General features: G+C 44.9%; 2 protein-coding genes across 3 annotated transcripts in view; both read left to right on the top strand.

Annotated features, from left to right (window-relative positions):
- Positions 1-1446, top strand: part of trappc1 (trafficking protein particle complex subunit 1) — a 1800-nt gene extending 354 nt beyond the window's left edge. The window contains exons 2-5 of the mRNA XM_041986489.1: positions 114-212; positions 295-365; positions 453-591; positions 1227-1446. Coding sequence (XP_041842423.1) covers positions 114-212; positions 295-365; positions 453-591; positions 1227-1355 — 438 coding nt within the window. The 3' untranslated portion in view covers positions 1356-1446. The remainder of the gene's footprint in view (positions 1-113; positions 213-294; positions 366-452; positions 592-1226) is intronic.
- A 6890-nt stretch (positions 1447-8336) lies between these two features.
- LOC121639397 (voltage-gated potassium channel subunit beta-3-like) lies at positions 8337-45103 on the top strand. 2 transcript variants are annotated; one of them, XM_041984596.1, is made up of 14 exons: positions 8337-8638; positions 21383-21426; positions 21509-21546; positions 22198-22277; positions 23181-23225; positions 23559-23603; positions 25373-25416; positions 35969-36055; positions 36690-36775; positions 36871-36991; positions 37117-37211; positions 38701-38821; positions 44808-44896; positions 44996-45103. In XM_041984596.1, exons 1-14 carry the CDS (start codon positions 8337-8339, stop codon positions 45086-45088), a joined length of 1290 nt encoding a protein of 429 aa, XP_041840530.1. In that variant the 3' UTR covers positions 45089-45103. The 2 variants fall into 2 exon arrangements, with proteins under 2 accessions (XP_041840530.1, XP_041840529.1); XM_041984595.1 differs by lacking the exon at positions 8337-8638 and adding an exon at positions 18508-19044.
- The last annotated feature ends 17496 nt before the right edge of the window (positions 45104-62599 follow it).

The following is a 62599-nucleotide window of genomic DNA, read 5'->3' as shown; positions in this document are numbered from 1 at the left end:
AAGTAAACACGAGCTGATGCTTGATTCGGCTCTGTGGATTTTATTCAGTGATATTTAGATTTATTGATTTGACAGACGTTTGTTTATGGTGATTATTTGTGTTTCTTCCTCAGATGACTGTTCACAACTTGTACATATTTGACCGCAATGGAAACTGTTTGTATTACAACGAGTGGAACCGCAAGAAGCAGGCGGGGATCTCCAAGGACGAGGTGACGATGACACGTAAACAAACAAACAAACAAACAAACATTGTGTGTGTGGAGGGTTAACTGTGTGTTTGTGTGTCTGCAGGAGTTTAAGCTGATGTACGGCATGCTCTTCTCCATCCGCTCCTTCGTCAGCAAGATGTCTCCTCTGGACATGTATCCTTCCCTGCACCTGTTTACCTGTTTGTTTACCTGTCTGATTGTTGACCCCCGCCTGTGTGTGGTCCTTAGCGGTCCCTTCAGGAAGGACGGCTTCCTGTCCTTTCAGACCAGTAAGTACCGTCTTCATTACTACGAGACTCCCAGCGGGCTGAAGTTCGTCATGAACACCGACCTGTCAGTGAGCAACGCCAGAGACACACTGCAGCACATCTACAGCAACGTAAGACACACACACACATTTTAATCAGGTGGTTCTGATCGAGTGGTTGGGATCAGGTGTGAAGCTGAATGCGGTGGTCCTGCAGGTTTGGGACAAGCGGACCTTCATCAGGACCTTCTCTCAGGTGTTCCCGGATCACGGTGGTGGACCTCAGGGTTCAGTTCCTGGCCTCCTCCTGTTCTCTGTTTCAGAATGTAAATGATTAATGACCCTCAGCGTTCCTCTTGATGAAGCCCACAGATCTCAGCAGCTTTACGAGTCTTTCAGTGACCAACAATCCGAGCTTGATTGGTTATTGATTGATTCTGATCGTGGAGCTCTGGCAGCTTTTACTCCGTCTTAGATCGTTCTTTTTCAAAGGGACTGTGGTGTTGATGATGGACATGTTACAGATAGTTCTTCTCTGGATCGGGGAGCTGGAACTCCGTAGGAACTTCGTAGGGACTTTGTAGGGACTTCGTAGGAACTTCGTAGGGACTTCGTAGGGACTTCGTAGGAACTTCGTAGGGACTTCGTAGGGACTTCGTAGGAACTTCGTAGGGACTTCGTAGGAACTTCGTAGGGAGGATGATAGTAGATAATAACTTGTTTTAAATCTGTAAACAGCAACATTTTCCCGTGTTTGTGTGTTTCAGCTGTACGTGGAGCTGATCGTGAAGAACCCGGTGTGTGCGTCGACCAACACGTTGGAGAGCGAGCTGTTCAGCAGCCGATTGGACGCCTTCGTCCGAGCTCTGCCGTACTATAGCCCTCGAGCAGCCTGACCCCTCGCACACAGAGATTTCTTCTTTTTATTGTGTTTGTTTTCTTTTGTATCATAAGTTGAAAAATGTGGAATTAAACTGATGAAGTCTCTGATTGTGTTTCGTTTTTCAGGTCAAGAGCTAATCGATCAGCTGACTGCTTCGTTTTGTTAATAAATTGTTAATAAACCTACTCAGTCATGTCCTCCAACCTCTGACAGGAGGTCGGAGCTTCCAGATGGTGGTCCGATTTATCCTCCAGCTGATGTAACAGGCTGAGCTGCTGCTCTGATTAATGCTGATTAACAGCTGGATTAGTGGGAATAATCTGAGAGGAGGACTGTACGTCGATCTCCGGCTCCATCCTTCCCTCACTCCTGAACAAGACCCCGAGATACGTGAACTCCTCCACTTGGGGCAGGACCTCATTCCCGACCTGGAGAAAACACTCCTCCCTTTTCCGGCTGAGGACCATGGTCTCAGACTTGGAGGTGCTGATTCTCATCCCAGCCACTTCACGCTCGGCTGTGAATCGCTCCAGTGAGAGCTGAAGATCACGTCCCGATGAAGCCAACAGAACCACATCATCAGCAAAGAGCAGAGACCCAATCCTGAGGCCACCAGACCGGATCCCCTCCACACCTCGGCTGCACCTAGAAATTCTGTCCATAAAAGTTATGAACAGAATCGGTGACAGAGGACAGCCTTAGTGGAGTCCAACCCGCACTGGAAACGATTCTGATTTACTGCCGGCAATGTGGACCAAACTCTGACACCGGTCGTACAGGGACCGGACTGCTCGTATAAGCAAGTCCGGCACTCCATACTCCCGGAGTACCCCCCACAGGAGTCCCCAGGGGACACGGTCAAATGCCTTCTCCAAATCCACAAAACACATGTAGATTGGTTGGGCAAACTCCCATGCCCCCTCAAAGACCCTGAAGAGGGTGTAGAGCTGGTCCACTGTTCCACGACCGAGACGAAAACCACACTGCTCCTCCTCAAGCCGAGGTTCGACTATCTGACGGACCCTCCTCTGCAGCACCTCCACCCCCTGTAGTTGGAGCACACCCTCCGGTCCCCCTTTTTAAAGAGGGGGACCACCACCCCAGTCTGCCAGTCCAGGGGAACTGTCCCAGATGTCCACGTGATGCTGCAGAGGTGTGTCAACCAAGACAGCCCTACAGCATCCAGAGCTTTAGGGAACTCTGGGCGGACCTCATCCACCCCCGGGGCCTTGCCACCGAGGAGATTTTTAACCTCCTCAGCAACCTCAGCCCCAGAGATAGGCGAGCCAGCACCAGCTACCCCAGACTCTGCTTCCTCATCAGAAGACGTGTTGGTGGGATTGAGGAGGTCTTCGAAGTATTCCCTCCACCGCCTCACAACGTCCCGAGTCGAGATCAGCAGCCCCCCATCCCCACTGTACACAGTGTTGACGGAGCACTGCTTTCCCCTCCTGAACCACCGGATGGTGGACCAGAATCTCCTCTAAGCCGTCCGGAAGTCATTCTCCATGGCCTCTCCAAACTCCTCCCATGCCCAAGTTTTTGCCTTAGTGACCGCCGAAGCCGCGCTCCGCTTAGCCCGCCGATACCCATCAGCTGCCTCTGGAGTCCCACAGGCCAAAAAGGCCTGATAGGACTCCTTCTTCAGCTTGACGGCATCCCTTACTGTCGGCGTCCACCAACGAGTTCGGGGGTTACCGCCACGACAGGCACCGACGACCTTACGGCCACAGCTGCGGCTGGCCGCCTCGACAATAGAGGCACGGAACACAGCCCATTCAGACTCAATGTCCCCCGCCTCACCCGGGACTTGGTTGAAGCTCTGCCGGAGATGGGAGTTAAAACTTTTTCTGACAGGGGACTCTGCCAGACGTTCCCAGCAGACCCTCACAACACGTTTAGGTCTGCCAGGCCTGACCGGCATCCTCCCCCACCATCTGAGCCAACTCACCACCAGGTGGTGATCGGTTGACAGCTCCGCCCCTCTCTTCACCCGAGTGTCCAGGACATGCGGCCGCAAGTCCGACGACACTACTACAAAGTCGATCATCGAACTGCGGCCTAGAGTGTCCTGGTGCCAAGTGCACATGTGGACACTCTTATGTCTGAACAAGGTGTTTATTATTCAAGATTCAAAGTGTTTTTTGTCGTTTTCCCAGTAAGGAAACAAGTTTCCCTGAACAATGAAATTCTTACTTTGCCGTCCATTGAATGCCACGAAAGATCATAAATAAAAAACAACTTTTAAAAAACTAGATAGAAGATAAAGATAAAAGCTCTGAGTAAATAATCTATGTACAGACGTGTGCCGTGTGCTACATATTGTTCCGTATTCAGCAATGAATGATCATTTGTGTAAAAACATGAGGTAGACAGTAAGATGCATGTACAGTATCTGTTATAAGTACTAAGACACATGAACAGTAAACAATATTTACTAAGTCAGGGTACAGGTGCAGCTACAGGTCGTTGTTACAGGTGCAGGTACAGGTCGTTACAGGTACAGGTCTTTGTTACAGGTACAGTTACAGGTCGTTGTTACAGGTACAGGTCGTTGTTACAGGTGCAGGTACAGGTCGTTGTTACAGGTACAGGTCGTTGTTACAGGTACAGGTACAGGTCGTTGTTACAGGTACAGGTCGTTGTTACAGGTGCAGGTACAGGTCGTTGTTACAGGTACAGGTCGTTACAGGTACAGGTACAGGTCGTTGTTACAGGTATAGGTCGTTGTTACAGGTACAGGCCGTTGTTACAGGTACAGCTACAGGTCGTTGTTACAGGTACAGGTCGTTGTTACAGGTACAGCTACAGGTCGTTGTTACAGGTACAGGTCGTTGTTACAGGTACAGGTACCGGTCGTTGTTACAGGTACAGGTACAGGTCGTTGTTACAGGTACAGGTCGTTGTTACAGGTGCAGGTACAGGTCGTTGCAGGTACAGGTCTTTGTTACAGGTACAGCTACAGGTCTTTGTTACAGGTACAGGTACAGGTCGTTGTTACAGGTGCAGGTACAGGTCGTTGTTACAGGTACAGCTACAGGTCATTGTTACAGGTGCAGGTACAGGTCGTTGTTACAGGTACAGGTACAGGTCGTTGTTACAGGTGCAGGTACAGGTCATTGTTACAGGTGCAGGTACAGGTCGTTGTTACAGGTACAGGTACAGGTCGTTGTTACAGGTACAGGTCGTTGTTACAGGTACAGGTCGTTGTTACAGGTACAGGTCGTTACAGGTACAGGTCCTTGTTACAGGTACAGGTCGTTGTTACAGGTACAGGTCATTGTTACAGGTACAGCTACAGGTCGTTGTTACAGGTACAGGTCGTTGTTACAGGTACAGGTACAGGTCGTTGTTACAGGTACAGGTCGTTGTTACAGGTACAGGTCGGTGTTACAGGTACAGGCCGTTGTTTCAGATACAGGTCGTTGTTACAGGTACAGGTACAGGTCGTTGTTACAGGTACAGGTCGTTGTTACAGGTACAGGTCGTTGTTACAGGTACAGGTACAGGTCGTTGTTACAGGTACAGGTCGTTGTTACAGGTACAGGTACAGGTCTTTGTTACAGGTACAGGCCGTTGTTACAGGTACAGGTACAGGTCGTTGTTACAGGTACAGGTACAGGTCTTTGTTACAGATACAGGTCATTGTTACAGGTACAGGTCGTTGTTACAGGTACAGGTCGTTGTTACAGGTACAGGTTGTTGTTACAGGTACAGGTACAGGTCGTTGTTACAGGTACAGGTCGTTGTTACAGGTGCAGGTACAGGTCGTTGTTACAGGTACAGGTACAGGTTGTTGTTACAGGTACAGGTCGTTGTTACAGGTACAGGTACAGGTACAGGTCGTTGTTACAGGTACAGATACAGGTCGTTGTTACAGGTACAGGTACAGGCCGTGGTTACAGGTACAGGTCGTTGTTACAGGTACAGGTACAGGTCGTTGTTACAGGTACAGGTACAGGTCGTTGTTACAGGTACAGGTTGTTGTTACAGGTACAGGTCGTTGTTACAGGTACAGGTACAGGTCGTTGTTACAGGTACAGCTACAGGTCGTTGTTACAGGTACAGCTACAGGTCATTGTTACAGGTACAGGTCGTTGTTACAGGTGCAGGTACAGGTCGTTGTTACAGGTACAGCTACAGGTCGTTGTTACAGGTACAGGTCGTTGTTACAGGTACAGCTACAGGTCGTTGTTACAGGTACAGCTACAGGTCGTTCTTACAGGTACAGGTCGTTGTTACAGGTGCAGGTACAGGTCGTTACAGGTACAGCTACAGGTCGTTGTTACAGGTACAGGTCGTTGTTACAGGTACAGGTACAGGTCGTTGTTACAGGTACAGGTACAGGTCGTTGTTACAGGTACAGGTACAGGTTGTTGTTACAGGTACAGGTACAGGTCGTTGTTACAGGTACAGGTACAGGTCGTTGTTACAGGTACAGGTCGTTGTTACAGGTACAGGTCGTTGTTACAGGTACAGGTACAGGTCGTTGTTACAGGTACAGCTACAGGTCGTTGTTACAGGTACAGCTACAGGTCGTTGTTACAGGTACAGGTCGTTGTTACAGGTACAGGTACAGGTCGTTGTTACAGGTACAGCTACAGGTCGTTGTTACAGGTACAGGTACAGGTCGTTGTTACAGGTACAGGTCGTTGTTACAGGTACAGGTACAGGTCGTTGTTACAGGTACAGGTCGTTGTTACAGGTACAGGTACAGGTCGTTGTTACAGGTACAGCTACAGGTCGTTGTTACAGGTACAGCTACAGGTCGTTGTTACAGGTACAGGTACAGGCCGTGGTTACAGGTACAGGTCGTTGTTACTGACTATCAGCTGTTCAGGAAAAGAAAGACTTTCTGAGTCTGGTTGTCCTGCACTTCAGACTCCTGGATCTCCTGCCTGAGGGGAGGAGGGTGGACGGTCCGTGTTGGGGGTGGGTGGGGTCTCTGATGATGGATCTGTGCTGGTAGATGGTCTGCAGAGAGGCCAGCGGATCCTGGTGATCCTGGACCCGTCTTCACCGCTCTGCAGGCGTTTGCTGCCGTACCACACGGTGATGCAGCGGGTCAGGATGGACTCAACCACGCAGCTGGAGACGTTTCTGAGGATCTTTGGTGACATGCCGAACTTCCTCAGCATCCTCAGGACGTCCAGCTGCTGCTGGGCTCTTTATCATTGCCTACGTGAGCATTGAAGTCCCCCAGAAGAACAAGGGAGTCCCCGGAAGGAGTGCTCTCCAACACCCCTCCAAGGACCCCAAAAAGGGTGGGTACTCTGAACTGCTGTTTGGTGCATAAGTACAAACAACAGTCAAGACCCGTCCCCCCACCTGAAGGCAGAGGGAGGCTACCCTTTCGTCCACCGGGGTAAACCCCAACATACAGGCGCCAAGTCGGGGGGCAATGAGCATGCCCACACCGGGAGCAACTCCAGAATGGAAGAGGGTCCCTCTCAAGGACAGTGGTTCCAGAGCCCAAGCCGTGCGTCGAGGTGGGTCCAACTATATCTAGTTGGAACGGCTCAACCTCGCACACCAGCTCAGGTTCCTTCCCCGCCAGAGAGGTGACTTTCCACGTCCCTAGAGCTAGCTTCTGCAGCCGAGGATCAGACCGCCAGGGTTCCCGCCTCTGGCAGCCGCCCAGATCACACTACACCTGACCCCTATGAGCTGGTGAATGAGGCTGGGGATTCCCTGCTTAGTTGTTCCCGAGACCCGACTCCTGATGGGTGGTAGAAGACGGATGGATGGATGGACAGATGGATGGATGGACGGATGGATGGATGGACAGATGGATGGATGAGTGTTTTGTGGAGACGAAGAGGGAGACGAAGAGGGAGACGAAGAGGTGACTGATCATGGATCAGGAACCAGAACCAAACTGTTGAATCTGACCAATCAGAAGCCAGAGAGCGGTTGCCGTGCTGCGTGCTGCGTTCAGGGTCGGTGTGCGTGCGTGTTAAAGTGGTTTGTGGGCAGGAGGCCATGTTCAACATCTGCACTCAGAGTTTGGGTTTTAAATCCAGGATGTCTGCTGTGATTGGTGGGATTAGACCAACAGGATTAATATGAGCTGCAGCGGAGACGCAGACGGCCAGATGGAGGTGGACAGACGTGTGGACGGCAGGACTCAGACAAACAGGTACGACTGAACTTCTTCATGACTGAGATGATGGAGCATGTTGCAGGACTGGTGGAGGGTCCTGGTGCTCTCTGGGAGGGTAGAACAGATCTATCATGGGTAGAGAGAGAATCAGCTAATGGATGCAGGAAATGTGTGTTTAACTTACATCTACTGTTACTGTTATTTCTACTAATAGATGCGCCCGGTTCTATTTATTATTTTAAAGAGGAAATCCTCCCAGTAACTAGGAATCTGGGATCTTTCATGTTTTTACTGACTGACCCTCTGAAAGGAATAAAGTCCTGTTTGTTAAAAAGTTGGACGTGTTCTACAACGTGCAGGGTGATGAGCTGCAGCTGGTCCATCAGATGCTTCAGCTGTTTGGTCCAGATGTTCTCGGCTAACGTTGGTTCACATTACTTTACTTTCATGTGGGAAAACCTGCAAAGATCAGACAGAAAACAGGATTTTACCATCATCAAGATGACCTGAACCAGGACCTGAGAGATGCACCTGGACCTTCAGCTGGTCCGTCTACCGTAGGCTGAAGCCAAAGTAATCATAACGTCCTGCACAGAACATCCAGTCTAGCTCTTAGAAATATGAAGATAAATCACCTGTTTGGTCACATGACACAACAGGCACCAGAATCCCTTTATGATGATATTTACACCTTAAAATCTGCTTGATCCAACCTGGTGGGAGGCGGCTACACCTGGACAGGTTGCCTGCTGCTGATTGTTCAGATTTCTGGTGGAAACCTGTTATTTAGTTTCTGAGGTCCAGTCAGAGCCAGACGGTGTAATACTTTAGTCCTGGAACATCAGAAACCTGGATACAGCTAACACTCACCTGTCTGCCTTAGCGTCAGCCATGTTTGCAGGTCGGGCATCAGCATCAGGAGCTGCTGGACCATCAGCAGGTGTGGGCGGAGGAAAAGGCGGGAAGTTCAGCATGGAGGAGCTGTACGGGTTCACCAAGAAGCCCAAGGTGACCAGAGGGAACTCTGGCAAACAGGAGAAGAGTGATGGGAAGAAAGAAGGGAAGGAGAAAGAGGACTCCATGCTGGCTTCTCAGATACTGGAAGCTGCCAGGAGGCTGATGGAGAGACGGCGGCTGGAGATCTACCTGAAGGAGTGTGATGTCACCATGGAGGAGGGCACCATGCCATACAGGTGAGGCACAGGCGGGTTACAGCTGAGACCAGAAACAAGTCATGTAAGCAAGGAAATATACCACTGAGACAGGTGAGACAGGTAACCAGAAACCAACACTAGACCCTACAGGTGAGACAGGTAACCAGAGACCAACACCAGACCCTACAGGTGAGACAGGTAACCAGAGACCAACACTAGACCCTACAGGTGAGAGAGGTAACCAGAGAGACCAACACCAGACCCTACAGGTGAGACAGGTAACCAGAGACCAACACCAGACCCTACAGGTGAGACAGGTAACCAGAGACACCAACACCAGACCCTACAGGTGAGACAGGTAACCAGAGAGACCAACACCAGACCCTACAGGTGAGACAGGTAACCAGAGACCAACATCAGACCCTACAGGTGAGACAGGTAACCAGAGAGACCAACACCAGACCCTACAGGTGAGACAGGTAACCAGAGAGACCAACACCAGACCCTACAGGTGAGACAGGTAACCAGAGACCACCACCAGACCCTACAGGTGAGACAGGTAACCAGAGAGACCAACACCAGACCCTACAGGTGAGACAGGTAACCAGAGACCAACACTAGACCCTACAGGTGAGAGAGGTAACCAGAGACACCAACACCAGACCCTACAGGTGAGACAGGTAACCAGAGACCAACACTAGACCCTACAGGTGAGAGAGGTAACCAGAGAGACCAACACAAGAACCTACAGAGACCAACACCAGACCCTACAGGTAAGACAGGTAACCAGAGAGACCAACACAAGAACCTACAGAGACCAACACCAGACCCTACAGGTGAGACAGGTAACCAGAGACCAACACTAGACCCTACAGGTGAGAGAGGTAACCAGAGAGACCAACACCAGACCCTACAGGTGAGACAGGTAACCAGAGACCAACACCAGACCCTACAGGTGAGAGAGGTAACCAGAGACACCAACACCAGACCCTACAGGTGAGACAGGTAACCAGAGACCAACACCAGACCCTACAGGTGAGACAGGTAACCAGAGACACCAACACCAGACCCTACAGGTGAGACAGGTAACCAGAGACCAACACCAGACCCTACAGGTGAGACAGGTAACCAAAGGCCAACACCAGACCCTACAGGTGAGACAGGTAACCAGAGACAAACACCAGACCCTACAGGTGAGACAGGTAACCAGAGACCAACACCAGACCCTACAGGTGAGACAGGTAACCAGAGACCAACACCAGACCCTACAGGTAAGACAGGTAACCAGAGAGACCAACACAAGACCCTACAGAGACCAACACCAGACCCTACAGGTGAGACAGGTAACCAGAGACACCAACACCAGACCCTACAGGTGAGACAGGTAACCAGAGACCAACACCAGACCCTACAGGTGAGACAGGTAACCAGAGACACCAACACCAGACCCTACAGGTGAGACAGGTAACCAGAAACCAACACCAGACCCTACAGGTGAGACAGGTAACCAGAGACACCAACACCAGACCCTACAGGTGAGACAGGTAACCAGAGACCAACACCAGACCCTACAGGTGAGATAGGTCACCAGAGACACCAACACCAGACCCTACAGGTGAGACAGGTCACCAGAGACACCAACACCAGACCCTACAGGTGAGACAGGTAACCAGAGAGACCAACACCAGACCCTACAGGTGAGACAGGTAACCAGAGACACCAACACCAGACCCTACAGGTGAGACAGGTAACCAGAGACACCAACACCAGACCCTACAGGTGAGACAGGTCACCAGAGACACCAACACCAGACCCTACAGGTGAGACAGGTAACCAGAGAGACCAACACCAGACCCTACAGGTGAGACAGGTAACCAGAGAGACCAACACCAGATCGATCGATCTATCTATCTATCTATCTATCTATCTATCTATCTATCTATCTATCTATCTATCTATCTATCTATCTATCTATCTATCCATCCATCCATCCATCCATCCATCCATCCATCCATCTACAGTATCTATCCATTATTTGCTGCAGTAACTCCATACGACCACCAGAGGGAGCTGAAAAACCAGACTGCTACATGTTCAGTTATTCAAACAGTGATACTGGAGAGTGTTTATAATGGTTGGTAGATGATTCTGATTGGGTCCTGGAGGCTGCTGAGTCATGATTCTGATGTTATTAAAGACGTTCTGCTCCAGTTGTTCATCAGCCGAGTGTAACGCTTGTAGTGTGTCTACTGGGTGTGTGGCGTGTGTGTGGGTGTATGTGGGTGTGTGGCGTGTGTGTGGGTGTGTGTAGCGTGTGTGTGGGTGTGTGTAGCGTGTATGTGGGTGTGTAGCGTGTGTGTGGGTGTATGTGGGTGTGTAGCGTGTGTGTGGGTGTATGTGGGTGTGTGGCGTGTGTGTGGGTGTATGTGGGTGTGTGGCGTGTGTGTGGGTGTGTGTAGCGTGTGTGTGGACAGCGTGTGTATCCTGCGGTGCTCTGTGCACTTCATCTGTTTCCACAGCAGAAAGTCCGTCACTGCGTCGTCTCGTTTCCAGAAAAACTGAACCTCACACTGAAATAAATAACTTGTTTTGTTGTACCAGCACCATTAATTCATGTAGTCGTACTATTATCTAAAGTAGATGTTTCTAAAATATTAAGTGAATTAGCTCATTACAGTTTAACACCTGGTTAATAACGTTTCCTTTACACATCTAGTTGTACAGAACAGGTGATAACTCACAGTGACGCAAATAAATCCAGTTAACCCACAATAATCATACTCTACGGTACTGGTTCCGGGTTCGGTTCCCTCGGACACCAGGTTAGCTTACTTTGGAGCGGTACTGGTTCTGGGTTCGGTTCCCCCGGACACCAGGTTAGCTTACGTTGGAGCGGTACTGGTTCTGGGTTCGGTTCCCTCAGACACCAGGTTAGCTTACGTTGGCGCGGTACTGGTTCCGGGTTCGGTTCCCTCAGACACCAGGTTAGCTTACGTTGGAGCGATACTGGTTCCGGGTTCGGTTCCCTCAGACACCAGGTTAGCTTACGTTGGCGCGGTACTGGTTCTGGGTTCGGTTCCCTCAGACACCAGGTTAGCTTACGTTGGAGCGATACTGGTTCCGGGTTTGGTTCCCTCGGACACCAGGTTAGCTTACGTTGGAGCGGTACTGGTTCTGGGTTCGTTTGCTTCGGACACCAGGTTAGCTTACGTTGCCGCGGTACTGGTTCTGGGTTCGTTTGCTTCGGACACCAGGTTAGCTTACGTTGCCGCGGTACTGGTTCTGGGTTCGTTTGCTTCAGACACCCTCTTGCTCCTCTTCATTACTTTTCTCCTCTTCTTCATCGGTCTGCTCCTCCTCTTCATCGGTATGCTGCTCCTCTTCATCGGTTTTCTCCTCGTCTTCATCACTTTGCTCCTCCTCTTCATCGGTGTGCTCCTCCTCTTCATCGGCCTGCTGCTCCTCATCATCGGTTTGCTCCTCCTCTTCACCAGTCTGCTGCACCTGTTCATCACTTTGCTCCTCCTCTTCATCGGTGTGCTCCTCCTCTTCATCGGCCTGCTGCTCCTCTTCATCGGTTTGCTCCTCCTCTTCACCAGTCTGCTGCTCCTCTTCATCACTTTGCTCCTCCTCTTCATCTGTCTGCTCCTCCTCTTCTTCATTCTGCTCCTCTTCATCGGTCTGCTCCTAAGGGGAGCTGGGATGGAGCCGGTCTCATGTAGGATTCATGAGTAAACGTGTCATTAACATTTCAGGAGTCCGTTCAGCTGCCTGATCAGAAAACATGATGCTTGAACGCCTCCACCTCAGATATCATCCAAGAGTTCAGTCTGAGGCTTTTTATCCAGATTAAAGCTTCAACCAGCGTTTCTTTCTCTTTAGCTTTTTATCCAGATTAAAGCTTCAACCAGCGTTTCTTTCTCTTTAGCTTTTTATTCAGATTAAAGCTTCTACCAGCGTTTCTTTCTATTTAGCTTTTTATCCAGATTAAAGCTTCTACCAGCGTTTCTTTCTCTTTAGCTTTTTATCCAGATTAAAGCTTCTACCAGCGTTTCTTTCTATTTAGCTTTTTATCCAGATTAAAGCTTCTACCAGCGTTTCTTTCTCTTTAGCTTTTTATCCAGATTAAAGCTTCTACCAGCGTTTCTTTCTCTTTAGCTTTTATCCAGATTAAAGCTTCTACCAGCGTTTCTTTCTCTTTAGCTTTTTATCCAGATTAAAGCTTCTACCAGCGTTTCTTTCCCTTTAGCTTTTTATCCAGATTAAAGCTTCTACCAGCGTTTCTTTCTCTTTAGCTTTTTATCCAGATTAAAGCTTCTACCAGCGTTTCTTTCCCTTTAGCTTTTTATCCAGATTAAAGCTTCTACCAGCGTTTCTTTCCCTTTAGCTTTTTATCCAGATTAAAGCTTCTACCAGCGTTTCTTTCCCTTTAGCTTTTTATCCAGAATAAAGCTTCTACCAGCGTTTCTTTCTCTTTAGCTTTTTATCCAGATTAAAGCTTCTACCAGCGTTTCTTTCCCTTTAGCTTTTTATCCAGATTAAAGCTTCAACCAGCGTTTCTTTCTCTGTAGCTTTTTATCCAGATTAAAGCTTCAACCAGCGTTTCTTTCTCTGTAGCTTTTTATCCAGATTAAAGCTTCAACCAGCGTTTCTTTCCCTTTAGCTTTTTATCCAGATTAAAGCTTCTACCAGCGTTTATTTCTCTTTAGCTTTTTGTCCAGATTAAAGCTTCAACCAGCGTTTCTTTGTCTTTACCTTTTTATCCAGATTAAAGCTTCTACCAGCGTTTCTTTCTCTGTAGCTTTTTATCCAGATTAAAGCTTCAACCAGCGTTTCTTTCCCTTTACCTTTTTATCCAGATTAAAGCTTCAACCAGCGTTTCTTTCCCTTTAGCTTTTTATCCAGATTAAAGCTTCTACCAGCGTTTCTTTCTCTTTAGCTTTTTATCCAGATTAAAGCTTCTACCAGCGTTTCTTTCTATTTAGCTTTTTATCCAGATTAAAGCTTCTACCAGCGTTTCTTTCTCTTTAGCTTTTTATCCAGATTAAAGCTTCTACCAGCGTTTCTTTCTCTTTAGCTTTTTATCCAGATTAAAGCTTCTACCAGCGTTTCTTTCTCTTTAGCTTTTTATCCAGATTAAAGCTTCTACCAGCGTTTCTTTCCCTTTAGCTTTTTATCCAGATTAAAGCTTCTACCAGCGTTTCTTTCTCTTTAGCTTTTTATCCAGATTAAAGCTTCTACCAGCGTTTCTTTCCCTTTAGCTTTTTATCCAGATTAAAGCTTCTACCAGCGTTTCTTTCCCTTTAGCTTTTTATCCAGATTAAAGCTTCTACCAGCGTTTCTTTCCCTTTAGCTTTTTATCCAGAATAAAGCTTCTACCAGCGTTTCTTTCTCTTTAGCTTTTTATCCAGATTAAAGCTTCTACCAGCGTTTCTTTCCCTTTAGCTTTTTATCCAGATTAAAGCTTCAACCAGCGTTTCTTTCTCTGTAGCTTTTTATCCAGATTAAAGCTTCAACCAGCGTTTCTTTCTCTGTAGCTTTTTATCCAGATTAAAGCTTCAACCAGCGTTTCTTTCCCTTTAGCTTTTTATCCAGATTAAAGCTTCTACCAGCGTTTATTTCTCTTTAGCTTTTTGTCCAGATTAAAGCTTCAACCAGCGTTTCTTTGTCTTTACCTTTTTATCCAGATTAAAGCTTCAACCAGCGTTTCTTTCCCTTTACCTTTTTATCCAGATTAAAGCTTCAACCAGCGTTTCTTTCCCTTTAGCTTTTTATCCAGATTAAAGCTTCTACCAGCGTTTCTTTGTCTTTTCCTTTTTATCCAGATTAAAGCTTCTACCAGCGTTTCTTTCTCTTTAGCTTTTTATCCAGATTAAAGCTTCAACCAGCATTTCTTTCCCTTTAGCTTTTTATCCAGATTAAAGCTTCTACCAGCGTTTCTTTGTCTTTACCTTTTTATCCAGATTAAAGCTTCTACCAGCGTTTCTTTCTCTTTAGCTTTTTATCCAGATTAAAGCTTCTACCAGCGTTTCTTTCGCTTTAGCTTTTTATCCAGATTAAAGCTTCTACCAGCGTTTCTTTCTCTTTAGCTTTTTATCCAGATTAAAGCTTCAACCAGCATTTCTTTCCCTTTAGCTTTTTATCCAGATTAAAGCTTCTACCAGCGTTTCTTTGTCTTTACCTTTTTATCCAGATTAAAGCTTCTACCAGCGTTTCTTTCTCTTTAGCTTTTTATCCAGATTAAAGCTTCTACCAGCGTTTCTTTCCCTTTAGCTTTTTATCCAGATTAAAGCTTCTACCAGCGTTTCTTTGTCTTTACCTTTTTATCCAGATTAAAGCTTCTACCAGCGTTTCTTTCTCTTTAGCTTTTTATCCAGATTAAAGCTTCTACCAGCGTTTCTTTCTCTTTAGCTTTTTATCCAGATTAAAGCTTCAACCAGCGTTTCTTTCTCTGTAGCTTTTTATCCAGATTAAAGCTTCTACCAGCGTTTCTTTCCCTGTAGCTTTTTATCCAGATTAAAGCTTCTACCAGCGTTTCTTTCTATTTAGCTTTTTATCCAGATTAAAGCTTCTACCAGCGTTTCTTTCTCTGTAGCTTTTTATCCAGATTAAAGCTTCAACCAGCGTTTCTTTCTCTGTAGCTTTTTATCCAGATTAAAGCTTCTACCAGCGTTTTTTTTCCCTTTAGCTTTTTATCCAGATTAAAGCTTCAACCAGCGTTTCTTTCTCTTTAGCTTTTTATCCAGATTAAAACTTCTACCAGCGTTTCTTTGTCTGTAGCTTTTTATCCAGATTAAAGCTTCTACCAGCGTTTCTTTCCCTTTAGCTTTTTATCCAGATTAAAGCTTCAACCAGCGTTTCTTTCTCTTTAGCTTTTTATCCATATTAAAGCTTCTACCAGCATTTCTTTCTCTTTATAAAGATTGTTAAACACATGTTTTTATTTACACATCTGTTTTTATTCAGTCGTAGTTTGGTTTGGTTTTCCTGCATCAGGTTTCCTCGGATGGAGTCTAACAACGCTGTAAATCCTCAGAAATCTCTCCTCAGGTCGTCTGTCTTCTCTTTTTCTACAATGTTGCTGCAAACATTAGGAACTCTGAGCTCCATAAAAAGGATTTAATACTCAGCAGGAAATTATAAACACACCAAAGGGTCCTCGGGGAAAGCAGGTTGGGAAGGTCTGGTCTAGACCACTTATTCAGGGGGCAGGTACACCTACACACATTTTTTATTATATAAAATAATTTGATTTAATTTAATAAAGTGAACAGCAGAAAACACAGAAGCTGATTTTATTCAAACACGTTCACACTCAGATGTTAGAAAAAGTTCATCTGATGTTCTTAGGACTGGTTCTCAGCTACGAACTAATCCAGGATACGGAGATTTTTCTAAAGAACTTCATCAGAAGGACCTGAGAACAAGTTTGTTTGTAAGAACGGCGGATGAACAAGGACCAGTTAGAGACGTAGGAATCTGATCCATTTACAAGATAAGATGCTTCAACAGCCGGAAAACGGATCAGATCAACCTGAAATTAAACATCATGGACTGAGACTGACCGAGAAAGACCAGGAACACGAAAAAAACCAGGACCCAGAAGACCAATAAATGACCAGAAGGACTGGATAAGGTGTAAGGAAGGCGTGGAGTCTATGAACCAATCAGCAGGAAATGCATCAGCAACACAAACCCCGAACCTGAACTTAAACTCCGAACCTAAACCTAAACCCCGAACCGGAACTTAAACTCCAAACCTAAACTTAAAACCTGAACCAGAACTTAAACTCTGAGCCTAAACCTAAACCCTGAACCTGAACTTAAACCCTGAACCTGAACTTAAACTCCGAACCTAAACCTAAACTCTGAACCTAAACTTAAAACCTGAACTTGAACTTAAACTCTGAGCCTAAACCTAAACCCTGAACCTGAACTTAAACTCCGAAACTAAACCTAAACCCTGAACCTGAACTTAAACTCTGAACCTAAACCTAAACGATGAACCTGAACTTAAACTCCGAACCTGAACTTAAAACCAGAACCAGAACTTAAACTCCAAGCCTAAACCTAAACCGTGAACCTGAACCTAAACTCCAAACCTAAACCTAAACCCTGAACTAAAGGTGAGCCTAATCCCAAACCCTAAAGATAAACCTTGTACCTGAACATAAACACGACCTGGACTAAAAACCCCCAAACTGTGAGGCAATAACCTCAGGACCAGAAGTCCAGCGTAAACGGGACTAAAAACTGAACCAAGGCTCTGCTGCTAGCTCCTTCGTGGATTTCCTAGTCTTCATCACTTTCTGGGCCTGTGAGGATGAAGAAGACAAGGAGCTGTCATCCTGGAGGACGTCATCTGTGAACTACAGTGCCCCGTCCCCTGACCTGGACAATCTCTGTCTTCACTGGGTTTACAGGCGACATGGCGGACTTACGTCATCTCAGCAGCTCAGCTGACCCGGGTCAGATGTGTCAGCATTAAAAATAATAATAATAACTAAAGATCCAAACATCTGTCCTTCAGCAGGACTACCTGGTCCTAGGACCACGCATCAGACCACCTGGCTGTACCAGCTATAACAGACAGGAGGCTCCAGGTGACCCGGGTGTCCATGAAACCAGAAGAAGTGTAGGGCCATAACGACGTGTCTTCCAGCCTCTGTGTGGGGCGGACGTGTCCCAGATGGAGAATAAAGGAGCGTTGGTCTAAAATAAGCAGCAACAAAGATGAAGCTGGGATGTTTGTGAAGGGAGGCTGAGGCAAATCAGAGCCGGCAGAGCGGACCAGCGTCTCTGTGTGCAGCTACTGTTGTAATCCACATTAGTGACATCAAACCGTTGGCCCAGGGCGTCTCACCGCTCTAATGCAGCCTCCCACCACTCACTGTGTGGCGGACAGGAGGAGGAAGAGTGGGGGAGGGTCTTCATCATCTGCAGGAAACATTAAAACAATAAAAGGAAGGTTCTCTGGAGCAAACGTCTCTCAGAGGTTTCATGTTTAAAAGCGCGTCCTGCACTTCCTCCGCTGGCCACAGGGGTCGCTGTTCAGCCGCTGAAGCTGGGCTTGGTCTGAAGTTTTCTCTGGTCATCCAGCATCTCTGTCTCAGCTTTGTGCTGCTTTTCTGTCTAACGGGGTCGTTTTGCATCCTAACCTAGCTTGTTTTATGTGCAGACTAAATATCTATTCTTTTTTTATTCTTTCCTATCTTTTTTGTGGTAATGTACGTCTCTGATGTGGTGCTTTCATGTCTGCTGTTATTACTGCTGCTCGGTGCTGGTTCGTGACTGCTGTGGGTTTTTTATGTGGTTCGGTTTATGTGTATTTACATTTATTATCTGTATTTTCCAGTTTTTCTCCTGATCTTTTCTTTTTTCCCACGTTTTTGTGGTATTTTCACGCCTTTTATTTGGTCATTTAGTGTCTCTGGGGTCACGTTTAACCTCCAGCTGATGGTTTCTGTCTTTTTGTCCCCTCGTCTCCTCAGTAATCCGTCCATGCCTCCACACCTCCCTGTGTTAGGGTCGGGTGTAGCTCCAGAAGCGAAGGGGTGTCTCTGACCCTGAATGTGGCCTTGCAGGCATTGGAGCTGCATGTTTGACATGTGCTGACGGTGTGTTCAGGGTCGCGTGATTAAAGCGCAGCATGTTTCCTGTAATGTTGTCTGACAGTAATAATTATCTGCTCAGTGGCAGTCAGCCACTGTTTATGGTCCTCTCTCTCCCTCCTGGCTGAATGCTCGCTCGCCCAGTGTGCAGGCGACCGGCTCTGAATAGAGGCTGGGGGGAGGAGGAGGAGGAGGAGGAGCTCCCTCTTCCTCTCGGCAGTACAGTCCAGAGGACGGACACTCGCCTCTCTTTTCAGGGACTCACTTCTTCCTTCCCTCCTCTCTGCGACTGTCCCTCCACCTCCTGCTTCTCCTCTTCCTCCTGCAGCCAGACGCTCTTCATCACCTCCTCCTCCTCCTCTGGGCTCCGGTGGTGGGACGAATGTCCGGCGGATGGTGGGATGCCTTCCTCAGACAGAAAGTTGTGTGAATGGCTCTGATTGGCTGACTGACTTCATCACGGCAGACGGACTCAAACTTGACGTCCCACTCATGAATTCTTCCTCTCGTTACCATAGCGACCGGCGACCTTGGTGGCAGAGAAGGTGTCCGAATAATGTTTTGAGTCTCTGAAAGTCTTCATAGACACAAAGGTTGAAAGCCTGTTTCCGTAGCGACCGAGATGCAGGTGTCCATAGCGTGTAACGTGGGAGGGGGCGGTGGTGGAGGCGGGGCCAGTGAGCACCAGCTGAAGGAGCGGCGGGCAGCGGCTAACACCGGCAACGCCCCCTCCAATCAGGCAAAGGTCAGGGTGGAGCCAACAGTCAGACACACCCTGCTAGGCCACGCCCACATGAAGGAGGCTATTGGTCGTCATAGCAACATGAAGTACAGGTAAGAGGAGGGGAGTGAGAGTGAAACAAAAGGTGGTCATGTGACCCGACAGGTGCAGAGTGGGAGTCAGGTTCATGTTACCCGTGTGTGTGTGTGTGTGTGTGTGTGTGTGTGTGTGTGTGTGTGTGTGTGTGTGTTTGAAAACATTTAAACTAATGAGTTATTGATCAGGTCTCAGGTACTGATTATGATCATTGACCTGGGTGTTTACCCTGATAGCTGTTAACATATTAGATCACTAAGCTTTAGGGACTTATTGATCCTCGGAGTGGGCTTATCAGCTATCGATGAGCCAGTTTCAGTGTGACTCAGAAAAGGCCCACATTAAATGTTCATGACTCCATTATGAATCGTGATGACTTGGACTCAACTCAAAAATTTATGACTTGTAATGAACACGTACAAAGTTTACATGAACTCCAGTGCTGCTGACCTGGGTATCATTGACCTGGACTTGGATGCAAACATAGACCTGGACATGGATAGGAACATAAAAAACCTGAACAGAAACATACCAAAGACCTGGACTTGGATGTAAACACAATAAAGAACTAGACTTGGATGCACACATAGATTTGGACATGGATAGGAACATAGAAAACCTGAACAGAAACATACCAAAGACCTGGACTTGGATCCAAACATAAGACCTGGACTTGGATCCAAACATAAGACCTGGACTTGGATCCAAACATAAGACCTGGACTTGGATCCAAAAATAAGACCTGGACTTGGATGGTTTTTAGTGACGTGGAATAAAGAGAAGTTGGACTCAGGCACCATTGACTTGGACATGGACATGTCCATTGAGTTGTGTCTTTGTCCTCATGTAGCCGTAAGTTTAATGTGGACTCAAGCAGTTTGGTCCCTATGACTGAAATCAGATACCAGATGAGCACCTGTCAACACCTGAGATGTACAACCATCAACCAGATGCTTCCAGAACAAATAAGCTGGATAAAAGCGTGAAAATCTGAATCTATGTAGAAAAACGGCCCAGATTCAGATTCAGGAGTTACAGCTGGTTGTGGTTGTTTAGCTCACCTCTACTCCCACATTTAAACCAAACTCTGTTCATTTCAACCTCAACGTTTATGGACATTTAGACGAGTTTTCATAGTAAGTGTATCGAGGACGTGGACTTGGACCTGAATGGCTGTAACCCAGCTTCGTACTGGATCCTGAATGGCAGGGACTCCAAATGTGACATGAGAACTAAAGTCGGTGACATCTAGTGATCAAGTCAGAGATATCGGCAGGGTGTTGCCCATCCTCCAGCCAGTCAGCTACATTATCCATCAGTTTAGTACTCCAGACCGGGCTGGTCCTGTCCCGGAACTGGACCTGAACTGGACCTGAACTGGACCTGAACTGAACCTGAACTGGACCTGAACTGGACCTGAACTGGATCTGAACTGGACCTGAACTAAACCTGAACGGCTGTGACCCGGCCTCAGACTCAATCCTGATCATCAGTCACTCTGGCCTGGTTTCTGACTAGAACTTGGACTTGAACTCAGACTTGGTCCGGAACTGGACCTGAACTGGACCTGAACTGAACCTGATCGGCTGTGACCCGGCCTCAGACTGGGTCCTGATCATCAGTCACTCTGGCCTGGTTTCTGACTAGAACTTGGACTTGAACTCAGACTTGAACTGGACCTGAACATCTGTGACCCAGCCTTGGACTGGATCCTGATCGCCAGCCACTCGGACCTGAACCCGGACACCATGATGCAGATCAGGACCCGTGCGTGGTGGTGCATTCACTGACATGTTTCCAGGTCAGCTGCCTGCTCTGGTTTGTCACTTTCCAGCTGACAGAGGATGAAACCAGAAGAATCTGTTTTTAAACTCGAAGCTATTTCTGACTGTTTGATGATTAAAAACTGTACAAGTCAGTAAAATCCGGCTGAACCGTCACGTTGGTATTTTTAGTCTGTTGGAGTCTGAAGCTGCTGTTTGTTGTTTCTGCTGATTTTCCCTCGTGGACTCTGCGATGCATTCAGGGTGCATCTGCAGTGTTAACCAGCCTGATTGAAGACCGACCACTGCGTGATGACTACATCCCCCATCATGCACCTCTGCAGCAGGGCTGGAGTGCTATGTTCCCTCAGCAGATCCGGACCTCTGAGCACATCGCGCTGTTTTACTTTACATTATTTTACAGTAAATAAATCAGCTGCTTCACCAGCGAGTCATTCTGGAACTAAAATAACCCGTCTACACCACATCCGTCCAGCTTTCCTCCGGCTGGCCTCTCATGTCTTCACGTTGTCTCTGTCACATGGACCTGACGCTGAGTTATCAGGTCATTGATTAACTGTTTGTTTTACAGGAACCTGGGGAAATCTGGACTCAGAGTGTCCTGTTTAGGACTGGGTGAGTGCTGACACACACTTACCCACACTTCCATAAATCCGCCACACGGACGCAGTCAGAGCTGTTCCTCCTCTTTTCACAGGAACGTGGGTGACGTTCGGCTCTCAGATCTCCGATGAGGTTTGTTTAGCTGAACGAGTGTGGACCGGGCAGCCGGTCTCCTTAGCAGATCCAGCCTACTCTGCCCTTTCTTGTACAGGGCGTTAGTGTTGTCTGCACTGGAGAAAGCAAAAATCACGATTCCCACAGCCGACACAATCACATAATATTAATAATTAAGTAAAATAAAAATAAATAAATGTTTTTTGCTTTAAATTAATGAAATAAATGATTGACGATGGGTAGCGATGACTAAAAACCAGAATAAACGGGTGCTGTACAGCTTATGTAAACATGGATGCTACAGTAAGAACAGGTATTTAATGAACGCTGAACGCAGGTGTAATAACAGTCAGGTGCTATTTAATCACACTTCAGGTAACTTGGAATATTTTCATGTTACAGCTACGTAAGTGTTTAGCTAGTTTCTCTAAAAAGAAGAAAAAGTCTGTATATTAGTTCATCACTACGTTTATTTGAGCTGCAGATGATGGAGGAAGAGTCTGTTAAATCTAAGAATTGTTTTTTTATTTTAACTTTAATTTTAAAACATGATGTCCTCACTTCGTCGTGAATTCTCGCGGTCCCCTGTAGGTATGATAGGAGAGAATGTGTGTGGGCTGCACAGACTTGACCGTTGCTGCAGGTTTCATGTTGTTTTGTTGTGTTTAGATGGCAGAGAACGTGATGACGGTGGCGTACGACAGCGGCGTGAACCTGTTCGACACGGCCGAGGTTTACGCATCAGGAAGGTAAAACACAAACATTAAACCTGTCCTCAATCTGCAGCACGTCGTAGGTCTGTCACTCATAACCTTAGACAACAGAACCCAACAGCGCCCTCTAAACTAGCACCCCCACAGGCAGCAGGCGGTACTGCACATCTCAACGCTCAGTAATGGAAAACAATCAGGATCCAGGTGAAAATACATTCTTTTTACAAGGCTGTGTTGAACCACGTGGTTAGTTAGAAATCTCAACTACGTGGTTGTACTTGAAAGAAATTAATATGTGATTAAAGTTAAATTACATTTAATTTTACTGCATCTGCAGGTGTACATAAACATACCTGTGATAAATTTTACCGGCCTGTTTATTTAATTTGTTTAAAAAAGGTTTCATATTTTCCAGAGAACTTTTATGTATTAAAGATAAATTTCAGACTGTTTCAGATTATTCAGATATATGATAAATACTTTTATTTTTGTATCCATTCTAAGAAATTCATTCATTTTGGGGCATTTTTAACAAAAGCTTTGGATATTTAGTATTTAAATCATCTCATCTCTCAGATTTTTCTGAAATTTAATTTATTTAATTACATTTTTCAGTTTTATAATAAATTTCTCCAGAAATCTTCATAATTACTCAGATTGTATTAAATGTAGTAAACGTATTGACCATTTAAATGTGTCGTGCTCAGAAAGCAGATAAAGTCTGTTAATAACAGTCTGATAAAATGTTAACAGATCCTGGTTACAGGAACATTCAGCAGTGATTCTCAATGAGCTCCTTTAGTTTGTGTCATTAGCGAACAGAGTAGCATGCACCTGTAGACACCTGAACTTTCCTGTGTAGAAACCGTTCTACATGACTCGGCCGTTTTCTTTAACGTGAACCGGTAAAATCTGATGTAAAACATGTCTGTGTTTCAGGGCAGAAACAACTCTGGGAAACATCCTGAAGAAGAAAGGCTGGAGGTAAAGCAACTTGTTTCTCTCTTACATCTTCAGGTGTTCGGTAACTTGCTCAGTTTGAGGACATTTTAGTTCCCGTGTTGAACTGATTTAGACTCATTTCAGACTAATGTAGTCAGGTTTAGTCCCTAGAAGCAGGTGTGGCTCTGGTGTGAGGAACACATCACCATCACCGTGTTCACACCAAGCTGCAGTTTGTCTTGAAGACGAGCTGATGTGTGACTCAGCAGCTTTCCCTCCATCAGTCTCCATTGTCATGTTTTAATCTCCTCCTCTCTCCCTCTAACTCCCTCCATCGCTCACGGTGACGGATGCGACCACCATGAAATAACTCAGGAGGTCCAGCTACGTGGTGACCACTAAGATCTACTGGGGAGGACAGTGAGTGCCGCTTTTATTCATCTTCTCCTGTCATGTGATGAAGTTCATCTGTGTGAAAAGTCTCACTTCTCAGGTTTTAAAATGAAAACATAATAAAAACATAATCTGGTTCTTATGTGGTGTTAAAGCTCAGTAGATCCTTCCTCATGTCAACATTTCACACACTCAGCATTTACTCCCTAAACCTAACCCTGACCCCCGACCCTAAACCTAACCCTCACCCCGACCCCGACCCTAACCCCAACCCCGACCCCGGCCCTAAACCTAACCCCGACCCTCACCCTGACCCCGACCCTAAACCTAGCCCCGACCCCGACCCCGACCCTAAACCTAACCCTCACCCCGACCCCGACCCTAAACCTAACCCCGACCCTGACCCTGACCCTGGACAAAGGCTGTCAGATGTTTCCTAAACTATCTGGAGTCCATCGCTCTAGAACCAAGACATCTTTCTGGAGTGGACATCCCAGCATCAGACCAAGATCAGACCATGAAAATCATCCTAGGTCTAGACCTCAGTCAGTAGGGTAGAAGTTCAGGACAGTCCAGTTAGAAAAGACTGAACCAGTATGGCTTGCTGGGAAGATTGCAGGAGAAAAAACAACATGGCAGCGCGGCTTCGACTAGCAAAGCTGGATCAGAAGAAACCACCAGACCTCTGGAACCAGGTCCTCTGGACAGACCAGACCGGAGTGGACACGTTTGGTTCTTAAACGCCTCATAGCAGCTGTCAGCACGGTGGTGGAGGGATGATGGTCTGGACTCTTGCAGTCGTTGATGGACTTGCCAGGATACCATAGTCTTCCAGAGTCGGATGCGAGTCCATCTGTCCGACAGAAAAAGCTGGAACTGTCTCATGCAGCAGGACGATGATCCCAAACCCAGCAACAGGTCTACACCAGAACCAGGTCTAGGAATATGGTATCCTATCTCCCCCGTCAGGAGTTGTTCACCTGACCCGAGTTCAGACCTGATAAGAAGCAGATGACTTCATGATGTCCTGATAAATGGACTATCCTTAAAGTTTCAGGCCTCCATTCGGTTTTTCCTCATGTGGGATTTCCTGTTTTAGGAACCTGGTTTTCTTTGAAAGGCTCTGAAATCCTAACTTTAATCTTTCCTGCTGGTCAACAGGACACATTTTCTCTACTTTCAGCTCATTAGTGGAGAGAAGTCTGTCCCAGAAACTGCTAGAAAACAGCCCAGATTCATGTTTTTCTACTTGTGTTGCTCAAATGATTAAATTAACTTCAGTCCTGATCAAAACTACCAAATATTTAAATATATTATTTAGAATTATAATATCTCATGAAAAATGTCACGTTTTTTTTGTAGTCGTAAAACAGCGACATCACCAAACTGGCATTTATAAGAGTTCCATATTTCTACGTTTTAATCAGGACTGACGATTAAAAGTCGTGAGACAAAGAAAAAAAAACATTCAGTTGTGTTTTATAGCAGTTTGTGGGAAAAGGTCCTGGAAGGGTCAGAAATGGTAATAAATTATAAATCTGGTCACAGAAACAACTAAAATGGCATCAAATAAATTTAGGAAATATTTTGTATCAAAGACTGATCTTTAAATAAAATCCCAGCCACAAGAAAACATCTAAATCTTATGTTTTTATTTTCATAGAAACATGATACATCATCAAATTAGCATTTAAAGGGTTTGATTCTCAGCGTTATTAAATACTGAGGACACAAACAGCCATAAAGAAACGATGGGCAGGTGTTTCATACCTGTGTGTCTCTGTGTGTGTGTTTAGGGCCGAGACAGAGCGAGGGTTGTCACGGAAACACATCATAGAAGGTAAACAGTTTTTCCTGGTTCTCCTACACTTCCCATAATCCTCTAAAACCTGGAGCAGAAACAGCCTGCAACCGAACAGGAATAAAACCTGGAGCAGAAACAGCCTGCAACCGGACAGGAATAAAACCTGTAGTAGAAACAGCCTGCAACCGAACAGGAATAAAACCTGGAGCAGAAACAGCCTGCAACCGGACAGGAATAAAACCTGTAGTAGAAACAGCCTGCAACCGGACAGGAATAAAACCTGTAGTAGAAACAGCCTGTAACCGGACAGGGATAAAACCTGGAGTAGAAACAGCCTCTAACCGGACAGGAATAAATCCTGGAGTAGAAACAGCATGTAACGGGACAGGGATAAAACCTGGAGTAGAAACAGCCTCTAACCGGACAGGAATAAATCCTGGAGTAGAAACAGCATGTAACCGGACAGGAATAAAACCTGGAGTAGAAACAGCCTGTAACTGGACAGGAATAAATCCTGTAGTAGAAACAGCCTGTAACCAGACAGGAATAAAACCTGGAGTAGAAACAGCCTGTAACCAGACAGGAATAAAACCTGGAGTAGAAACAGCTTGTAACTGGACAGGAATAAATCCTGGAGTAGAAACAGCATGTAACCGGACAGGAATAAATCCTGGAGTAGAAACAGCCTGTAACCGGACAGGAATAAAATCTGGAGTAGAAACAGCCTGTAACTGGATAGGAATAAATCCTGGAGTAGAAACAGCATGTAACCGGACAGGAATAAATCCTGTAGTAGAAACAGCCTGTAACTGGACAGGAATAAAACCTGTGGTAGAAACAGCCTGTAACCGGACAGGAATAAATCCTGGAGTAGAAACAGCCTGTAACTGGACAGGAATAAATCCTGGAGTAGAAACAGCCTGTTACCGGACAGGAATAAAACCTGGAGTAGAAACAGCCTGTAACTGGACAGGAATAAATCCTGGAGTAGAAACAGCCTGTAACTGGACAGGAATAAAACCTGGAGTAGAAACAGCCTGTAACTGGATAGGAAAAAAAACCTGTAGTAGAAACAGCCTGTAACCGGACAGGAATAAAACCTGGAGTAGAAACAGCCTGTAACTGGACAGGAATAAAACCTGGAGTAGAAACGCTTGTAACTGGACAGGAATAAATCCTGGAGTAGAAATAGCCTGTAACCGGACAGGAATAAAACCTGTAGTAGAAACAGCCTGTAACTGGACAAGAATAAAAAATGTAGTAGAAACAGCCTGTAACCGGACAGGAATAAAACCTGGAGTAGAAACAGCCTGTAACCGGACAGGAATAAAACCTGGAGTAGAAACAGCCTGTAACCGGACAGGGATAAATCCTGGAGTAGAAACAGCCTGTAGCTGGACAGGAATAAAACCTGGAGTAGAAACAGCCTGTAACCAGACAGGAATAAATCCTGTAGTAGAAACAGCATGTAACCAGACAGGAATAAAACCTGGAGTAGAAACAGCCTGTAACCGGACAGGAATAAAACCTGGGGTAGAAACAGCCTGTAACCGGACAGGGATAAATCCTGGAGTAGAAACAGCCTGTAGCTGGACAGGAATAAAACCTGGAGTAGAAACAGCCTGTAACCGGACAGGAATAAAACCTGGAGTAGAAACTGTCTTGTTTTCGTTGTGGGCTCTTAATAAAGACTCCGTTGCTTGAAGAGCAATGTACTCGTTCATTTATTAGTGTCTCTCATGTCATGTACAGACGATAACAACTGGCTCTATCAACACTCCGCCTACGTATATACACACCATCAGTGCCCCCTACTGGCGGGAGGTATAAACAACATAAACACAGATACTAAGCAAATATGTATTTGCTGCTATCATTACATCTTCCTTTTTTTTTTTCAAAACAAACACCTTCACCTTTTCTACACATAAGTACTCTTAGTTCAACAAGCATTTTCCAGTCATAAACATAGAACCTTGCACTGTCTTGCGAGCTCAGAGTAGTCTTCCTCACAGTACCTAAATGATTATTTTTTACCTGGGCAGCTAACTTCAGTCAACCTAATTTAACCACAATATCAACTTGTAATAACCACACACTGTACAACACAGCTATGCATCTGTACCTCGAACTTAAGAAAGATAATATGAAAACATAACCTCACTACAAACACGTAAACACTTTCAGATTTGTTCAATGAGTCTTTCAGGTGGCTTCACATTTCTTGAAGACCTTCTAGGTGTTTGTTCTTGTATCTGGGTACCCGATGGAGTCTCAAGCATGCGGTGAGATTGTTCAGCAGCCTCAAACCTCTGTTCTTCAGATGCAGGTTCCTTGAGAAGATCTCTGCGATTCCGTCTCAGGAGAGCTCCATCTTCTGTCCGAATGGTGTATGACCTTGGTTGAACTTCACTCAGAACATTTGCTTTCTGTGTCCAAGTGTTTGTTTTATGTTTAAACCTCACATGATCCCCTACAAGGAGTTCAGGTAGGTTCTTCGTTCCTCTGTCATAGTAGAACTTTTGTTTTGCTTTTTGCTGCTCCTTGAACTCCTTCACGCCGGTTCCCTCCGTTGTCCGAAGTAGGTCATCTCGGATGGGCAGGTTTGATCTCAGGCGTCGTCCCATAAGGAGCTGAGCCGGTGACATGCCACACTCTAGTGGCGTTGAGCGATACACCAGCAGGCTTCGGTAGAAGTCAGTGTCGCTGTCCCATGCCTTGCCCATCAGTCTTTTCACAGTTTGGACCGACTTTTCCACTAACCCGTTAGATTGTGGGTAGTGTGGACTCGATGTCGTGTGAACAAATTCCCACTCTGTTGCAAATTGTTTGAACTTTATGTTGGAAAACTGTGGACCATTGTCTGTAAAAACTTCATTCGGCACTCCGTGCCTTGCAAATATGGCCTTCATGGATGTAATCACAGTCTCTGCGGTCGTAGTGTGTAACCTACAGACTTCTGGATACAGGGAGTAATAGTCTGTGACCACAACATAGTCCTTTCCTCCAGAAACAAAGAGATCAGCACCCACCTTCTGATAAGGTCGGTCTGGCACAGGGTGTGGCTTCAGCGACTCCGCAGGATTGCTTGCTTGATATTTCAAACACGTCGAGCAGTTTGATACCTCATTTGTCACATCCTGATTAATCCGAGGCCAAAACATCACCTCACGTGCTCTCTTTTTGCATTTTTCAATGCCGAGGTGTCCCGCATGTATTTTCTTGAGCATGTCTATTCGTAGACACTTTGGAATGACTATTTTGCTTCCCTTGTAGATGATGCCATCCACAACTGACAGTTCTGTTCTGCAATTCCAGTAGTCCTGAACAACAGGTGAACAGTCTTGCTTACAGTTGGGCCATCCATCCAAGATGGTTTTGCACAGCACTTTTAAAGTGTCATCTTTGTTCGTCTCCGTTCTTATAAGCTCCATTTTTTCATCTGCGACCGGCAGTGCACTTGTGATCATGTTGACATATACTCGTACATCATTGTCCATTTTGGTGTTTGCTGGCTCTCTAGGGTCAACAGCTCTGGATAACGCGTCGGCTGTGTACATCAGCTTACCAGGGGTATACATCACGTTGAGTGTGTATCGTTGCAGTCGGATCATCATTCTTTGGATTCTCAGTGGGCAGTCATTGAGTGGCTTCTGGAACAATGCAAGCAGTGGTTTATGGTCGGTTTCAACACTGATCGCTTGCCCTGACACAAACTGGTGGAATCTTTCACAGGCATATGTTATGCTGAGCAGTTCTTTTTCAATCTGTGCATATCTTGTCTCTGCGTCCGTCATAGATCGTGATGCATATGCAACAGGTTGCCAGTCACCATACTTCTGCATAAGAACAGCTCCAAGCCCGCTCTGTGATGCATCTGATGAGATCTTAATAGGTCTCGCCGGGTCATAAAACTTCAGAATTGGCTCTTCTGTGAGCAGTTTCTTCAAGTCACGCCATGCTTTCTCATGCTCATGATTCCACTCCCATTCAACTTTCTTTTCAGTCAGTTGTCTCAGAGGCGCCATCTTCTCAGAGAGATTAGGTATGAACTTTCCCATGTAGGTGATCATGCCATTAAACCTCTGTACATCCTTCTTGCATTGTGGCCTTGGCATATTTTCAATTGCTGTCACTTTCCTGGGATCTGGTCTGATGCCGTCACTGCTCAGGATGTCCCCCACAAACGTCAGTTCTTGTACTCCAAGCTGACATTTTTCTTTATTCAGCTTCAGATTTGCTTTTCTGGTTGCCTCTAACACACTTCTCAGTCTCTTGTCGTGTTCCGTTTTTGTGCTTCCCCACACAATGATGTCGTCCATTGACGTGTCTACTCCTTCCAGGTGCTCATAGACCATGTGTATTGTCTTGTGATACACTTCAGGTGCTGAAGCAATGCCGAATGGCAGTCGCCGGAATCTATATCTGCCAAATGGGCTGTTGAACGTGCATAATTTTGAACTTGCATCGTCCAGCTTTAATTGCCAAAACCCTGATGATGCGTCCAGTTTGCTGAAATATTTTGCATTTGCAAACTGTGACATTATTTCCTCTCTTGTGGGGAGTTTGAAGTGTTCTCTTAGTATAGCTCTATTTAGATCTCTAGGGTCCATACATACTCTTGGCTGTCCATTTTTTTTTTCCACTATAACAAGAGAACTCACCCACTCTGTTGGTTCATCGATCTTTTCGATCACCTCCAGGTTCTCCATTCGGTCCAGCTCATCTTTCAGCGGCTTTCGAAGAGCAAATGGTACTTTGCGGCATGGATGAATGACTGGTGGCACACTGGTATCGACTCTGATCGTGTGCTCTCCTGAAAGGCAGCCAAGACCCTGGAACAGGTCACTGTATTCCTTCATCAGATCATCATAGTCCATGTCATCATCAGCATCCACAACCAGCACTCTCTTTACTAGGTTCAGCCTCTCACACGCAGATAAACCTAGTATGGGCTGCACATTCTTCAGAACCACAATGAATGTTAGTGTATGTTCTTTGTCCTTGTGTGTCACTTTTACTATGCATTTTCCTTTCACAGGTATTTCTGCTCCCGAGTATCCACTTACTTTCACTTTAGTTGTATGTATTTTGGGTCTAGGTCTGATTTTCTTGAACTCTGCTTCTGATATGACGTTCGCTTGGGCACCGGTATCAAGTTTAACTTCCATGAGCGTGTCATTCACTTTGAGTGTCATCATCCAGTCCTTCTTCTCCTCTTTGTTGTTTGTCACAGCATCTACATAAAAGTCCTCAGCGTCATCTTCATCCACTGTATGGACCTTACTTTGTTTTGGAATTGGTTTTCTGCAGCACCGGGCATAATGGTTACTCTTGTTACAGTTGTTGCATGTTTTACCATATGCAGGGCATTTCTTAGGAGGATGCTGTGTGCCACATCGACCACAAGTCTTTTCATTACTGTCTCGATTACCTGGTGACCTTGACTGCTGTTTAATCTGAGGGGCAGCACTCTGTCTATTGACTCTGTGTGTGTTCTTGTTCACAGCATCTACCTTGCAGCCGTCACCGAACAGTTCTTTTGCTTGCAATTTTACCGTCTCGGCCGCTCTGCACAGTTTCAATGCTTTTTCCAGGTCGAGATGTTCCTCTCTCAGTAGCCTCTCTCTTAGACCATTATCAGGAATCCCACACACAAGTCTGTCCTTTATCAAAGAGTCTGTCAGTCCTCCAAATTCACACGTTTTGCTTCTGTTTCGTAGCTCTGTTACATATTGATCAATCGTTTCTCCTGTAGTCTGTACACATGTGAAGAATCTGTGCCTCTCAAACGTCACATTTCTCTTCGGTATGCAGTAAGCCTCAAACTGCTCCATTATCTTATTCAGCTTCATTCCTTCCCCATCAGCAAAAGTGAAGTTATTATACACTTCCAGTGCATCTTCACCCACTACGTGTAAAAACACTGACGCTTGCTTTTTGTCACTTGCCTCGTCAAGTCCAATTGCCGATAAGTACAAAGCAAAGCGTTGCTTAAATCTCCTCCAATTTTCAGCCACGTTCCCAGTAAGCTGAAGGGCGGGTGGTGGGTGTATGCCGTCCATTATGTCGTCGCTGGTTCTCTACGTTTTTTCTTTTTCCGCGAGTTAGCAACACCAAGTTCCTTGCTGAGCTGATGCGTCGGTACTGTTAGCTGTGTGGCTAATATTAGCTTCCTTTGGTAACTCGTTGTTTACATTTACCAGTACCTCTCTTCAAGACCATCTTCTGACACCATGTCTTGTTTTCGTTGTGGGCTCTTAATAAAGACTCCGTTGCTTGAAGAGCAACGTACTCGTTCATTTATTAGTGTCTCTCATGTCATGTACAGACGATAACAACTGGCTCTATCAACACTCCGCCTACGTATATACACACCATCAGTACCCCCTACTGGCGGGAGGTATAAACAACATAAACACAGATACTAAGCAAATATGTATTTGCTGCTATCATTACAGAAACAGCATGTAACCGGACAGGAATAAAACCTGGAGTAGAAACAGCATGTAACCGGACAGGGATAAAACCTGGAGTACAAACAGCCTGTAACCGGACAGGGATAAAACCTGGAGTACAAACAGCCTGTAACCGGACAGGGATAAAACCTGGAGTAGAAACAATGTAATGGGCCTGAGTGTCGTGTCCTCTGTTGGCTGCAGGAGGTCGTGGAAGCTTTGGGAGGCTCAGTCCCGAGCAGACTGGATTAGAAGTGCTGCACAGAGCAGCATCAATCACGGAGCTGCTGCAGGCTGCTAACAGCTCTGGAGACTTAAATCACAGTGAAACGCTAAATTTAACCACAAACAATCCCACAAAGCCTGCGCGATGCTGCCTGTCTAATCTGCAGCAGCTGCTTGGACCTGGTCCTGCTTTACTGACCTGGTCCCACTGTTTGGACCAGCCTGGAGACCTGGTCCTGCTGACCCACACAGATACCTCAGAAACGCTGCTGGAAATATTCCTTTCCCTCTGAAAATCATACAAACCTCAGTGAGCCCTACCTGGACAGGTACACCTGGACAGGTACACCTGGACAGGTACACCTGGACAGGTACACCTGGCGATCACCTGATAATTGCTGGGATAGACTTCAACCCTTGAACTGGACTAAGCAGTGTAGAAAATTGTGTCAGTGAGACGGTTAATCAGCTCATCATGATTAAATGTGATTAATCATGATTAATCACATTTAATCATGATTAATCAGATCTGAAGCAGCTCAGACTCTCTACAGAGTTACCTGCTGGATCATCAGCTATTTTATTTCATATTTCCACTTTCAATACGAGTTACTTTTATTAGAATGTTACAGTTAATATAGCTTTGAATTTGGAACTTGTATTTAACAGAAATGGGTAAAATGTCTCCAACGGCTGAAACTTTTACCTAAAGACCTCTGAGATTTACCTGGGGACCTCTGAACGGGCCTCACCTTTATGTTGGGAAATTATTTAATCCAGAAAGTGTAAACAGAGGCTGATATGTGTGTTTATGTGTAGTTTTCACTCTGCAGCTGCATTAAACCCGTCAGAATCCTCCTGATCCGCATGTTTGTCCTTCAGCCAATTCCTGATGAGTCCTGCATTCAGGAAGAGCTCAGTTCAGTCATCCTGTATGAGAACGAAAGCAGAAATCCTGATAAATTTCAGTCTGGCTTCCAACCCCATCATAGCCCTGAAACAGCTCTGGTGACAGCGGTACATGACTGGTTCTGGTCCTGTATCAGTCCTGGTTCTGGTCTAGTATCAGTCCTGGTTCTGGTCTAGTATCAGTCCTGGTTCTGTTGGATCTCAGTGCTGCGTTTGATACTGTAGATCCCAGAATGCTGCTGCACAGGCTGGAAAACTGGGTTGGACTTTCTGGAGCGGTTCTTAACTGGTTCAGGTCCTGTTTAGAAGGCCGGAGTTATTTAGTTACGATCGGCAGCTATGAATCTGAGCGAGTGGCCATGACTTGTGGAGTCCCCCAGAGGTCAGTCCTTGGACCTCTTCTATTCAACTTGTATATGCTCCCTTTGGGTCAAATATTACAGAACTATAGCATTAATTATCAAAGTTATGCAGATGATACACAACTTTATGTGTCTCTGTCACCAGATGTCTGCAGTCCAATAGACTTAATGTCTCAGTGTCTGGAGCAAATAAACACCTGGATGAAGGAGAATTTTCTACAATTAAATGAAGATAAAACTGAGATTATTCTGTTTGGTAGAAAGAGAAGAGGGTCAGCATTGGTAAACACCTGGAGACTCGGGCTCTTAAAACCACCAACCAAGTTGGTAACCTGGGAGTGTTGATAGACTCAGACCTGACTTTCAGCAGCCACATCAAAGCTTCACTAAGAAGCTTTTTACCATCAACAGAATTAAAAGTTTAGTCTCCCAGAAAGACCAAGAGAAACTCCTCCATGATCCATCTCCAGTAGACTGGACTACTGTACTGGTCTTTAACAGGACTTCCCAGTATGACCAGTAAACATCTGCAGCTCATCCAGATGCTGCTGCTGGAGTTTTAACCAGGACTAAGAGATCCGAACACATCACACTAGTTTTAAAATCTGTCAGTATATATATTAAATATACAGTATATACCAGTATATACTGATTTTCAGCTTACACTAATTTCCAGTTCATACTGGTTTCCAGTTTAAACTGTTTTATGGTTTATACTGGTTTTCCGATTTACACTGGTTTCCAGTTCATACTGATTTCCGGTCTATACTGGTTTCCAGTATTAACTGGTTTCCGGTTTATACTCGTTTTCCATTTATACTAGTTTCCAGTTTAGAATAGTTTCAAGTTTATAGTGATTTCCAGTTTACACTGGTTTCCAGTTTTAATTGGTTTCTGGTTTTTACTGGTTTTCCATTTATACTGATTTCCAGTTTGCACTGATTTCTGGTTAATACTGGTTTCCAAGTTTACACTGGTTTGCGGTTTACACCGGTTTCTGGTTTACACTGGTTTTTAGTTTACACTGGCTTCCAGTTTACACTGGTTTCCAGTTTACACTGGTTTCCAGTCTATACTTGTTTCAGTTCACACTGGTTTCCAGTTTATAGTGGTTTCTGGTTTTTACTGGTTTTCGATTTAACTTCTTTCCAGTTTACACTGGATTCAGGTTCATATTGGTTTCCAGTTTACACTGGTTTCCACTTTATACTGCTTTCGGATCTATACTGGTTTCTGGTTTATACTGGTTTTTCATTTATACTGGTTTCCAGTTTACAATGGTTTCCGGTCTATACTAGTTTCCAGTTTATACTGGTTTTCCATTTATACTAGTTTCCGTCCATACTGGTTTCTAGTTGATACTCGTTTCCACTTAATACTGGTTTCAAGGTTACATTGGTTTTTAGTTTACACTGGTTTCCAGTTCATACTGTTTTGCGATCTGTACTGGTTTCCGGTTTACATTGGTTTCCAGTTTAAACTGGTTTCCGGTCTATACTGGTTTCCATTTATACTGTTTTCCAGTTTACACTAGATTCAGGTTTATATTGGTTTCCAGCTAACATTGGTTTGCGGTTTACACTGGTTTGAGCTCTATACTGGTTTCCAGTTAACACTGGTTTCTGGTTAACACTGGTTTCCAAGTTTATACTGGGTTCCAGCTGATATTCGTTTCCACTTAATACTGGTTTTCAGATTTCAATTGTTTTTAGTTTACACTGGTTTTTAGTTCATACTGTTTTCCGATCTGTACTTGTTTCCAGTTTAAACTGGTTTCCGGTTTACACCGGTTTCCGGTCTATACTGGTTTCCAGTTTATATTGGTTTCCGGTTTACACTGGTTTCCGGTCTATATTGGTTTCCAGTTTAAACTGGTTTCCAGTTTATATTGGTTTCCGGTTTACACCGGTTTCCGGTCTATACTGGTTTCGAGTTTATATTGGTTTCCGGTTTATAACAGTTTTCCATTTATACAGAGTTTCAGTATAAATCAAGACCACAGTTTAGAACATAGTCTGGACCAGGTTCCAGACCAGAGTCCAGACTAAACTCTGGTCCAGACCAGAGTCCAGAATAAACATGGAGAAGCAGCATTTAGCTGTAACGCTTCCAGAGGAGATGAAACTTCCACCAAACGTAGACACCACACTACATCCAGGTTAAAACATTTCCCATGCTCTTTTGCATCTGCCAGCTGTTTACAGCTTCCTGTCTCTGTTGTCACCATGGTTACTGGTCTGTCTCTCTGTGGTTCGTTCTGTATCTACAGGTACTTGTGTTTGTTGTAGTGTTGGCTCAGATTATGCTTTACTAGGATCTAGTAGATCTGCTACGTGTCTGGCTGGTTTGTTCTAGTTTCTAGTCTGCCTGTGTGTTTCTGGAGACCCTGGATGGATGCGGATCATCAGTGATGTTAAACCATGATCAGTTCTGAGTTGAGTGTGAGGACAAAGATTAGCAGTAGAGGCCTCATGTTGCTGGGTCAGGTTGCTACGGAGGCCCAGGAGGTCTAGTCTCAGACGGGACGACAGCTGCAGGCTGTGCAGGTGTCTCCGTTCTGTCCTTCAGGCTGAAAATAAGCGACCTGATCAGATCATGCTGGTATGGAGGGAATGACCAGCTGTGTGTGTGCAGGTCTGCGAGGATCCCTGTCCAGGTTACAGCTGGACTACGTGGACATCGTGTTCGCAAACAGGAGCGACGTCAACGCCCCCATGGAGGGTCAGAACACACACACACACAGAAACACACACACATAGAAGCAACACACACAAAAACATACACACAAAGAAACACACACACATACACACAGAGAAACACACGCATAGAAGCAACCCCCCCCCCCCCCCCTCCCCCACACACACACACAAACACACACACACAGAAACACACACACGGAAACAACACACACTCACACAAACACACACACACACACAGACACAGAAGCAACACACACCAACACACACAGAAACACACAATGATCAGTTTCAGATGATGTTTGATGTTCAATCAATCGTCTGGATGATCGATCGATCGTCTTGATGATCGATCGTCTTGATGATCAATCGATCGTCTGGACGATCGATCGTCTGGACGAACGATCGTCTGGACGAACGATCATCTGGATGAGTGATCGATCGTCTGGATGATCGATCGTCTGGATGATCGATCGTCTGGATGATCGATCATCTGGATGAACGATTGATCGTCTGGATGAGCGATCAATCGTCTGGATGATCAATCATCTGGATGATTGATCGATAGTTTGGATGAACAGACGATTGTCTAGATGAAGGAACAATCGTCTCATTGATCTTCAAGCTTTGATCTGCTAATTTCCTTTGAACTCTTACAGAGGTCGTGCGTGCGATGACCTTTGTGATTGATCAGGGTTTGGCCATGTACTGGGGGACGTCCCGCTGGAATGTCGTGGAAATCATGGTAACACAGAACACATACCTGTCCTGTATGGGACTCACATGTGCAACTCACCTGTGTGCGACTCACCTGTGTGCAACCACCTGTGTGTGTTTCAGGAGGCGTACTCCATCGCGCGGCAGTTCAACCTGGTTCCTCCGGTGTGTGAGCAGGCTGAGTATCACTACTTCCAGAGGGACAAGGTGGAGCTCCACCTCCCTGAACTCTACCATAAGATCGGTACGAACACCTTCCTGCAGGTTATAAACTACACCTGAACCTTACTTCTGTCTATGAGAGCTGTGGGGTCTTTAAAGATGCCGATGGACAGGTCCTGGTCTAACTTTGGTTTACCTGTGTCTCAGGTGTTGGAGCCATGACCTGGTCCCCGCTAGCCTGCGGCCTGCTGACAGGAAAATACAACGAGGGCGTCCCAGAGAGCTCCAGAGCCGCCATGAAGGTACAGAAATGCATTAAAGTACACAGGTACTCACAGAACTTCACACAGGTACTCAGAAACACCGTCCGTCTCAAACACTATGGAGCAGATGTGTCAAACGTAAGGCCCGCGGGCCACATCCAGGCTGTGGATGAATTATCTTTGGTCCACATGATCTAATCACTACTTTGTCTAATACCTGATACATATATACATATACATACACACACACACATATATATATATGCATATTGTGAAAACACGAAAGGTCCTGACCATGCATGGAGGGTTCCAAGGAAGGAGGCAGAGGACTAGTGAGTGTCAGAACCACTATCCAGGATGAAACATCCAACATCCATGAATACATCAGGAAGATGGCCTCAACGGACGAAGTGCTCGGTGAATGTCTCAGGCAGTGGAAAACAGATCATGAGGTGATGGAGGAACCATCATGGAGGAAAAGCCCCTCCATGGGCTGTACCACCGACAGATAACTGAAGTGGCTGATATCGAGAAATCCTACCAATAGCTAGAAAGGGCTGGACTGAAAGACAGCACAGAGACACTGATCATAGCTGCACAGGAACAGGCCTTCAGCACCAGAGCAATAGAGACCCAGATCTACCAAACAAGACCAGACCCCAGGTGTAGACTGTGTAAAGAGGCCCCTGAGACAATCCAGCACATAACTGCAGGGTGTAAGATGCTGGCAGGGAAAGCTTACAAGGAGCGTCATAACCAAGTGTCTGGTATAGTGTACAGGAACATCTGTGTGGAGTACAGACTGGAAGCCCCGAGGTCAAGGTGGGAAACACCTCCGAAGGTGGTAGAGAATAACCGAGCTAAGATCCTGTGGGACTTCCAGATCAAAACGGTGATGGTAAACCAGCTGGACATTGTGGTGATGGACAAACAGCGGAGGAAAGCCGTTGTGGTTGACGTCGCAATACCAAGCAACTGTAACATCAGGAAAAAGGAACATGAGGAACTGGAGAAACACCAAGGCCTGAAAGAAGAACTTGAGAAGGTCTGGAAAGTGAAGGTAACAGTGGTGCCCGTGGTCATCAGAGCACTCGGCTACAGCCGATCCCAGGACAAACCTCAGACATCTCGGTCCAGAAGAGTGCAGTCCTAGGAACAGCCAAGATACTGTACAGAACCATCAAGCTCCCAGGCCTCTGGTAGAGGACCCGAGCTTGGATGGATGAGAGACCGCCCACAGAGGGCAAGGGAACAATTTTATAAAAAATATACATATAATCTAGTCTATTGACATAGAACAGACGTTTTAAATGTTCTGTAATGAGTAATGTTTTATAGGTAATAACTAACAGGCTCTGTTACGTTCAGGTTCAGTATGTGCATTAATAAGTTTTTAACAAACACAGAACCAGACCGGCCCTAAACATGTTCCAGTTTTTTATTTCGGCTAGCTGTGTACAGGAGTTTGACCCCTCTGATGCAGAGTGACAACTATCCGTTACCATGGTGACAAAGCCTGTGTGTGCAGGGTTACACGTGGCTGAAGGAGCGTCTGCACAGCGATGAAGGGAAGAAACAGCTGGGAAAAATCAAAGAGCTCCACCTGCTGGCCGACAGGCTTAACTGCACTGCTGCTCAGCTCGCTATAGGTATGCACCTGCTTACACCTCACGTGCTTACGCTTCACCTGCTTACACCTCACCTGTATACGTCTCACCTGCATACACCTCACCTGCTTACATCTCACCTGCATACATCTCACCTGCTTACATCTCACCTGCTTACATCTCACCTGCATACATCTCACCTGCTTACATCTCACCTGCTTACATCTCACCTGCTTACATCTCACCTGCATACATCTCACCTGCTTACATCTCACCTGCTTACATCTCACCTCCTTAAATCTCACCTGCATACATCTCACCTGCTTACATCTCACCTGCTTACATCTCACCTGCATACATCTCACCTGCTTACGCCTCACCTGTATACGCCTCACCTGCATACGCCTCACCTGCTTACATCTCACCTGCATACATCTCACCTGCTTACATCTCACCTGCATACATCTCACCTGCTTACATCTCACCTGCATACATCTCACCTGCATACATCTCACCTGCATACATCTCACCTGCTTACACCTCACCTACTTACACCTCACCTGCATACATCTCACCTGCTTACACCTCACCTGCTTACACCTCACCTGCATACATCTCACCTGCTTACATCTCACCTGCTTACATCTCACCTGCATACACCTCACCTGCTTACACCTTACCTGCTTACATCTCACCTGCTTACATCTCACCTGCTTACACCTCACCTGCATACATCTCACCTGCTTACATCTCACCTGCTTACATCTCACCTGCATACATCTCACCTGCTTAAATCTCACCTGCATACACCTCACCTGCTTACATCTCACCTGCTTACATCTCACCTGCTTACATCTCACCTGCATACATCTCACCTGCTTACATCTCACCTGCTTAAATCTCACCTGCTTACCTCTCACCTGCATACCTCTCACCTGCATACATCTCACCTACTTACATCTCACCTACTTACACCTCACCTACTTACACCTCACCTGCTTACATCTCACCTGCATACATCTCACCTGCTTACACCTCACCTGCTTAAATCTCACCTGCATACATCTCACCTGCTTACATCTCACCTGCATACCTCTCACCTGCTTAAATCTCACTTGCATACATCTCACCTGCATACCTCTCACCTGCATACACCTCACCTGCTTACACCTCACCTGCTTAAATCTCACCTGCATACATCTCACCTGCTAACATCTCACCTGCTTAAATCTCACCTGCATACATCTCACTTGCATACGCCTCACCTGCATACATCTCACCTGCATACATCTCACCTGCATACACCTCACCGGCTTACACCTCACCTGCTTACATCTCACCTACTTACACCTCACCTGCTCACATCTCACCTACTTACACCTCACCTGCTTACACCTCACCTGCTTACATCTCACCTGCATACATCTCACCTGCTTACATCTCACCTGCATACACGTCACCTGCTTACACCTCACCTGCTTACATCTCACCTACTTACACCTCACCTGCTTACATCTCACCTACTTACACCTCACCTGCTTACACCTCACCTGCTTACACCTCACCTGCTTACATCTCACCTGCATACATCTCACCTGCTTACATCTCACCTGCTTAAATCTCACCTGCATACATCTCACCTGCATACACCTCACCTGCTTACATCTCACCTGCTTAAATCTCACCTGCATACATCTCACCTGCATACATCTCACCTACTTACATCTCACCTGCATACATCTCACCTGCTTACATCTCACCTGCTTACACCTCACCTGCATACATCTCACCTGCTTACACCTCACCTGCATACGCCTCACCTGCATACGCCTCACCTGCATACATCTCACCTGCATACGCCTCACCTGCATACATCTCACCTGCATACGCCTCACCTGCATACGCCTCACCTGCATACACCTCACCTGCATACATCTCACCTGCATACGCCTCACCTGCTTACACCTCACCTGCTTACACCTCACCTGCTTACATCTCACCTACTTACACCTCACCTGCTTACATCTCACCTACTTACACCTCACCTGCTTACATCTCACCTGCATACATCTCACCTGCTTACATCTCACCTGCATACCTCTCACCTGCATACATCTCACCTACTTACACCTCACCTGCTTACACCTCAACTGCTTAAATCTCACCTGCATACCTCTCACCTGCATACACCTCACCTGCTTAAATCTCACCTGCATACCTCTGACCTGCATACATCTCACCTACTTACACCTCACCTGCTTACACCTCACCTGCTTACATCTCACCTGCATACCTCTCACCTGCATACATCTCACCTACTTACACCTCACCTGCTTACACCTCAACTGCTTAAATCTCACCTGCATACCTCTCACCTGCATACACCTCACCTGCTTAAATCTCACCTGCATACCTCTCACCTGCATACATCTCACCTACTTACACCTCACCTGCTTACACTTCACCTGCTTACATCTCACCTGCATACCTCTCACCTGCATACATCTCACCTACTTACACCTCACCTGCTTACACCTCAACTGCTTAAATCTCACCTGCATACCTCTCACCTGCATACACCTCACCTGCTTAAATCTCACCTGCATACCTCTCACCTGCATACATCTCACCTACTTACACCTCACCTGCTTACACCTCACCTACTTACACCTCACCTGCTTACACCTCACCTGCTTACATCTCACCTGCATACATCTCATCTGCTTACATCTCACCTGCTTAAATCTCACCTGCATACATCTCACCTGCATACATCTCACCTGCATACCTCTCACCTGCATACACCTCACTTGCTTAAATCTCACCTGCATACATCTCACCTGCTTACATCTCACCTGCTTACATCTCACCTGCATACCTCTCACCTGCATACACCTCACCTGCTTACACCTCACCTGCTTAAATCTCACCTGCATACATCTCACCTGCATACCTCTCACCTGCATACACCTCACCTGCTTAAATCTCACCTGCATACATCTCACCTGCTTACACCTCACCTGCATACACCTCACCTGCTTACACCTCACCTGGTTTCATCTCACCTGCATACATGTCACCTGTATACGCCTCACCTGCTTACACCGCACCTGCATACGCCTCACCTGTATGCGCCTCACCTGCATACATCTCACCTGCTTACACCTCACCTGCTTACGCCTCACCTGCTTACACCTCACCTGCTTACACCTCACCTGCTTACACCTCACCTGCATACATCTCACCTGCATACGCCTCACCTGCATACGCCTCACCTGCATATGCCTCACCTGCATACATATCACCTGCATACGCCTCACCTGCATACATCTCACCTGCTTACACCTCACGTGCTTACCTGCTTACCTTCTTTACTTCCTGGTTTTAATTTTGCGGCGTTCAGACGCCGTCCTCCACGCTGTTCTTTACTTCCTGGTTTTAATTCTGCGGCGTTCAGACGCCGTCCTCCACGCTGTTCTTTACTTCCTGGTTTTAATTCTGCTGCGTTCAGACGCCGTCCTCCACGCTGTTCTTTACTTCCTGGTTTTAATTCTGCGGCGTTCAGACGCCGTCCTCCACGCTGTTCTTTACTTCCTGGTTTTAATTGTGCGGCGTTCAGACGCCGTCCTCCACGCTGTTCTTTACTTCCTGGTTTTAATTCTGCGGCTTTCAGACGCCGTCCTCCACGCTGTTCTTTACTTCCTGGTTTTAATTCTGCGGCGTTCAGACGCCGTCCTCCACGCTGTTCTTTACTTCCTGGTTTTAATTCTGCGGCGTTCAGACGCCGTCCTCCACGCTGTTCTTTACTTCCTGGTTTTAATTGTGCGGTCGTTCAGACGCCGTCCTCCACGCTGTTCTTTACTTCCTGGTTTTAATTCTGCGGCGTTCAGACGCCGTCCTCCACGCTGTTCTTTACTTCCTGGTTTTAATTCTGCGGCGTTCAGACGCCGTCCTCCACGCTGTTCTTTACTTCCTGGTTTTAATTGTGCGGTCGTTCAGACGCCGTCCTCCACGCTGTTCTTTACTTCCTGGTTTTAATTCTGCGGCGTTCAGACGCCGTCCTCCACGCTGTTCTTTACTTCCTGGTTTTAATTCTGCGGCGTTCAGACGCCGTCCTCCACGCTGTTCTTTACTTCCTGGTTTTAATTCTGCGGCTTTCAGACGCCGTCCTCCACGCTGTTCTTTACTTCCTGGTTTTAATTCTGCGGCGTTCAGACGCCGTCCTCCACGCTGTTCTTTACTTCCTGGTTTTAATTCTGCGGCGTTCAGACGCCGTCCTCCACGCTGTTCTTTACTTCCTGGTTTTAATTCTGCGGCGTTCAGACGCCGTCCTCCACGCTGTTCTTTACTTCCTGGTTTTAATTCTGCGGCGTTCAGACGCCGTCCTCCACGCTGTTCTTTACTTCCTGGTTTTAATTCTGCGGCGTTCAGACGCCGTCCTCCACGCTGTTCTTTACTTCCTGGTTTTAATTCTGCGGCGTTCAGACACCGTCCTCCACGCTGTTCACTGCTTTCTTATATAGTCTGATTTATTGTCTGCATAAACCTGAAATATCACTGTTAACATGGTGGCTTATCTTGTCAGAGATTTCCAGTAAATGTTGGATAAATAACCCTTGATAAATTTTCTATTTAAGTCAAGAGCACTCTTTCTAATATAGTTGAATTAAGAACAGATTTAATTTTTCTATATTTTTTATGTTCTCTTGTTTCTTGTTACTTGTTTTTCTGTGATGGCGACACCCAAATATTTCACTTCACTTTTAACTTTGATCTTACAAATTGACATTTATCAGTATTTAACTTTACACCTGAAGCTGTGGAAAAAGGTTCAACAGAAATTTTTCTCTGTTTTAGAAACAGGGTTGTGTCGTCTGCAAACTGGCTTATTTTGTAGACTTACATCCAGCAGCTCAGCGACCAGGATAAACAGCAAGGGTAACGTGTTGCATCCTTGCTATCCTGTGTTAAACTGGACAGCTTTGGCTAAGCTAGCTATCATGCAGCTGCTCTGTTTAGCTCATTCTCCGAGTTCTGATAATTGTTTGTCAAATTTTGCGCCATGCTTCTAATGAGGTGGAGTTTGAATCATCCTCGTACTTTTCTTACATACTGGAATCTTACTTGGAGTAGTAGTAACTGTTTTTCTTTTTGCTAGCCACTTTCATTTCCACGGCGTAATGGTTAGCATCACCTGCAATTCCTGCCATTGTACTTGTCCCCGTCTCTTTCCACCAGTTCCTCGCCCTGGTTTCGGTTTTGTTCATCTTTCGTTTAATTTGAAACTTGAGGATAGGACTAATCGAGCGCTACTAAATCGCTAACAGCTCACCAACAGGATGCTAACAGGTTGCTAACAAGTTGCTAATAATCCAACACAATGTGCTTGCTTAACTTACATTTATTAACAGCTGGTCTTACCCGGGATTGGTGCTACACCGTAGCGGCACACATTAGTGACATCATCAGTCAGCGACACCAAACTTATCATAGATCTCCACACCGATGTAAATAGTTTAAAGAGACGCTGCAGATAAGCTGAACCTCTGAAGCATCCATCCAGCATTCAGGAGATGAGTTTCTCTCTAAGTTTGATGAGGCCCCAAAGTGTCCGACAAAAGCTAAATGGAGGATAAAGAAAGAAATCCAATGATTTCCAACGGAAAATTTATTTATCAGATTTATGGATTTTGTTTATTTTTCCTTTTAAGAAATAGCATTTATCACAGGATTTAATAATTATTTTATTAAGAAATGTCTCTTTAATATTTCTATTTTAAACTTTAAAAGTTTTAAATTAGATTTCTTTTTGTATGAATTGTTGGATTTAAAATGATATTTAGAAACTTATATTTTTACTTCCCACGTACTCATCATCAGAATGCTGTGTTGCTTATTTTAAACAGATTTCTATAAACCAGTTTGATTCCAGGTTCTGGTCACATTACAAGGAAAAAGTTTGGCGATGGCTTCCTCTGGTTTTGTTTACGGGTCTCGTATCCATGGTAACGGCCTGTTTGTGTTGCAGCCTGGTGTCTGCGCAGTGAAGGCGTCAGCTCGGTTCTGCTGGGAGTTTCCAACACCGAGCAGCTTCTGGAGAACCTGGGATCCATCAGGGTAAAACACGGCTGGACCCAGCTCAGGCTTCTCAGTCACATGTTCCTGGTTTTCCACCATTCTGGTCTGTGATTGGTCAGCTGTGTCTCTGTCACTCAGGTGCTGACTCAGCTGACTCCGCCCCTCATTGCAGAGATGGATGCGTTGCTCGGCAACAAACCACGGAAGGCCAAGAAGGAGGGAAGGAGCTGAGAAAACCAGGAGGAGAAAAAATAAAGTTTAACAGGACCGAGACGAGGAAGAGTATGAACTCTTCAGGTGAACACGCCATCGTCATGGAAACAGAATTCAGTTGGTCAGAAATAAAGCAAAATTATTTATTCTTGTATTAAACTGCAGACGTGGTGCAGATCCTGGTGGATTAGAATAGAATTTAGCTGAAGTTATTCATCCTTTATTATTTATGGAATCAAATATGTAAATCTATGGAAGCCCCTTAATGCCAAAAAGTTATAAATTACCATGTTTCTGTTCTTTTGAGCTTAAATATTTCAATTATTTTGTTGACAAAGCAGCAAACCGAGGCCCTTGGCCCCCAAAAATGAGGCCCTGCACCAAAACAAGTCCCTGCTTCCAAACCCACAAGCACAAAGCAAACCTTAATCAGCACAAGGAAGCATCCTGCACAACCAGTCCCACACTGACTAATTTAAAGCCCTAACAATCCTCCACAGACTCCTCACACAGAGTTTAAAGACTTTCTAATGAAGAAAGACCCTCTTCAGGGTCTGAGCTTTAGCGCTGGTCTGGCACCACAAAGTCTGTGTTACTGGGACAGAAACTGGTCCAGCACTGGTCTGCACTGACGCAGAACCTCTTTGCTGACTGGAGGGTGAACAAGTTCCTAGAACTTTTTCTGTCCCTGCCTACATGGTGGACGTACAGCCCCTCTAACCGCCCTCACCGCTCGAAGCCCTAACCAGCTGCAGCCAGCACCTCCCACCAGAACCCACTAAGGACCAACGTTGTCTGGTTGGACCGTGACAGTTACCAAGCTCCTCTCTCCAGAACCACCAGCTGAGCTCTTCTCACCTCGCAGGTCAGGTAATCAGGTCACCTTTGCTCCCTCTTCCTCCCACTCGCTCACTCATCCACCAGAAGTCCACTCACTTCACCATTAGCCTAACATTAGCATGTATGTAGCATTAGATTAGCTTTAAGCTAATGTGGGGACACCAGGTCATGTGTAGTTTCCAGTGAGTGTATTTACACAGAAGTCATTTAACAGCTTTTATCCAAAGCAGCTTACCGTGGTTAGGCAGCAGCTTTGAGGGTATCGCTTGGAAGGTGTTAATATTCGGCCCTGCTATCGACCCTGTGACCTTTCTGGTCTAACTGCTTCCTACACTGCCACCTGCTGGTTACTGACATATTACACCTTGTTAATTTCTGAGGACATGAACAAACGTTGCTTCAAACACAAAATATGTGAGGCAGCCATGATTAACACACGTATATTTCTGACTTTAGTCATACATGTAGAAAAGTAAAAGTTTCCCTTTTTGGCATTAACAGGCTTCCATATTTCTGCACAGATACTGCTTGTACTTTATAATAAAAACCTGCAGACATTAAATGCTATGTGCACAATGTGAGCAAAGACAATGACACTGCAGTCCCAACGTTGGCATGGTAACAGATGTTGCTATGGTAATGAGGCTCCCGCATCCTCAGACCATAAATCAGATATTATTATTACTATTATTATTATTATTATTGTATAGATACAGTTACTGTGAAATATGAATCTATATTTGATGAATGTAGATGCTCCTTCTGTGTTTAGATAGAGAAGATTTTTGCTCAGTTGTGCTCAGCCTGAGGGGCCGGGACCCCTCAGGGGCCGCCACGTCTAACGCCGGCTGGTAATCAAAGAAGCATGTTTATGTAAATACTGGAGGAAACAGAAAGATGGAAAAATATATGAAAAAAAAAAAGTTTTGGGTCAGAAACAGAACCAACATGAAACTGAGGCAGTAATGTCAGGTCAGTAAGACCGGGTCAATGTCGGGTCAGTAACGTCGGGTCAGTAACACCGGGCCAACGTCAAGTCAGTAACGTCGGGTCAGTAACACTGGGCCAACGTCGAGTCAGTAATGATGGGTCAGTAACGTTGGGTCAGTAACGTTGGGTCAGTAACGTCAAGTCAGTAACACCGGCCCAACGTCGGGTCAGTAACGTCGAGTCAGTAACACCGGCCCAACGTCGGGTCAGTAACGTCGGGTCAGTAACGTCGAGTCAGTAACGTCGGGTCAGTAACGTCAGGTCAGTAACGTCGGGTCAGTAACGTCGAGTCAGTAACACCGGCCCAACGTCGAGTCAGTAACGTCGGGTCAGTAACGTCGGGTCAGTAACGTCGGGTCAGTAACGTCGAGTCAGTAACACTGGCCCAACGTCGGGTCAGTAACGTCGGGTCAGTAACGTCGGGTCAACGTTGGGTTGATCAAAAACACGTAGAAGTGTTTTAATGTTGTTGATCAGTTCACTGATCAGTTCATTGGTCAGTTCATTGATCAGTTCATTGATCAGTTCACTGATCAGTTCAATGGTCAGTTCATTGGTCAGTTCATTGGTCAGTTCACTGATCAGTTCATTGGTCAGTTCATTGATCAGTTCATTGATCAGTTCATTGATCAGTTCATTGGTCAGTTCATTGATCAGTTCATTGATCAGTTCACTGATCAGTTCATTGGTCAGTTCATTGATCAGTTTATTGATCAGTTTATTGTCAGTTCACTGATCAGTTCATTGGTCAGTTCATTGATCAGTTCATTGGTCAGTTCACTGATCAGTTCATTGGTCAGTTCATTGATCAGTTTATTGATCAGTTTATTGTCAGTTCACTGATCAGTTCATTGGTCAGTTCATTGATCAGTTCATTGATCAGTTCACTGATCAGTTCATTGGTCAGTTCATTGATCAGTTTATTGATTAGTTTATTGATCAGAACAAACCGAGCCTGTTTGTTGATGAAATCCTGTAAAAAGGAAAATATCTCCAGATGTTTTCCACCTGTACTCGTGTCTGAACGTCGTGACCTTCAGCTCAGTTACATGCAGTGATCAATCAAAGTGATCAGTAGATGTGCGGTTCTGTTCCTGACCCCCACCGACACATTCTGACTGATTCCTAGAGACCAACTGGAACATGTTTAGACTAATGATGAGCCTGTGTATCTATCATTAGATAATAACTAACCTACAATAACTACTGATTGAATATTTACAGAATTTAATTAAATGATCTAATAAACAGCAAACATTCAGACTCTCTGTCGTCCTGGTTTTTATTTCCCTGAATGGTTCTGACTGACTCTTTTCTGTCCCCTCTGATCAATAATTAACCTGCTTCTGATCAGACTCATTGATCCTGACTGAGAAGTGTCAAAGACATGGGTTCAGTTTCAGCTCCTCCACCTTTCTGAATGCTTCTTGTTCAGCGATCGTACTACCAGCCATTCAGTCTCTGCTCAACAGGTCAGGAAACCTGACAGGTCCGAGTCATGGTGACGTACAGGTCCGGGTCTACGAGGACCCGCTGCTGCGAGATGAAACGAAAGAGAAAAGCAGAGTGATTTTGAATTTTCATCCTGACGTACTTTCAGACTTTAAACCTTCGCTGTAGGTCAAACTTCCTCCAACCAATAAGATCCTGACAGGAACTGTTTAGACAAACTGTTGAACTTTAGATTAATTAAAAAAGTAACTCATCTCAGTGAGAGATGTGTGATCAATCCTGAATATATATATATATATATATATATATATATACACGCTCATCTTCATCGTCTCAGGCTTCGAGGATGAAAATAACCCCACTGCAGGGTGTGTTTCCGCTGCGACTATAACATTTTTCTGCTGCCAGACAGAAATCAGAGGAAGAGGAGCAGACGGAGGTGAAGATCTGTTTCTGCTCATTATTCTTCACCTGGTTTCACGTCAATCCTCCGTCCATCTGTATGCAACCACCTGAAGAGGATTCTCACCTTCGGGCTCCTCCCACCAGGTGAGAACCAGTCAGATTCAGTTCCTAAATTAAAAAGCTCTCTGTCTGACCAGGTTTTACAATTTTATGTTTCAGTTAGGATCAGTAGAACTACAATCAGAACCAGTAGAGTATTACAGTTAGAACCAGCAGAACTACATTCAGGACCAGTAGAATATTACAGTTAGAACCAGCAGAACTACATTCAGGACCAGTAGAATATTACAGTTAGAACCAGCAGAACTACATTCAGGACCAGTAGAATATTACAGTTAGAACCAGCAGAACTACATTCAGGACCAGTAGAATATTACAGTTAGAACCAGCAGAACTACATTCAGGACCAGTAGAATATTACAGTTAGAACAAGCAGAACTACAATCAGGACCAGTAGAATATTACAGTTAGAACAAGCAGAACTACAGTCAGAACCAGTAGAATATTACAGTTAGAACAAGCAGAACTACATTCAGGACCAGTAGAATATTACAGTTAGAACAAGCAGAACTACAATCAGAACCAGTAGAATATTACAGTTAGAACAAGCAGAACTACAATCAGAACCAGTAGAATATTACAGTTAGAACAAGCAGAACTACAATCAGGACCAGTAGAGTATTACAGTTGGAACCAGCAGAACTACAATCAGGACCAGTAGAATATTACAGTTAGAACCAGCAGAACTACAATCAGGACCAGTAGAATATTACAGTTAGAACCAGCAGAACTACAGTCAGGACCAGTAGAATATTACAGTTAGAACAAGCAGAACTACAGTCAGGACCAGTAGAATATTACAGTTAGAACAAGCAGAACTACATTCAGGACCAGTAGAATATTACAGTTAGAACAAGCAGAACTACATTCAGGACCAGTAGAATATTACAGTTAGAACAAGCAGAACTACATTCAGGACCAGTAGAATATTACAGTTAGAACAAGCAGAACTACATTCAGGACCAGTAGAGTATTACAGTTAGAACAAGCAGAACTACATTCAGGACCAGTAGAGTATTACAGTTAGAACAAGCAGAACTACAATCAGAACCAGTAGAGTATTACAGTTAGGACCAGCAGAACTACAATCAGGACCAGTAGAATATTACAGTTAGAACAAGCAGAACTACAGTCAGAACCAGTAGAATATTACAGTTAGAACAAGCAGAACTACATTCAGGACCAGTAGAATATTACAGTTAGAACAAGCAGAACTACAATCAGAACCAGTAGAATATTACAGTTAGAACAAGCAGAACTACAATCAGAACCAGTAGAGTATTACAGTTAGAACCAGCAGAACTACAATCAGGACCAGTAGAATATTACAGTTAGAACAAGCAGAACAAAAGTTAGAACCAGTGAAATCACAGTTAGAACTATCAGAACTACAGTTAGAACCAGTAAAATCACAGTTAGAACTATCAGAACTACAGTTAGAACCAGTAGAATCGCAGTTAGAACAAGCAGAACAAAAGTTAGAACCAGTAAAATCACAGTTAGAACTAGCAGAACTACAGTTAGAACCAGTAAAATCACAGTTAGAACTATCAGAACTACAGTTAGAACCAGCAGAATCACAGTTAGATCTAGCAGAACTACAGTCAGAACCAGTAGAATCACAGTTAGAACAAGCAGAACTACAGTCAGAACCAGTAGAATATTACAGTTAGAACAAGCAGAACTACAGTCAGAACCAGTAGAATATTACAGTTAGAACAAGCAGAACTACAATCAGAACCAGTAGAATCACAGTTAGAACTGGCAGAACTACAGTCAGAACCAGTAGAATATTACAGTTAGAACCGGCAAAACTACAGTCAGGACCAGTAGAATATTACAGTTAGAACAAGCAGAACTACAGTCAGAACCAGTAGAATATTACAGTTAGAACAAGCAGAACTACAGTCAGAACCAGTAGAATATTACAGTTAGAACAAGCAGAACTACAATCAGAACCAGTAGAATCACAGTTAGAACTGGCAGAACTACAGTCAGAACCAGTAGAATATTACAGTTAGAAGTACCAGAACTACAGTCAGAACCAGTTAAATCACAGTTAGAACTAGCAGAACTACAGTCAGAACCAGTAGAATATTACAGTTAGAACAAGCAGAACTACAGTCAGAACCAGTAGAATATTATAGTTAGAACAAGCAGAACTAAAATCAGAACCAGTAGAATCACAGTTAGATCTAGCAGAACCAGTAGAACAAGCAGAACTACAGTCAGAACCAGTAGAATATTACAGTTAGAACAAGCAGAACATTACAGTTAGAACAAGCAGAACTACAGTTAGAACCAGTAGAATTACAGTTAGAACCAGCAGAACTACAGTTAGAACCAGCAGAACTACAGTTAGAACCAGTAGAATCACAGTTAGAACCAGCAGAACTACAGTTAGAACCAGTAGAATCACAGTTAGAACCAGCAGAACTACAGTTAGAACCACTAGAATATTACAGTTATAACCAGCAGAACTACAGTTAGAACCAGTAGAATTACAGTTACAGAAAACACAGAGGGACACTACTGTATCGCTCCTGGTGTAAAAACCAGTTTTACAGGGTTCAGTCCGAGTTCACAAACCTCTGCTGAAACAGAGAACTGTCCTGCTGCTGGTTGGCAGCACTGCAGAGAAAAACCCTCCTGACTCCGGGGTCATCAGGGCTTTTTCTGGAGGAAGAAGACACAGAGCTGAAGTCTCGTTTGATTGTGGCAAGCTAGCCGTCCACCGGACCAACAGACTAAAGTCTGAGCTGTTCTGAGTGTTTTAATTCACCGCCTATAAGCTTAAATAATTCCACATCATTTGTCATTTCATCCCTTAACCAGAGGTTCCCACAGCTGGTACAAACCTCCACAGATACAGACTATTTATTAACGTAACTCCCTGTTTTCCACGACAGTCAGTCAGGTTATCGCAAGTTCTCTGATCCTCTTCACCTCCATCCTGCAGGTTGTATTCTTGTAATGCGTTTAGCATGCGGGATTCATTTACTTGGACCAACTGCTTCTAATGCGTCTCCCTGCGTAGAAAAAAAAAAAGAAAAAAAAAACAGTCATCACAAACCAACGTAATGCACAGTCACCTACTTTAGGAAAACATTCAGGCGCTTTAGAGGTTTGTTGTTAACCTCCCCAGTCTGGGTTGTCCAGTCCTGTTTCCTACCATGTAGAGCAGGTTTCTCAATCCTGGTCCTCAGGGACCACTGCCCTGCATGTTCTAGAGGTGTCCATCTTTAACACAGCTGACTCAAATGAATGGCTCGTTAGCAGGCTTGCAAAGAACTTGACAAGCAGTTCAAGTAAATCTGAATCAGGTGTGTTGGAGGAGGACAGAAGTAAAACATGCAGGGCAGTGGTCCCCGAGGACCAGGATTGAGAAACACTGATGTAGAGGGTAGAAGCGGTACAATCCAGCTGGCTGCGTCCATGATGCGTTGTCCTTCCTTTTCCAGAAGGCATGATTTACTTTATGGCTTTGCACTAAGACAGTTCCAGGGAGGATTTTTACCCGATGAGTTATTGTAATTCACAGAGACTGCTTCTTTTTTAGTAGTGTTACCTGTGTCTTTTAGATGTCTGTTATGCTCATCTACGCTGTTGTGGGTCAATGACAAGGTTGTTTCATTTCCACACCGTCCATTTACTTCAATAATAACTTCAAGGAAGCAAACTTTCGCCTCCAGCGCTGCTATCTTCTTAAATAGGTCTCGGTAGTCGTCTGTGGAGATGGAAGGCCTCTTGCTGCTCGTTAGCCTAACGTTAGCTCCTTTCCAAGCTACTTAGCTTTAGCTGAGTGCTACGTTCAGGCTTCAGCTGTGTGTAGGCCACGCACACAGAGCGCTGCAGATAAAAGAGATAAGAAAAATGTTACGGTTTCTGGTACAAATTCTTTAGTCCCAGCAACTTATAAGTATCAAAAAACTACTGTGGGTGGCTTTGTTACAGCATCCGCCGTTCTTTAATGTCTGGTATTGATCTCCTGATACGTCCTCCGTTCTTTAATGTCTGTTATTGATCTCCTGGTACATCCTCAGCTCTTTAATGTCAGGTATTGATCTCCTGATACGTCCTCCGTTCTTTAATGTCGCGTATTGATCTCCTGATACGTCCTCCGTTCTTTAATGTCGCGTATTGATCTCCTGGTACATCCTCCATTCTTTAATGTCTGGTATTGATCTCCTGGTACGTCCTCCGTTCTTTAATGTCTGGTATTGATCTCCTGGTACATCCTCAGTTCTTTAATGTCTGGTATTGATCTCCTGGTACATCCTCAGTTCTTTAATGTCTCGTATCGATCTCCTGGTACATCCTCAGTTCTTTAATGTCTGGTATCGATCTCCTGGTACATCCTCAGTTCTTTAATGTCTGGTATTGATCTCCTGGTACGTCCTCCGTTCTTTAATGTCTGGTATTGATCTCCTGGTACATTCTCAGTTCTTTAATGTCTCGTATTGATCTCCTGGTACATCCTCAGTTCTTTAATGTCTGGTATTGATCTCCTGGTACATCCTCAGTTCTTTAATGTCTGGTATTGATCTCCTGGTACATCCTCAGTTCTTTAATGTCTGGTATTGATCTCCTGGTACATCCTCCGTTCTTTAATGTCTGGTATTGATCTCCTGGTACGTCCTCCGTTCTTTAATGTCTGGTATTGATCTCCTGGTACATCCTCAGTTCTTTAATGTCTCGTATTGATCTCCTGATACATCCTCAGTTCTTTAATGTCTCGTATTGATCTCCTGGTACATCCTCAGTTCTTTAATGTCTGGTATTGATCTCCTGGTACATCCTCAGTTCTTTAATGTCTGGTATTGATCTCCTGGTACATCCTCCGTTCTTTAATGTCTGGTATTGATCTCCTGGTACGTCCTCCGTTCTTTAATGTCTGGTATTGATCTCCTGGTACATCCTCAGTTCTTTAATGTCTGGTATTGATCTCCTGGTACATCCTCAGCTCTTTAATGTCAGGTATTGATCTCCTGATACGTCCTCCGTTCTTTAATGTCGTGTATTGATCTCCTGGTACGTCCTCCGTTCTTTAATGTCTGGTATTGATCTCCTGGTACATCCTCCGTTCTTTAATGTCTGGTATTGATCTCCTGGTACATCCTCAGTTCTTTAATGTCTCGTATTGATCTCCTGGTACATCCTCAGTTCTTTAATGTCTGGTATTGATCTCCTGGTACATTCTCAGTTCTTTAAAGTCTGGTATTAAACTCCTGGTACATCCTCAGTTCTTTAATGTCTGGTATTGATCTCCTGGTACATTCTCGGTTCTTTAATGTCTGGTATTGATCTCCTGGTACATCCTCGGTTCTTTAATGTCTGGTATTGATCTCCTGGTACATCCTCCGTTCTTTAATGTCTGGTATTGATCTCCTGGTACATTCTCAGTTCTTTAAAGTCTGGTATTGAACTCCTGGTACATCCTCGGTTCTTTAATGTCTGGTATTGATCTCCTGGTACATCCTCGGTTCTTTAATGTCTGGTATTGATCTCCTGGTACATCCTCGGTTCTTTAATGTCTGGTATTGATCTCCTGGTACATCCTTGGTTCTTTAATGTCTGGTATTAATCTCCTGGTACATTCTCGGTTCTTTAATGTCTGGTATTGATCTCCTGGTACATTCTCAGTTCTTTAAAGTCTGGTATTGATCTCCTGGTACATTCTCAGTTCTTTAATGTCTGGTATTGATCTCCTGGTACATTCTCAGTTCTTTAAAGTCTGGTATTGATCTCCTGGTACATTCTCAGTTCTTTAATGTCTGGTATTGATCTCCTGGTACATTCTCAGTTCTTTAATGTCTGGTATTGATCTCCTGGTACATCCTCAGTTCTTTAATGTCTGGTATTGATCTCCTGGTACATCCTCAGTTCTTTAATGTCTGGTATTGATCTCCTGGTACATCCTCAGTTCTTTAAAGTCTGGTATTGATCTCCTGGTACATTCTCAGTTCTTTAATGTCTGGTATTGATCTCCTGGTACATTCTCAGTTCTTTAATGTCTGGTATTGAACTCCTGGTACATCCTCAGTTCTTTAATGTCTGGTATTGATCTCCTGGTACATCCTCAGTTCTTTAAAGTCTGGTATTGATCTCCTGGTACATTCTCAGTTCTTTAATGTCTGGTATTGATCTCCTGGTACATTCTCAGTTCTTTAATGTCTGGTATTGAACTCCTGGTACATCCTCCGTTCTTTAATGTCTGGTATTGAACTCCTGGTACATCCTCAGTTCTTTAATGTCTGGTATTGATCTCCTGGTACATCCTCAGTTCTTTAATGTCTGGTATTGATCTCCTGGTACATCCTCAGTTCTTTAATGTCTGGTATTGATCTCCTGGTACATTCTCAGTTCTTTAATGTCTGGTATTGATCTCCTGGTACATTCTCAGTTCTTTAATGTCTGGTATTGAACTCTTGGTACATCCTCAGTTCTTTAATGTCTGGTATTGATCTCCTGGTACATCCTTGGTTCTTTAATGTCTGGTATTGATCTCCTGGTACATTCTCAGTTCTTTAATGTCTGGTATTGATCTCCTGGTACATTCTCAGTTCTTTAATGTCTGGTATTGATCTCCTGGTACATTCTCAGTTCTTTAATGTCTGGTATTGATCTCCTGGTACATTCTCAGTTCTTTAATGTCTGGTATTGATCTCCTGGTACATGATCATGATCAATCACAGTATAAAGATTTTTGTCAAATAAAACATTTTCATTAAACTGAATGGCAGAACTTAAATAGAAAATTTAAGTTTTTTTTTATTTGTAAGCAGCATCCTGTTGGAAAAGAGGAGGTGAGGTTGATTCCTTGTGAGCTTTTAAGTACACTCTATGGCAGTGGCTCCCAAAGAGCACAGGGGTTCTCTGAGGCTTTAAACCAGCGTTCTAGGAGTCTGCAAACACTATTTATTAAACCAGGTCCCAGAGTGAGTAAGTGCGTGTTAAATAAATAGTAAATAAATATGTAGTCGGCCACCCTGATGCAGAGTACTTTATATCTCCTTAGGGCTGAGCTGAAGGTTTTAGGATGTCAGATATGTGTATAAAATGTGTTACTAAATAAAAACTGTTTCTGACTCATTTTGATGGAACAGTGATGTTTATGTCCATGCCTGGAGACGTTGTCCATTCCTGGAGACGTCTTCCTGCAGTGTCCCGAGGCCGAGAAACCACTTTACTACTGTATTTTCCTTCAAAGTCCCAGTGGAGCGGAATAATCTCGATTTAACATCCACAACGTGGAGTAAAAGTGGATCAAGCCTGATTGGCTGGTTGCTGATTGGCTGGTTGATTAAACAGACTCATGGTAAAGCAGCATGGTGAGTATTTATCTGGTTTACAGCTGGAAACCTGGGTTTTCCTGTGTGTGTTCTGTCTGTAAATCCAGCTGCTTGTGAAATGTGTTTACCGTCAGCTGGATGTGTTGTTGTGTTGCTGGTTCACCACAGATCATCAATCTGACAAGCTGAAGTATGAGGACACTCTGGAGACGTCCCATGTTTTTACTGTCCGTCCACAGCAGCCGTGTTCCCAGTTCCTGCCTTTTCCTCTGACATGCTACGCTAACGTGTCTCATCTTTACAGGCAACACTCAGCATGTCTGCAGCTGAACATTTCAGAGATGATCTAATTTTCCTATCCAAACACACCACGGCCAATAAAGCTGTCCCTACAGATGCTAGGCCCCCTATGGTTCAGCATTTACATGTGGAGTTCCTCAAGGACAGACTGACCATGATGACCATACCCCCACCACTTGATGGTCTCCGGAGGAAGGAGTCCCAGGTGTGTGAGCCAGGTGTGTGAGAGGGTGAAGGCTCCCTCATTATGGTTGATGGTGTGCCTGGCACGCTTTTTCATTTCTATGGCCTCCTTGATCCATCTGGATCTAGTTTGCAGGAGTTGTGCTAAAGGGGGGTGGGGGCAGAGGGGTGGCCGGGTGGCCGGGTGGTACTGGCAACCTCTAAAATCTGATTGGACACTTCACATGCCACTTTGAGTGATTGACAGGTCACTGGAGGAGGACAGAAACAGGTGCAGGTAAGATTACTAACCTGTAGGGCGATTAACGTGATGTTAACTCGAAGCTACATAGCAGGGCTAACCCTATGCTAGGACTAGATTAGCTTTAAGCTAATGTGGGGAAACCAGGGCTGTGTCCGAATGTGCACCCTGTTACCTACACAGTGCCCTATATAGAGAACACGGTGTCCGAATGTCCAGGCACTCAAAATTACCCACAATGCATCTTGAAAAGTAGTGAGCACTAGACGGGCTAATATAGACCACAATGCATTGCAGGCCAAAGCTCAACATGGCGCAAGGAGGCGAAAAAAACGAGCGGCGCGAAATGACCTATAAATGTATTTTATCAATCATATTCAATAAATGAGTTTTGTTAATGCACTGAAATAAAAAACAGCTTGTGATGTGAAGGTTTTTGGTCATTGTGACCACGTATATATTTATATATATTTATAGTTTATATAAATAAACTGAGGATAGTCAACAATCTCATTCATCTTCTGTTAGCTTTCTGTGCATCTGCTCAGCGATGTTCATGACATCTTCTAACACTAATTATTAATTAACTGCTTATCAGAAAGTAAGTTGGGTACATGTTTAGGTTGTGTTGTAGTATATGATAGATGCTGTTTTTGTCTTTTTAGGGACGGATGAGGACGTGGAGAGGCTGGTCCGCCTCCGTGTGGCGGAGGACCACCTCTTTAATGGGTAAACTTATTATTTTAATTTAATGTAGGTACTACTGCTGCTGCAGTTATTTAATACTGTGTGTGGTTTAAGGGCTGTGCTGCAGAAAATGAGGCTGAGCGACGAGAAGAGAGAGAAAAGAAGAAGAGGAAAGGGAGAAAAAGGAGGAGGAAAGGGAGGAGAGACTGTTGTCTCTATTAGAAAAAATAGTTGAGAAAATAAATAAAATGTTGGAACATTTAATGATGAGTTCTTTTTATTTAAAATAAAAATAGAAACTCAAACAATAAACTTATACATAACTTATAACAGGAGATATTTCAATTACAGTTACATTTTTAAAGGCATATTTATAGGGACAAACTTATTCTACTGAAACTATTTACACTTTTAAAAAGTTTTTTACATATTTAATTTGCTATTTGACTTCAGAACAAAACAAGAAAAAGGAATAAAACAAAGAAAAAAGTTTAATAATCATGATCCAAAAGAGCCGGATCTCTAAACATCGGGGCAGTGGTTCGCCGCCCTGTGGACCCTGTGGACCCTGTGGACCCTGTGGACCCTGGTCCTCCTGGTGGTGGACAGCATCTTCTTCTGGCTCTTGGACTTCAGCCGGTTCGAGGATGTCTCCATGGTTCAGGCAGATGTTGTGCAGTATGGTGCAGCAGGCATCACTTTAACAGCAAAGGTTGGTTTGACCTCTAAAGCCTTAAAAAATATGTCCTCCACCTGCTTTTCAAAACACCAAACGCTCTCTGTTACAGCTCGTTTCCTGGAGTGGTGTCGATCATACCAGCTTCAACGGGACTCCTTACAGGCTCCCTGTAAGGAGGAAGGAGGGTGATGGGCTGTGACTGGCACGGATTTCCACCATCGCCGATGATGATGAAGCCGTTCGGTGGGTAAAGATGTTGGGTGTACAAGGGGCTGTTTTTTAGTACACGGGAATCATGTACTGATCCTGGATATCAAACAAAAACGTCCAGAAATCTGCCTCTATGGTCGCACACTGCCAGGAACTGAAAGGAATGAAAAAGCTTCCTGTTATTCTCACCAGGGGGCTTGATCCTGACGTGGCAGCCATCAATGTTTCCCACCACCTTCCTAAATGCTGCAGATCCACCAAGCTTCTGGAAACCAGCTGAAACCTCTGCCAGTCCATCCAAAGAGGGAACGTTGATGACCCACAGAGCCAGTATGGTCTCCGCAACCCTGTGGACAATGTCTCAGACCGTGGCCTTGGGCATGTCAAAGGCCCGGACCACAACACGGTATGATGTGCAGCTTTACAGCCAGAAGAGAAACACCAGCGTGTCCAGGTGTTTCTCCCAGCCATGGTGATCTGTGGCCCAAAGCTGCCCAATCAGACCCGAGATGGCGTCTCGGTTCAGGCGGACGTTAGGGCGGAGGTCAGGGCGGAGGTCAGGGCGGAGGTCAGAGTGACCATCACATGGTCAGGAGGGGACGTTTTTATTCACCTGGCAGTAAAGTGGTGGTCCCTAAAAAAAATAAAACTTTGTGAGTTTGTGTGAAACACTTAAGAAAAAAATAAAACAAAAGACTAAAATGAAAAATAAAAAATTAAAAAAAAAAAAAAATTTCCAAGTAGCTACGTAAAATTCAATGTTTGAAGGAGCTCAGTGTTGTTTGTTGTTAAACATGTTATTCTGTTGGTTCATTTCCAATGTGGTGTTCTTTTAACCAATAAAGTTCATTCTATGTAAATAGTCATTTCATTTAGTGTCTCAGTTTATTCTTAGTTTAACTCCAGTTACATACAATTTATAACATGTATAACTAAGATGTGATATAAGCTGGAGTTGAGGCCTGTTCTTGGTCTACATAAAGACCTTCAGTGTTCTCTATAGAGAAAGGAGACTGATCTCCAATAAAACTAGCTGTAACAGCAGCTTTTAATTTGAGATGAGGACCAAAAGTACATTTAACTTTGTCCAGAAGATGGCGTTGTCTGAATGTGATAAACAGGAAAAAAAATTTTACTTACGTGGTGTCTTCTTCATTCTAGAATGCGCCGCTAGGTGGCAGCAGCAATTGTAGTAGCTCTGTTTTTAACTTATGATTTTTTTGCAATATAGCCGTCTTTTTTAAGATATCAGCTGTCAATCTGTGTCTGTTCGGGTAGATTTTTTCGCGCTGGTCAGAGGCTGTGCTATACGGGAGATTTTTCTGAATATTTTTTCTTATTGCAAGACTTGTTATTGTGAGTCTCCATGGCAACGAGACTTGTTTACCATCGGGATCAACTGATAAAACTCTCCAAACTCAAGATTATCAGTGAAACAACACTTCAAATCCCAACGGAGTTGAAAAGAAAGAGAAGAGGATGCAGGGCAGGAGCGAGGCAGAGAGGAAAACGGTGGCGATTCAAACCGTTTCTTCCAACGGTTGTTATGGGAAACGTGAGATCGCTGGCTAACAAAATCGATGAACTTCAGGTGCTAACCAGGTCTCTTAAAGAATACAGAGAGTGCAGTATTATGTGCTTCACCGAGACATGGCTGCATGAACACATCCCAGACTGTAATGCGTCTGTACACGGCTTCAGGACGGTCCGTGCAGACCGCAATAAACAACTCAGCGGGAAGCTGAAGGGAGGTGGAATTGCGGTGCTGGTAAACCAGCGCTGGTGTCATCCTGAACATGTCACTGTTAAAGAGAAAATCTGCAATAGAGACATTGAACTGCTAGCTGTGAGTCTCCGCCCGTATTATTTACCCAGAGAGTTCACATGCGTTATTCTGGTAGCGGTATATATATTACCTGGTACCGCTCCAGACGCAGCCTGTGATGTCATTAACTCTGTAGTGGCCAGGCTTCAAACACAACATCCAAACGCATTTGTGGCGATCTCTGGAGATTTTAACAACATCTCCCTCTCTGCAACTCTACCAACTTTCCAACAGTTTGTCAGCTGCTCCACCAGAGAAAACAAAACGTTGGACTTATTTTATGCAAATATTAAAAATGCATACAGCTCCTTTGCCCTGCCACCTTTAGGAAGATCAGACCATAACCTAGTTCTTCTCTCCTCCTCCTACAAGCCCATCGTTCAGCAACAACCAGTCATTAGAAAGGCTATTAGAACCTGGTCTAATGAAGCTGAAGATGCTCTGAGAGGATGCTTCGAGGCTACAGACTGGAACGTCCTATGTGAACCTCATGGAGATGACATCAATGCCTTGACTGAGTGTGTGACAGATTATATTAACTTCTGTGTGGACAGCACCGTTCCAACAAGAACAGTGAGGTGCTTCCCCAATAACAAACCCTGGATCACCAGTGACCTGAAAAAGCTGCTGAACATCAAAAAGAAAGCTTTTAGGGATGGAGACAGGGAGTTATTGAAGTCCACACAAAAACAACTTAAAACACAAATGAAGAAGTGCAAGGAGGACTACAGGAAGAAGTTGGAAAGTAAGCTTCAGAAAAACAATGTGAGGGATGTGTGGTCAGGAATGAAGAAGATCACTGGCTTCGGGATAAAGGAGGATCAGACTGATGGAGGTCTGGACAGAGCGAATGAACTGAACATGTTCTTCAATAGGTTTAGCTCACCTCCTGCTTCAACCCCAACTAGCCACACACCCTCCATGAGCCCACAGCTTTCCTGTCACACCTCCACTCTGTCACCCTGCAGCTCAGTCAAGGACCTGGACACAACCTCATCTCCCTCCACATCAGGACTTCCTGAAACCTCCTCTGCCTCCATCTCCACTCTGTCTGTCTCCTGTAACCAAGTCATGCAACAACTGGTGAAACTGAACCAGAACAAGGCTGCAGGTCCAGATGGTGTCAGTCCCAGAGTTCTCAAGACCTGCTCAAAACAGCTATGTCCGATTCTCCAGCACCTGTTCAACACCAGCCTGAGCCAGAGAAGAATCCCGGTGCTGTGGAAAACATCCTGCCTTGTTCCAGTGCCTAAAAAACCACAACCAGCTGAACCAAAAGACTACAGACCAGTCGCCCTGACATCTCACGTCATGAAAGTCCTGGAGAGACTCTTACTGGCTCACCTCAGCAAGCAGGTGAACACCTTTCAGGACCCATTACAGTTTGCATACCGTAATGGGCTTGGGGTTGAAGATGCAATCATATACCTGCTTCAGAGAGCCCACTCTCATCTGGACCAGTCAGGCAGCACTTTGAGGGTCATGTTCTTTGATTTCTCAAGTGCTTTTAATACGATTCAGCCTGCTCTGCTGTGTGAGAAGCTGCAGAAATTCCAGGTGGATCCCTCCACAACCACCTGGATTTACGACTACCTCACAAACAGACCACAGTTTGTGAGACTGAAAGGTTGTGTGTCTGAGATGGTGGTCAGCTGCACTGGAACACCACAAGGGACTGTACTTTCACCATTTCTATTCACACTGTACACCTCAGACTTCCAGTACAACTCTGAGTTCTGTCATCTGCAGAAATACTCTGATGACTCAGCAGTTGTTGGGTGTATCAGTGATGGACAAGAAGCAGAGTACAGAGAACTGGTCGGTCAGTTTGTGAAATGGTGCGGTGACAATCATCTCATCTTGAATACCAAGAAAACAAAGGAGATGATTGTTGACTTCAGGAGGAACAAGAACACACATAGAAGTGTTTCCATCATGGGAGAGGAGGTGGAGGTGGTGGAGGAATACAAGTACCTTGGAGTTCAGCTGGACAACAGACTTGAGTGGAAAAGCAACACTGAGTACATTTACAAGAAAGGTCAGAGCAGACTCTACTTCTTAAGGAAGCTGAGATCTTTTAACGTCTGCACCAAAATGTTGCAGATGTTCTACAGGTCTGTTGTTGAAAGTGCAATCAGCTTTGCAGCAATCTGCTGGGGCAGCGGCATCAGAACCAGAGACTTGAAAAGAATTAACAAACTGATCAAGAAAGCCGGTTCTGTGCTTGGAGTAACTCTGGAGCCGCTGGAGTTGATCATCAAAAAAAGAATTCTGTACAAGCTGACGAAGATGATGGAAGATCCTT

The sequence above is a fragment of the Melanotaenia boesemani genome, chromosome 5 (genome assembly GCF_017639745.1).
Source record: "Melanotaenia boesemani isolate fMelBoe1 chromosome 5, fMelBoe1.pri, whole genome shotgun sequence".
In the NCBI taxonomy this organism is placed as follows: domain Eukaryota; kingdom Metazoa; phylum Chordata; class Actinopteri; order Atheriniformes; family Melanotaeniidae; genus Melanotaenia; species Melanotaenia boesemani.
This window is presented reverse-complemented; position numbering and strand designations above follow the sequence as displayed.

Coding starts and splice junctions, on each gene's coding strand:
- LOC121639397 (XM_041984596.1), top strand. CDS start 8,337: ATGTTTGCAGGTCGGGCATCAGCATCAGGAGCTGCTGGACCATCAGCA. Junction 8,639..21,382: donor GAGGGCACCATGCCATACAG/GTGAGGCACAGG, acceptor TTTGTTTTACAG/GAACCTGGGGAAATCTGGAC. Junction 38,822..44,807: donor TGCTGCTCAGCTCGCTATAG/GTATGCACCTGC, acceptor TTTGTGTTGCAG/CCTGGTGTCTGCGCAGTGAA.